The 64,286-nt window shown below is 39.5% G+C and overlaps 6 protein-coding genes across 14 annotated transcripts in view; 3 read left to right on the forward strand and 3 right to left on the reverse strand.

Annotated features, from left to right (window-relative positions):
* Positions 1-18,807: 18,807 nt before the first annotated feature.
* LOC309718209 (gamma-crystallin M2-like) lies at positions 18,808-20,910 on the reverse strand. The gene is made up of 3 exons (XM_082553228.1): positions 20,103-20,910; positions 19,199-19,441; positions 18,808-19,113 (listed from the first exon to the last, which is right to left on the reverse strand). The coding sequence occupies exons 1-3, from the start codon at positions 20,133-20,135 to the stop codon at positions 18,835-18,837; spliced, it is 555 nt and encodes a 184-aa protein (XP_082409354.1). The 5' UTR covers positions 20,136-20,910; the 3' UTR covers positions 18,808-18,834.
* Positions 20,911-21,012: 102 nt separating this feature from the next.
* Positions 21,013-28,831, forward strand: inpp5e (inositol polyphosphate-5-phosphatase E). Of its 2 annotated transcripts, none has more exons than XM_082553388.1 (11): positions 21,013-21,863; positions 22,372-23,244; positions 23,924-24,047; positions 24,136-24,233; positions 24,337-24,461; positions 25,044-25,163; positions 25,288-25,395; positions 25,856-26,017; positions 26,321-26,436; positions 26,557-26,693; positions 27,746-28,831. In XM_082553388.1, the coding sequence occupies exons 2-11, from the start codon at positions 22,442-22,444 to the stop codon at positions 27,876-27,878; spliced, it is 1,926 nt and encodes a 641-aa protein (XP_082409514.1). In that variant the 5' UTR covers positions 21,013-21,863; positions 22,372-22,441; the 3' UTR covers positions 27,879-28,831. The 2 variants fall into 2 exon arrangements, with proteins under 2 accessions (XP_082409514.1, XP_082409515.1); XM_082553389.1 differs by lacking the exon at positions 21,013-21,863 and adding an exon at positions 21,878-21,901.
* Positions 28,832-30,841: 2,010 nt separating this feature from the next.
* Positions 30,842-36,844, reverse strand: pmpca (peptidase, mitochondrial processing subunit alpha). The gene is made up of 13 exons (XM_082554544.1): positions 36,738-36,844; positions 35,022-35,224; positions 34,845-34,924; positions 34,677-34,759; positions 34,480-34,574; positions 34,296-34,396; positions 33,470-33,733; positions 33,240-33,332; positions 33,042-33,160; positions 32,870-32,960; positions 31,931-31,993; positions 31,700-31,844; positions 30,842-31,617 (listed from the first exon to the last, which is right to left on the reverse strand). Exons 1-13 carry the CDS (start codon positions 36,782-36,784, stop codon positions 31,448-31,450), a joined length of 1,554 nt encoding a protein of 517 aa, XP_082410670.1. The 5' UTR covers positions 36,785-36,844; the 3' UTR covers positions 30,842-31,447.
* Positions 36,845-39,355: 2,511 nt separating this feature from the next.
* Positions 39,356-41,362, forward strand: LOC309718906 (uncharacterized protein). The gene is made up of 3 exons (XM_082554545.1): positions 39,356-39,724; positions 39,811-39,870; positions 39,964-41,362. Exons 1-3 carry the CDS (start codon positions 39,535-39,537, stop codon positions 40,098-40,100), a joined length of 387 nt encoding a protein of 128 aa, XP_082410671.1. The 5' UTR covers positions 39,356-39,534; the 3' UTR covers positions 40,101-41,362.
* A 12-nt stretch (positions 41,363-41,374) lies between these two features.
* On the forward strand, positions 41,375-59,816 carry LOC309718903 (uncharacterized protein). Of its 8 annotated transcripts, XM_082554536.1 has the most exons (21): positions 41,375-42,993; positions 46,563-46,691; positions 46,839-46,896; positions 47,686-47,837; positions 48,560-48,713; positions 48,909-49,101; positions 49,543-49,667; positions 49,795-49,981; positions 50,227-50,324; positions 50,492-50,645; positions 50,729-50,847; positions 52,065-52,232; positions 52,640-52,753; positions 53,182-53,228; positions 53,481-53,595; positions 54,423-55,470; positions 55,572-55,726; positions 56,273-56,326; positions 56,465-56,534; positions 56,624-56,825; positions 58,096-59,816. In XM_082554536.1, the coding sequence occupies exons 3-21, from the start codon at positions 46,839-46,841 to the stop codon at positions 58,585-58,587; spliced, it is 3,705 nt and encodes a 1,234-aa protein (XP_082410662.1). In that variant the 5' UTR covers positions 41,375-42,993; positions 46,563-46,691; the 3' UTR covers positions 58,588-59,816. The 8 variants fall into 8 exon arrangements, with proteins under 8 accessions (XP_082410662.1, XP_082410659.1, XP_082410660.1 ...); XM_082554533.1 differs by lacking the exon at positions 46,563-46,691 and having other exon boundaries at positions 46,740-46,896; positions 52,643-52,753; XM_082554534.1 differs by lacking the exon at positions 46,563-46,691 and having other exon boundaries at positions 46,740-46,896; positions 49,543-49,637.
* A 4,223-nt stretch (positions 59,817-64,039) lies between these two features.
* The window catches only part of ptgs1 (prostaglandin-endoperoxide synthase 1), a 10,197-nt gene continuing 9,950 nt past the window's right edge, over positions 64,040-64,286 (reverse strand). The window contains exon 11 of the mRNA XM_082553229.1: positions 64,040-64,286. This exon is cut by the window's right edge and continues 550 nt beyond it. The gene's annotated coding sequence lies outside the window, so the exon portion shown is untranslated.

The raw sequence follows: 64,286 nt of genomic DNA on the forward strand, positions 1-64,286 counted from the left end.
GACTTCCTCCTGAAATGGAGCCCTGGGGCAGACCCAGGATCTGCTGGGGAGATATATGTCTTGGTTGGATTGATAACACCTTTGTGTGCTCCTGGAAGAGCTGGAGGGGTTGGCCTGGGAGAGGGAGGTTTGGGCGTCTCTGCTCAGTCTGGTGCCCCTGCCACCCAAACTCAGATAAGATAAAGGTTCCAAAAAGGTTCTGCACTGGGCCCACAGTTACACTGGATATAGCTATGTATATGATGTCACCCAGTGATTTCTGAAACCAAGTTTTGAAGCCTTGAGATGAGCGTTTCCAACACAACCTTGGTTGCAAAAAGTTGCACATGTCAAAAAAAGGGTTAGGTCAAACTGTAAAACTGCACATTCATTAGCTACGGTCTTGTGATCTACAAGAAATCAGCCAATTAACATGCAGTTTCACACCACAGATAATGCTCCATTTTGAAACATAAACTGGATGTCTGACATCTTGCAAGTTTGTCTTCAAAAGAAAATTTGAACTTCAACAACTTTATGTTGCCACATAATGTGCCATCTCCTCTAACTGGATGGGAAAAAAACTCTAACTGAAGCTGCACATATTTGTTTTACACTGGATCAGCTAATGGGTCACATTTAACAACCAAACAGCTGTTTTTAGCTTTGGGTGAAATTCTAATTGTCTATTTTCTGAGTAACACTTTAATTCTCCCAAACTCTTCATTTCTTATGAGCATGTGCATAAAGCTACTGTATGCCACCCATCTAAAGCAAATGGGGAATCAATATAAATGACCACAGGGTGACAATAAATAAGCATATACCTGCTCCTTGTTTGAACACATGCGTATTGAGTTTCAGATAACGCTATAGTTGTGTTTACAGCTGAACATTAAATCTAAAAGGAGGCCCTTGAACTTGATACAGTGATTTCAAATTCAGTAAAACCAGTAAGAATGAGATCATATGTAACTGTGTATTTATGGGAAGACTGCACTCAGTGTATGCTTGGATTGTGTACAACCATCCTTGATGCCATGACATCTGCAGAGGATGGTGGAGCCACATAGAGAAAGACAGAAAAAGACAACGATTAGGAAGCAGGAAGAATATAAAAAGCAAAGACTGTAGCGTGATGGAGTTAGGGAAATGAGTGGGAGAAGCAGGGGTCCCAGTCAGCCACAGAGAGTCCATGTTCAGTGGCGGGACCAGAGTTGGGGGAGGGTTGGGTGGAGATGTGTGAAGTTCCCATGCCCTGTAGTTCCCTGGGGAGTAGCGGTGGCAGATGTGACGTCTGGAGCCCGGCCTCCCTCCCTTCATCTGTGTCGCTCTTCCTCCCTAGCCTAGATGTTCTGGTTTCTCTGCTGCAAGTCTACTGAAGATAATCAAAATCTGTCACTCTGCCTTCGTTTACTATTTAATTTTTAAAAAGACTAGGCGAGAATTCTTTTTGTGCATTGTTACATGTCCAGTCAGAGATGTTGTGCCAAAGGAATGGACCACAAACTTCTTTTTAATGGTCTTACTGACTTAAATTTGTTATTTTTCAGAAGATGAAATACTTACATTATTATTTTTAAGCACTAAATTCCCAAGAAAGAGACTGGATTCCCATACAAAAGAAATGTTCCTTTTAATTTACAATTTAAGGGATTTAGGAAGTTAATATTTTCAATAAAGTTTGAATTAAGGGGACTGTTTTCATACTGGGATGTGGTACAGAGAGGACCCAAGTGCAAAGATGGAGCGAGTTGGATTGCAGACAAAATGTTTAAGCTGATATTGATCCATAGATAAGAAAAGGAAACAAAAGGATAACTATGACAAAAGCAATACTTGGAGACCACTTGGAAGGAGCTTGGGACACACAGGCTGAGTACACAGAGAAGGCAGACACACATCACAACAACGAACAGACAAAAAACGATGGTTTAAATACGCACAGATACAAAGGCAATCAGCGAGGAGTGGAAACAGAAAGGTAACACAGCTGAAACTAATCAGAGACAAGACAAATAAAACTAAATATAAAAGCACAAAAGACAAAAAGACTTAAAGGCAAATAAAACAGGAACATGAAGACATCAAACAGGAGATGGAAATAAAAAACACAGGGGAGGCAGCCATAAACGGAAACTCCAGGAATAAAATATAAATTAAACTATAACCATGAATAGAAACTATAATGCAGATAACAGCAAAGTGAAAACGTAAGAAAACTGAGAGACTAAACTGGGAATATAATCATAACCAAAATAAACAATACATGAATACAATACAAATCTCAAAAAGGTTTTAAAACATCAAAAACACAAGAATCAGAAAATGAATGCGAAAACTCAAACTTCAGCAGAAAACCCAACAACTGTCATAATGTGTGGCTGCACTGAGAGGTTTGTTGGACAAGGACTGGGGGCAAAAATAGCTCATTGCTTGCAGTTTATGCATCAGAAACTGTGAAATAAATTTAAATTGTCTGCCCTAGTTTTAAGAGATACCTGCAGACTGTGACGTTAAGATAGCAAACACTGAAAACATTGGAGAGTCCAGTTGTTCTTTCTTGTCATTTTTTGGCGGTTATTGTGTGCAACTAGCATTTTCGGTTTGTGTCTTTTTCTGGGTTTTCCCAACTTGCATCACATTTCTGTAAATGCTGACCAAATTAAATTAGAGGAGGATTTAAAAGAGAAGTGAAAGTGATTTTGTTATAAAGCCATAAAATCGCATTATAAAGAAAGTCAAGCTAGATGGATGGGTCAACAAAATTTGGCTCATTAACTCCTAAACAGACATCAGGTAAGCAACAGGCAGCAGAGTTTTAAAGCTGTGCTCTGAGTAGCTCTGAGGCATTTGGATCAAATTTGACTAACTTTGTTTGAAAGCATCATGCCTCACAGTTCAAATTGTGTAAAACATTTAAAAACGTCCGCACCAAAAGAGCAAAAGTTCCTTATCTTGTTCGTAGGTACTTGTTCAATCACTGTTGTTTTGGACATAAGCATTAAAAAAGGTTCTAATTATTGTTTTTTTGTAAAAGAGGTGATGGATGTTAAGGGTTTTTCCCAGTGAACAAAGATAGCCAGTGAAGACAAACTGAGATGTCAAAACAGGAAGTAACTAAATAGAGACTCATCACTTATCATTGTACATACAGTTTTTATAACTGTAAGTTCTGTGTCAAAGGTCTTCTAATCTTAGTAACGTAGTTCTTCTAATTCATACTACAGTACCAATACAACCTACTACCCAAAATGCAATTTATCATTAATCTAAAATGAATGTCAGCTTAAATTTTAAAGTAGAAATCCCTGCATACATGCTCCACTGAATTGTAGCACAGAGATTGTGGTTTCACTGTTTGTTAAATCATGTGTCTGAGAAAAACAGAAAAAATGTCTGAGGCTTTGCAGTGAAGTGAACAGTGTTATGAACCACAGCCACAAGGAGACCAATAAGAAGAGAGATTTATGGGTAAAAAGAAGGCCAAGCTTAAGTTTGAAAGGAATTGCAAAGGCTCCAAGGCAGAGACCTGAAGAGGAGATACAGCAGAAAAGAATGAAAAGATCAGTTTCTCCAAGAGTCTGTCAGCATGAGACAGCTGTGAGGAGAGGCCTTTATCTCACTAATGCACTGTATTACAGCAGGCCTCTTGGAAAAAGCCCTGTGCTCTGTGCGGCTTGATGAAAAAGATCCGGATTGGATGCCTCCTTTCTCTGAACAGATTAGGACCCTGTGAGTAGTCACACATCTGTAGCCACCACGTTGCTCTTTGAAGTCCCGCGAGTGGCTGTCGACGCCCATCAAACATGGCAGCAGGAGCACGACCTCTGACGCCTCACTGAGGGACCAAATCTCTGGGTTTGAATACCAGCAGGCAGCTCTCTTTGAGGCTTCTGAAAATAAACATGTTTTAAGACCCTGAGTGATAAGAGAGCGCTCGCTTTGGGCCAGTTTTGCAATGGGAATTAGAAAGAAAAGGAGCAGAGATGATGGAGGCATAACAAATTAAGCGGAGACTTCCTGGATGGTTGGAAAACAAATGCCGGGCCATTCAAGATGAGAGTTTCGGGAATAACAAACAGGATATGACCTCAGATCCTCTGTGAAAGAATGGACACGTTCATGTCCTGAGGGAAACCATCCTTCTAGGACATGAACGTGCCGAATGGTGTTTTTTATAATCAAACAGAAACATATCCAACGTTTTTCACACTAATTGATGAGATTTGCACAATAGTGTGATGAAATGTTACAACATAATACAGTTACAGATCAAGGAGCTCATAGACTTGAGCTGGTGGCTCATTGTTTACCAACCTTTGCTTCACCTCATCAGATAATCTTCATTAGGTTCAAAAGGATCAGTTAAGCTCAAGGGAAGTCCTAGAAGTGCTCACAGTGAAGTTGCCTGATATATATATATTTTTTAAATATCTTGATATCTGATTACATTTATACCTCTTACTGATTGTCAACTGATGGTTAAAATAACTGAAACAAAGCAACTAAGATGACCTTTAATGGAGATCGTTCTGCCAAAGGATTTCTGTAAATACCAAAATTACAATCACAGAAGTTTATTGAGTAATACTGCAAGAAGATGAGTTCATTTTCTTCTGGAGTCAGACCACACATAAAGACATGATAAATGCCATTGCCCCATTGACCATTGACCAATTAATGATGAACTGTGAGAATATTAATTGTAGGGGCAGAACTGAGAGGAGAAAGTGGGGCTGGACAACCTTGACATTATTTGATTCTTAACAGACTTGCGATATTAAGTGTAAGTTAGTATCATTTGGCCAAAAAGGTCAATTCATGTTACCGCCACTAATTACTGCCATTTGCCTGTCTGGCAGATAATCAGTATCACACAGCTGCACAGTCGAGCTATGAGCAGCTGTACAAGGAACTGATCTTTGTATTACTTTTGATATGAATTTACACAAACACACAAATTAAACTTTAACAGCTATGGAGGAAATAAAATGTTGCTGATTATTTTTAGATAATACACATGTTCTCTGTACTACACATTCCTCATGTATCCCCCCCCCAAATGTTCTTTATTCAACTGTGCACCACACAGGGAGAGCTCTTCCCTATTGATCCTTGGGGAAATCCCATCTGTGTGGCACCTGTTACATTTTTCAGAGAGGAGGATGTCCTCTCATCTACTAGCCCCTCACCAGCACATACAATACAGCCAACCCTATACTCCTCCGAAACACAACACATGGATATACAGTGTTAAATATAGGTCTCTCAACATTTGTCCCCGAGGAGCACCAATCTGATACCATTGTCTCTGGGTACATTACACCCCACACTCACACAAAGCTGAATCTATGAGCTCAGCTGGAGGACAAGGTAAAGAGCTAGACAAAGGGCAGTTTATACACCACAGTGCCTTCCTCTCTCCCTATCTGCCTACAGGGCAGAGCTTTCCTGGCACCTGAAGATACCAGAGGAAAGGAGAAAAATCCCGGCGGGGTCTCTGATCTGTTATCAACCAAAGGTCAGAGTTGACTCACGAGTCAGGTTTTGTTTCAGATGTTTCAAGCTTCATGAAAGAGATCTGGGCAGAGTGCTGTGCAGCATTGTGCAAAGCCAGTAATGGTGCCACTGCCCCCTCCTGGCCAAGTCAATATTGACTAAGAAGAGGCAGTTTGACTTCTTGATGCAGTGCCTGCTGTGTCTGGAGATGCAGAGGTGGTAGCTTTACGGAAGTTAAAGTTATGACACAGCAAAGATCAGGCATTTTGAGTAGAAGTACAGTATATGACAAAATGAAAGGCACTTTCTGCCATGGATGATTTTATACTAATGGATCAGTGTATAAGTAGAATTATAAATAGAATCAGTGTATAATAGAAGTAGACAACTGTCACAGCTCTCATAGCTGTCAAGCTGCACAAGCCAAAAAAGAGAAAAGCTCCTTTCTGTTGAAAACTAAGAGCTCATTTTAAGATGTTATGAAAATTGTTCCACCACTGACAAAAGAGTGACCGTAAAGTCACTGACATTTTCCTTTTCAGGTCAAAGAAAGTTACAGAGACTGTTTTCACACCCTGGGCATGTGCGAGATAATCTTTCCAGTCTCTGTTTTATTTTTTGTGTGAAGCTGTCGGGCTGTCGGGCTGGCGGGCAGCGACGAGGTGCATCCTGAACACGTTAGTTTACGCCCAGACTGCAGCTGTGTCAACAGCATTGCCCACGCAAGATAGTGATAATCTGTCAGTGTATGACTGAGGGCACAGATAAGATGCATAATAAGTTTGCAAACTCTCTTAGACTTTAAAATGTAGAGTTTGACATTTGTGACATTAAAAAAGTGTTAATCTTGATCTTGATCTTTCTCCCACACACTTATGATGACGAATTATACCATCATCATTTACAGCAAAATAAATTCCTATCACCACCAGAAGGTTTGGTATGTTCCACTTATCCAGACTTAAGTAGAGCTCTGAATACATTACTGTAAGTGGCATCTCTCTCTGAATCACCATATGGAACTGATCTGCTGGTTATATTAAAGGGCCTGGGCTCAGGTCAAAGGTTGCTGCAGGTCATTAGGGCCCCATGAGTATCTTCACACCACAACTGCCTGAAGCCAAATCAGCTGCATCTGCCATACAACATGGATGCTGATTTACTGGTTAAAGAGGAGCTTTCTGCATAGAAAACAAAAGCCTGGCCAAAGTCAAAGGTCTGCTTTGTGTTATTAGAGGTCATATGAGGTCATTGAAAGTCTTACAGGGAACACTAAAGCACACTTAACCCTTAACTGGAGTTCACTGCTGTGGAAAACTTGCAGTGAATTGGAATTTCATTTGGTTTTTTTTATTCCAATGACTGAAACATTTTCTCAACAAATGAACTTGAGTGCTGATGTAAAAAGTGTTTACCTCATCAAAGGTCGTAAAGGGCAGAGGTTAATCAGATGAGGGAGTCTCTCAGCTCATAATGAGGCCCTCATTTAAACAAAATAAACATGCAGGTTGAGGTCAAAAGTAAAACATAATGGACACATAAAGAGCTGATATGGCAAAACCTGAATTTCTATTTACACAAATGGTGTTCCTTGTAGAGACAAACCCACGAAGAATGATCACCTCACTCAGTTTGCCCAGCATTTTATAGCATCTGTTTTGTATGGGTCACAAAATAGCCACCACAGACAGTCAGAGTATATGTGGTGAATGATGTTAAGCAGAAAAAGAAACAGATAGTAGCTGATGACATGAATGAAGGTATAAATAGTGCTGAACTTGGATTCAAATTTATTTAATATTAAATAAATGTAACCATTCATAAGGTAAAAACACAGTAAATATTTGAAAACTATCTAATGGGAAGCAAGTTAATTTGCCTTTATATGGCCTTCATAAAAAATCATTTATGATGATTAAAAAATAACTCAAAAACAAAACAAACACAAACACATAAGAAACCTCAAGCTTATTAAATAACTTTCTCTTGAAGTTTTAACTAACTTGTGGCTCCATTAAAAGGTCAGAGGTCAGAGTTCAATGTTTGACCCAAATACTGCTAACCAGTGCAGCAGGGTGTGTGTGTGTGTGTGTGTGTGTGTGTGTGTGGAGGGATGTAGTATATGCATTAGAACACAATAGTGCATTAGAACACAATGGTCTCAGCTCTCTCTCCCATTACTGCCACATCCACTCTCCATTCACCACTTCCTGGGCATCTGGTTTTACAACAGACTGGAGCGCAGTGTTTGTTTCTCTCCCAAGCCTTCCAACTGCAACAAACACACAGTCAAAGCTGACCTGGACAAATACTCAGAGGGAAACACACAGCGCCAGAGCCCACATTCCTGCTGCAGATCTGGGCCGTTATCAGCGATGCCTGGAAACAGAGGAGGGGAGGCCCAGGAAGTGAGGACAGCGTTGGCACCTTATATATATCTGAGCAAAGTCAGATCCAAGAGAAAGGCAAGAAAATATTCTGTTTCTTTAAAGAGGCTTTATTGTGATTATGCAGTCACACAACAACATTCTGTGCAGTAGTTCACAGCTTAAAACAGACAGTATTTAAAACACAAACACAATGAATAAATATACACAATAGGGAAATATTTAACAGCTGATTTAGTATTTTTGGTAATACTAAAGTTTCAGTTATATTTTCCCCCTGGTGATGCATGCCCAACCCGCAGGGGCTTGTACCCAACCAATGAGCAGGTGGTGGAGGAGGTTGAGGTCAGAATTCTGTTTTTCTTCATCTTTTTTTTCCTTTTTTTTTTGTGGTCCTCGCTTTTGCACAAGTTGTAACAGGAAACATTCCTCCCCAAACACCTTTGAAATGTTTGAAAAAATCCTGCTTAGAAGGTGAAAAGCCAAATTTAACAAAAAACGAATGACAGATCCAGCTGTTGCAAGTTGCAAGGGACTATAAAAGTGTGCCGCAAGATGAATATTCTTATAATTATGATGTGATTGCAGAAGTCACTTGCAGATGTGTCTAAAATACATTTTTTACCATACTATAAGGAAACTATGTATCAAAGTCCTATGTATAAAAAGTATCTCTTTGATACATGTGGGAAATACAATGATTCTGTCCCCCAGCCTCCTCTTACAATGGCTAAACAAAGTTGTTGTTCTTTTTTGTTCAAATTGTGTTCATTTATTCCAATTTCAGAATCTTAAGCAGAGTCACAGCCAAACATAAATAACTGGTTAAATATGGCACAAAACTCCTGCCTTTCTATATGTCTCCATCTATGTTGGTGACATAAACACTCCATAGCGTGTTCATAGGGGAACTTTACAGATCACAGAAATCTTGGCCCTTTTACTGTCCATATAAACTATAGAGAAACACAGACCTCAAAGACATTCATAAGGAGTTAACAAAGAGTTCTCCCAACTCTTTTAACTGCTTCGTTGTAGAAAGTTAAACCATCCACTCAACTTTTGACTCTTTTCCAGAAGTTCCACTGTGCTGTTTTTACTTTCACTTATTCTTTTACATTAAACACATTAAAGTTTAAGTGCCGGCAAACTCTGATCCCTTCTGTATAACAGGTGGGCCCATGATCACACCTGCAGTAATATGCCTGAGGCCTGTAACCTGTGCCTGCTGTCTGTTAGCTGGAGATGCTATTATGCGTGATTAATGAACAGCATGTTTGTTGGCACATGTTCTCTCTCTCTCTCTCTCTCTCTCTGTGTGTGTGTGTGTGTGTGTGTGTGTGTGTGTGTGTGTGTGTGTGTGTGTGTGTGTGTGTGTGTGTGTTATAGCAGTTAGAGTTGTCACAGCTGTATACTGCCCTAAGGACAAAACCCCTGCACCTGCCTCTGTTTCTTATGGGCTAAACAAAAAGTGTGAGCAGGAGTAAATGGAGTTATTTGTACAGATGAGCTCAAGCTGTCAGGATGTCATGAGGCCATCATACATATGGAGGAAAAATTACACAGTACATCCTCCTCGGCCCTGCCCCCTGGCCCTTTTCTTTTTCTTGTCCTTCTCCTTCTTCACTTTATGCCATTATTCCAACTCCTCTCTTTTGCCAACCTGACCTCCACCTCCTGTCGACATTGTATAACCACACAAATAATAATGTTAATAATAAAGAAAGAAAAGAAAAAGACTAACCAGAGGAGCCTGTAGTATATAGCGCTCACCTTTGCAAAGCTAATGTACAACAGACCGTGATTCTACTTGATAAAATTGTGACACAGTACAGGTTAAACAAATACAAATAAAATAAATACAAAAACACTAAACATTGTTCTCAGAATATATCTAATGGGGTCATTTAGGAGAAGACCTGGAAGAGCTGATGGAGAAGATGTGAAGTGCACCTTGCATGTTGGGGCAAAACATCACCTCAGGAAAAGTTTCAAACTCTGACTCGCTGTTCACTTCATATTCTCAAGACAAGCTAAAGTTTTATATTAACATCAATTCAGCATGATTTTTTTTTTTTAAATATATGACTCACAAAAACAGCAAGAAAAAGTATGAAAAAAGCAGAGGGGCCTTGAGCTAAATCGTAAAATACTCACAAAATCAATGCTAACATGAACATGTAACAGTGACTGCCACTCTTTAATGTTTTAACATACTAACATTTACTAATTAATACCACTAAAACCACAAAAGTAAGAAAAATCTAGGTGTCTTCATCTATGTTATTTGGGTTTTATTCCCTCCAAATCCAGGTTGAGTTTCCAGGTGCCGGTGAGTGGAGTTTAAGATTCCTGATCTTTACCTGTCACATCTTTTACTTGTGAATCTCATCTTTTGCTTTTACTTAAGGACCAGCTCCAACGTTTGATCTCCAATAGATTCTCTGCCTCCTTATAGTGGTAATCAGGCTCCTCTATGATTCTCCTGTTGTTTTAAGTTTTTTTGTTTCAGAGAGTTCCCTGTGTGGGGAACTCTCATTCCTGTCCCTGTTGAGCTGGTCTGTACCTTCTTGAATTCTTTCTCAAAAAACTGACAGCTCACCTGCCTGTTGACTTCCCCACTGTGGCAAACAGACCAGTGGCCCACTTCAAGTATGTTTCCCAGAATGATCAAGTAAGCAATCTCATATACAGGGAGTGCAGAATTATTAGGCAAGTTGTATTTTTGAGGAATAATTTTATCATTGAACAACAACCATGTTCTCAATGAACCCAAAAAACTCATTAATATCAAAGCTGAATGTTTTTGGAAGTAGTTTTTAGTTTGTTTTTAGTTTTGGCTATTTTAGGGGGATATCTGTGTGTGCAGGTGACTATTACTGTGCATAATTATTAGGCAACTTAACAAAAAACAAATATATACCCATTTCAATTATTTATTTTTACCAGTGAAACCAATATAACATCTCCACATTCACAAATACACATTTCTGACATTCAAAAACAAAACAAAAACAAATCAGCGACCAATGTAGCCACCTTTCTTTGCAAGGACACTCAAAAGCCTGCCATCCATGGATTCTGTCAGTGTTTTGATCTGTTCACCATCAACATTGCGTGCAGCAGCAACCACAGCCTCCCAGACACTGTTCAGAGAGGTGTACTGTTTTCCCTCCTTGTAAATCTCACATTTGATGATGGACCACAGGTTCTCAATGGGGTTCAGATCAGGTGAACAAGGAGGCCATGTCATTAGTTTGGACGCATGTGATGGAGCATTGTCCTGCATGAAAATCATGTTTTTCTTGAAGGATGCAGACTTCTTCCTGTACCACTGCTTGAAGAAGGTGTCTTCCAGAAACTGGCAGTAGGACTGGGAGTTGAGCTTGACTCCATCCTCAACCCGAAAAGGCCCCACAAGCTCATCTTTGATGATACCAGCCCAAACCAGTACTCCACCTCCACCTTGCTGGCGTCTGAGTCGGACTGGAGCTCTCTGCCCTTTACCAATCCAGCCACGGGCCCATCCATCTGGCCCATCAAGACTCACTCTCATTTCATCAGTCCATAAAACCTTAGAAAAACCAGTCTTGAGATATTTCTTGGCCCAGTCTTGATGTTTCAGCTTGTGTGTCTTGTTCAGTGGTGGTCGTCTTTCAGCCTTTCTTACCTTGGCCATGTCTCTGAGTATTGCACACCTTGTGCTTTTGGGCACTCCAGTGATGTTGCAGCTCTGAAATATGGCCAAACTGGTGGCAAGTGGCATCTTGGCAGCTGCACGCTTGACTTTTCTCAGTTCATGGGCAGTTATTTTGCGCCTTGGTTTTTCCACACGCTTCTTGCGACCCTGTTGACTATTTTGAATGAAACGCTTGATTGTTCGATGATCACGCTTCAGAAGCTTTGCAATTTTGAGACTGCTGCATCCCTCTGCAAGATATCTCACTATTTTTGACTTTTTTGAGCCTGTCAAGTCCTTCTTTTGACCCATTTTGCCAAAGGAAAGGAAGTTGCCTAATAATTATGCACACCTGATATAGGGTGTTGATGTCATTAGACCACACCCCTTCTCATTACAGAGATGCACATCACCTAATATGCTTAATTGGTAGTAGGCTTTCGAGCCTATACAGCTTGGAGTAAGACAACATGCATGAAGAGGATGATGTGGACAAAATACTCATTTGCCTAATAATTCTGCACTCCCTGTAACACTATCTGGAAAAATTCTGTGGAGCTGATGTCAGTGGGCTAACCAAGGCTAGCCTATCTCTCCCCTCTTCTCATGGTCTCCAGTCCTCTGAACTGTCCCCAGGAATTCCCACGACAGAGTTCACCTTCAGTGTCACCATTACTTAAGAAACCTTTTGAACTTGTCTGCACGAGTCCTGCTTTAGAGCACATTTATCATTTTGACAAATTTAGACATAACAATAGCACCAGATGAAGAATCTTATTTTTCTTATAATAGAATCTTATAATTTTATTTGAGATAAATGCTTGTATTATCATACTCACAATGATCTTCTAACCTTTGAGTATACTCAAAGTCTATAGCTTTAAAGAGGCCCTGATTCTAGTAAAAGTCTGTGTTTTCCTATAGATTCAAACTTCAGTACAGCTTGGATGAAACAGAACTCTTCTGCACAGCCTCATTAACTTTCTATGCTGGTAAAATGCTGCCTGTCCTGCTGATCCTTCTTACTTGGGTCCGTATAACCTTTAGCAGTTTTCACGTTATGGCTGTGCTTGACCCAGGACTCATACAACTCATACAACACGTGGTCAACTTCTCACAGTACATGAAGCCATTAGGAATTGATAGATGCCTTTAAATAAATAAATAAATAAAACATATACACATCTTCCACGAGAAAATAACTAAATACATTTTGGCCGATCCTCTGAAAACATAAAAGGTTAGAACCAAATTTTGGGATAATCCAAACTGGTGAAACTTTTCTTGAAGCCATATTGCTCCACAGGTTAGAAATATGTGTAAAATCAGGCCCGTGGCTCCTTGATGCTGACGTTGTCACTGTACATGAAAACAACTTTCCTTGAGGATTTAGCTAGTTTCTTTTACACAACTACAAAGAGCCCTCATCTGTTTTGCATCATCAAAAATTAACTCCATTCTTTAAAATAACAAAATGCCATGGGTGCATTGTTGGAGAAATCATTTGGATTTTTTTTCATCTCAGGATTTGCTATGCAGAGTGATTTTCTGGGTCTCCACAGGCTTTAATCAGAGAGTAAAAAATGGAAACCTGCCAAACAAGGGGCTCTGATTTTGAGAATGCCGCCTCAGGTTAAGAGGCAACGAACTATACAAGGCTTTGATCTGAGTTCATACCTAGGCAGAATAACGATGATACCTCTGACCAGAGCTATTGACGTCTGCGGAGTGTTAGCATGCTGCAGAGGGGAATTTGTAGCCACACAGGCCCCTTTAATGAGTTTTATTTGTTTTGTTTTATCCCCCTCCACCTCCTATCACCTCAGCACACAGAGTAATGATGAGGGAGGGGTAATACTAGTTAGGAATCAGCCCTCTCCACACCTTCACGGGGCTAATTATCTGACCCTCTTGAGGATCATCTCCTAGCTAAAGGAAGTGAGATTTCTCCTTTTCTCTTGACACATAAGTCCACATTAACCCCCTTTGTTAGAGTAAATTGGAATACTGCATGTTTGTCTCCATGCATATTGTTAGTGTGGAGGGGGCAAATAGTGCCTGGCATTTTCATGATAACTATTCGCATCCACGGGAGTCATAGCATGATATTTTGCTGTACAAACAAAAAGGTAAGATCTCAACAAATGAAACTATTATGAGCAATGTTGCATTTGTTTTACTTATTATTAATTATATTTCCTAATTTTGTGGAATAGGTATAGTTTTCATAGATTATTTCGCTCTTGAAAATAACTTTTTGTAACCCTGCAATAACTTAGAGAAGTTAATTTAGATAACAGAAAGATACCCTGGGTATGTTGAACTCTATTTGTAGCTCAGGGTCTGGAGAGATTTGAATAGAAAACAGTTTGCCCATTTGGACCAGCAGGACAAACTGTAATGGTCCCTGTTTTTTGGACCCTTGGTTACAATCATATGACCCCCCTATTAGGAACTGCTATGGTGACGGAAAAACGCCTGCAGGAAGAAAAAGCAGAACCAGGCCATATTTAAAAAATGAATCCAAGGCAAAAGTATTATAATTTATTATTAATTCTAATGGCTAGCAGAGGGAAATGTCTCTTGTTGTCTCTTGTTAAAGCCTTGACTCCGCTGAACTATGATCACAGTAAAAGCTTTTCTCATGAGTTCACAGTCTCAGTTGATAGGTTTGACTTTTTATTTAATTTATATGATGTTATTTTTGTAAATTATGGTTTTCATTTGAGTCACAAAGGAGGATAAAGTGGAGCATGCTTTTAAGTCACTATCATATGAATATGCAGTGTTCTCCATTTTTCAGCCAGATCCACCCATTGTTTATCATGTTTCAAAATTTCTAACATGATGACTGTGAAAATGTCCAATTTGAGGAGTTAACAGAGGACCTCAATAAAAAGTAGAGGATGTTTTGGTGGCTATGTCTTTACACATTTACACAGCATTGCTCTCCATGCACTTTACAGAGAGGATTACTGTATTATTATTTCTGCATTGATCAGGCCATGCTAAAGGCTATCACTGATATTTAACATGGATAATATGAGTATGACTCTTTCCAGGTTTTGTGGGCAGAAGTTAGAGTATTTAGAGCTCTTTCAGGTATTCTTTTGTAAGAAACTTTATCTTTACTTAAGTTTTTTTGTCATTGCATTTAGTCATACAATCGTAATAATATTATGTTTCACATGCTTTTGTTTATTTTCGTGTTACGTACACAATACATTTGTGTATTTCTAAGGTGAAACTAGCTTTCCATAGCACGAAGTATATGTAAAACTCCTGTAACTTTTTTGTTAATGCTGCACAAAAGTAAAAACCTCGACTCCGAGTGTCTCCAGGGTTCAGCATGAAACGTTAATCCATCTGTCTCACTTCACAGTAATTTTCACATTCTCAGAAGTCATAATTACTGACACGGATGTTGCCTAGAAAGTGTGTCCTTTAACAGTATCGGTCACAGCACTTCCTCCACACAATACGCTTCCTATCTCGCTGTCAGACGGCAGGTCCCAGTCCATCCTTTCCTCATTAAGCATATGTCTCATTTTCCATTTCAGACAAGAGATAGCATAGAAGTGCTCACAAAAGCACTATTTTCAGGCCCTCGTCTGAAAGTCTAATGAGAGCAGATCAAATATAACTGACACCGAAGGGAGACAAAGGGAGACGTAGCCCTGGGTGAGAGATGAGGCGAAGCAGAACAATGGACCAGAATGTGCTGTCGCTGCGGCGGTACGGAGCAGGACGAGAGAATGCAGATGATTCTGTAATGAGGGATTAAGTGGTGGATTATGGGTCTTTATTAAGATGTTTCTGATCCTCATTAGGCTGAATCTTGTATCAGGGCATCGATTCCCTGCTTGCTCACTGGATTGGCTGTTCTCTGGAGGAAGAGTGGAAAGGAAAGAAAGAAGAGTGAGAAAGAATGATAGAAAGACATGCACTGCTAATATGCTCCTCGGAGGAATGGGAACTAAAAAAATTACGAGACAGGCAGTGAATTGTGCATATTTCTTTTGTCGTTATTGTTGAGACTTTTATATCACTAATTTAAACGAGGACCCACGCAGGACAATTAACGAAAACAAACCAAAATCTAAATTTTAGTATGTCATCCTCATACAACAGACATTACTTCTCATCACTTTCACAGGATTAAGAGTCTACAGCCATACTGACGGCTCTTTGTGGCTGTCTTTAAGCACCGTAGTAGTTTGAGTTCTGTAATGGTAGACGTACACGTTTTTTAACAGAGGCTATAATAGGGCATCATGGAGGGTGACATTTTTTCTGTAGTATGCAGGTTATGTGCACATTACATCAATATTAAAACAGTCAAAAATTGTTTTCTCTCTCGTCTAAATTAAAACAGTGTCAGAGTTAAAAGTGAAAACTGCTCCGTGAACAGAACCATGAATTAAAAAAAAGGTGACTTTAAGTCAAACAATAATTTAAGAATCACTTAAAGGGACAGGCTAACTTGTTTTCCAGCTCCATGTTATATTAGGCCTTGGTGCCCCCCTTAGTTTATTCAGTATTCGAATAAACAAGACATCCCTTCATACTGATATCACAAGAGCAGAAATAAACTGTGTTATTTAGAGCTGCCTGAAGCCTGAGCGTTTAGCTCATAAAGATTTCTTCAACATCCTGGCCTCATTATTTGAAGGTTTGACCATATTTAATAGGAGCATCCACCATTGTAACAGAATACACTCACCAGCTACTTTGATCAGCTGTTTGTTAACACAAACATCTAATTAGCTAGACACATTTAGGCATCTAGAGTTAAAATGACCAAGCAACAGATTTAAGTGACTATGAAAGTGGTGTAGCTTGGCAAAAAAGCGCTTACCAGGAGGTGGCTGGAGAAAGAGCCCCCAACAAAGAAAGATTGGATAGGAATAATGGAGGAAATATATAGAATGGAAAAATTTTCTTTTTTTTTTACCTCAAAATGGACCAATTTCATAAAAACTGGAGGAAGTGGGAGAGATTTGTTGAAGGTGGTAACATGGGATGAGATATTCACACAACTACTGGAAGAAGGAAGGTCTGCTAAGGACGTGGTCACGTTTTTTTTTTAGTTTTTTTTTTTTAAGGTAGTTTATAAAAGAGACTGGAAATACCCTTCCGAATATGATCAGGGATGGACTGTAAAGTGCTGAGTGGACAGTAGTAAAAACCTAACGACATGGGACCTGTAAAGAGGTGGAGGGGAGCTCCCCCAGACCGAGCAGATCTGCGGGTTTCACTGTGCCATTATGTCATCGTTAGTGCGTAGTATCTTTGTTTGTTTGGTTGTTTTTTTTTTTGTTGTTGTTGTTTTTTTGGGGGGGGGGGGGGGTGTTTGGGTTTTTTTTTTGTTTGTTTGTGTGTATTGCTAAATTAAAGTACCTTTTTATAAAAGAAAAAAAAAAGAAAGTGGTGTAGCTGTTGGTGCCAAATGGTCTTAATAGTTGAGAAACTCGTGATCTACTGGGACCACGAAATACAGACTAGACTGCTTTACAACCACAATATGCAGAAGAGCATCTCTGAATGTGCTACACATCAAACTTTGAAGCAGATGGGCCACAGCAAAACTTGACAACAGAAAATTGGGAAAATGTTGCATGGACCTGATGAATCTTGGTGTCTTGTAATTAATTTCTTTGTACTGAAATGATAGAATCAACTGCTGTTAGGCCATGTGAAAATTCAGAAAACATGCACGCCATCACCAAATGTCATGGTTGTTGAGATATATCAATATGTCAGAACAACAAATAGAGAATAAAAACAGACCATGTGCATATTGTTATTATGTAGCTGCTGTATATACACTGTGCTTTCAGGGTGCTTACCTGTATGCCTGCTCTATTCTTTTGCTCTAATGAGAACAGGACTGAGGGAAACAGTCTTGCAGAAACAAACCTAGGTGGTCCAACAATAACATTTGGATCTAATAACAACTCACGCTGAAACCTAACTGGTACAATGTAAATATAATCAGAGAATTTCAGCTATGCAAGTATTTACATGCCATTGTCCAAGTTTACTATAGAAGACTCTAGACACAACTGTTTTAGTTCTACTCAGAGTGAGACTAAACTTCCTTTATTTCAACAATTGCAACTATTGTTTTATAAACAACAAAGCTGCAGATCAGCATCATGTATTATGATTTCTCTGCTATTAAACAAAAGGCTTTACAGATAGTTACAGGCCCAGAAATTTACAGTGACTCTAAATGAAGGCCTCCTTCTTACAGCATGCTCAGAAACACTTACTGCTCTTTACAAGCATAAGTACTCAGTGTGTGTTTTGGTTCTGTGGAAAGATAGTCTTCACAAAGGGTGAAGTCTACAAATACTGTAAAAAACTAAAGTATCCTTCTAGAAGAAATCAAAAATGTCATACCAGTAACCTATAAGCCTGTAAGTTAAATCTGTATTCTTTCTAATGGCCAGCAGAGGGCGACTCTTCTGGTTACAAAGAAGACTGTTTACAACCAGAGAAAATGAATGTTCTTACCCTCAATAAACACTTTTCTAAAGTGCTCATGCTCTCAGTCTCTAGCTTGAAGCCTTAATGAATAGAATATGATGTTCATTTTTTTTTTTTAATTTGAGTCCCAGTTAGAGTAGAGGGGTCAAAAAAGCAAACTATGCTTTGGGTCTCTGTTGTATCAAACTGAAATGTCTCAGGGTTTCTCTTATTTAGCCCCCCTGGTGAAAAGGCTAGGCTCAACACCAGAATATAACTAAACAATAAATGTCTACTTCCATCTTTAATATACAGTCTATGTTTTGGTTTTTTGGGGGTTTGTTTTGCCTTTTAATTTTTAATTATTTTTTTTTGATAGATGCAGTGAAGAGTGACAGGAAAGCAGAGGGAGAGAGAGGGGAAGACATGTGGCAATGGTCATATTTGAACCTGGGCCTGCCGATTTCAGCCATTTGGCTCATCCCAGTGAGCTAAATTTGGGCCCCACAGTCTATGGCTTTTAATGTAAAAAGATATGAAAAGAAGGTTATAAGAGGTTCACTGTGACAGTGAAGTTGTGGTACATATAAGTGAACATTTTGTGCTAAAAGGTTGCACAAATTTCACTTGTAGTTGATTTTTGAAAGAATGTGGTTTGAAAATAAGAATAAAAAGCAAATGACTTGCTTCTTCTGAATTACTGAAACGTTAGAATTTCTGAATGAACGTAAGTACTCAAAATCTACTCAAAATAATCCATGACTTAAACACACCAGTAGTTCAGTTCATGACAGCTTTATTTAGTGCAAAGACAGCCTAGTAGCAGGAGTCATTGATGCGCCTCATGCTCATGAACCTCATGCCGCTGAATCCCATGTTCATGAAGCTCCTGTACTCTCCAGGCCTCATGTACATCATTCTGCCTCTGTAGTGGGGCTGCTCGTACATCAGCCAGTGGCCATCCATCACATTGCAGGACATGCAGTTGGACATGCGGTAACGGTCCATGATGTTATCACAGTCGTCCATCAGCTCATACATCTGACCACCAAAGTTCTCTCTCTCGTAAATCCTCATCCTGTAGGATCCCCTGTACTGTGAGGCAGAAGACAAATGGATTTAACTCAGAGTATTTTAATGATGTCATCCAGGGTAAATGACGACTGGCGTAAAATCTTACCATGGGGATCATACGGCAGGACCTGATGCAGTCGTTCATCCCCATCATGCTCATGTAGTCAGAATATTCACCCCTCCTCAGGAAGTACTGGTTGCCCATGTAGTTGGTGCGGTCGTACACCATGAAGCAGCCTCTCTCAACCCTGCAGGAGTGGCACCTGCTCAGGTAGGAGGACATGTCAGGGCAGTCGTTCATGACCTCATAGGAACGACCCAGGAAGTTCCTGTCCTCGTAGAAGATGATCTGAGGAGAGAGAGGAAACGAGCACATGTGAGGCATTTAATTTTTGAAGCTGAAAGAATTGGTGAGTTCAACAGTAGTGCTGTTAAGTAGAAAGTTCAGGTGCAGCTTTAAACTTCTAATGAGGAATAAATCAATTTAGACATTTATACCTTTCTGTTAACTCTTAATGTGTCAGCTCCATGTCTGAATGAGCGATCTATGATTTTTCTATAAAGGTAACTAATCTAGTTTTATCAGGTCAGACCCAGCAGCAGTATAAATCATTTATACAAGAAGTGCACACATTTGAATCCACAGAGTCAGATGGGCACTCAAAGCACAGCAAAGTTCTCTTACTGAGCTGTTCAGCTCATGAGAGAAGCTCTTAACAGAAGCTAATATGTACATAGTGACATTTTATCTCGCAAAGTCTGTTTCTATTTTGTTGGCTTAGAATTTTAGAGCTTTTTTACTAGAAGAAATATCTGCAAGCTGTAGTTACTGAACCAAACAAGCACAGGCTCTGGCTGGAAAGCAAAAATAGGACTCAGAGATGCTTTAAAGCGGAGGAAAATTATACGATACACCATTCGTGCCACACCTCATGATTGGTTGCTGTTACAAATATAAATATTATATTTTTATAAACACATGTTTAAGACCTTAAAGGCAATTCTCTTACCCTGCTCATCATGTTCATTCCAGTGGTAGTCATATTGCTGATTATTGGGCTGCTGGCTGAGCTGCTGGTTGAGCTGCTGGTTGCTGCTGATGTTTCTGCTCTTGCACCAAACTGTATCCTACCTGGTTTAACCCTTTCCTTTTATACTAGACCCGACCGCACCAGCCCATTGTCCAAACCTCCTGAGTCAGCAGCTGTGTCATAGACATGCACTGAATATGGAGGGTTTTGTCCACATTTCCAGGGGCCAGCGAGCTTAGAAAATCCATTCAGCTGCGGTTCTCGTACATCACAGGGTCAGGGAATGGGTGAAAGGGTTAACAATCGGAGGTCACACCTTGACATTGTTTATTCAGTGTGACTTACACTGTTTTGTCAGCAGCAGCGTTTTTCTGCCGTTTCTTTGTGCTATTTGTAAAGTGACTGACTTTAACGTGTTGTAGTGAATGGAAAAGCTTTTGTCTTTTCATGAAAACACCCAGACAAGCATTTTTTTTTTCAATCAACTGAGCTAAACTAATGACGGCAAAATAAGTTACTTAAAGAACAGAGGATCTTGGATATTAGCAATGTAGTGCACAATAATATTGAGCGATTGAGTAAATAAAAGTCAGAAGTTTAAATTCAGAGTCCATAAACGTAATTCTTTATCATCTGACTATGGCCAAATAACTAGTAAATGTATCTGACTGGATTATAATTTAAAGCATTATAATTTATAGCCCCATAGTATGTTTCTTTAAAAAAAATCTTTGTAAGCTGACTAATGCTTTTAAATACATCATTCAAAAATATACTGGATATATATATATATATATATATATATATATATATATATATATATATATATATATATATATATATATATATATATATATATATATATATATATGATCTAAGCTTTGATCTGAGCAGATCAAAGCTTAGGTCATCTTTAGGTCTACTCGCTGAGAACAAAGGCTATGCTCTTGATTGTGATGTGAGGCAAAGTGGACAAATTGTAAGAGAATTAGAAATTAAATTGTAGCTGCAAATATCTACTCAATCGTATTACACTACACTGATTAAAATAGGCATGTTTTATGACATTTTGATGAGGGGCGGGCATGTTACTTGTGCTTCCTGACCTTTGTTCTCTGTCATTTTTATAAAACACCCATGAGTCTTTTGATGTCAATTATATAACATTTTTTTCTTGGCATTTTAAATGATATATTTAGAGAGCCAAAGCAAAAAAAGTGGTGCTCAAAAGAGGAAGGGAGTAGGAGCGCAGGATGGACTTTGGATTTGAGCAGTGTTGTCAATAACTTTGGTGATGTTCTGAGAGGTGAGTTGCCTTGTCTTTTTGTTTTTTAAGTATTACTAATACTTATCTTTTGAAAATGTGCACTCACAGTGTTACAGAGTTCTTATGCCAGCACATTGAGCTACAGTGTAAATTTAGTAAAAATTAGCCTCTTAGTAGGCTAATTTAGGTCAGATGTCTGTTGCCTGGAGTCCTCTCTCCTCGTATAAGAAGAAGCTCCCTGGAAATTATTCGAAGATGTGTAAGCTGCAGAAATGAGAAAGCAGGTGGTTATCCTAGTAGTTGACGCACAGGTATGGAAGTAATACCCCTTCTTAGCACACAGGGGCGCTGTGATACATGCTGAGTTCAGACTGCGACTCTCTTGGTAACAGAAATCTGTGTTGTCAAGCGTTGCTAAGGAAGTCACGGAGCTACTTTTAGTCAGTCTCCCTGACACCAACAGTGCACAAAAGGTAGCTTTACTTTCAGCCTGATAAAAGAGACATAAATTGTTAGTGCAAACGACAGAAACTACCAAAGTTATCCGTTTGTTAATGTGGTCACAGAAACGTACGCTTTAGGCAATAGTTAGCACAGCTTTAGCATTTTAGCTTTGTTAGCTGCAGCTGCAGGTTGTTATCCAGTGAAGAGAAAAGCTTAACAGATGACATTGTTGTGTATGTAAACGTGATTTAGATGATGGCTTAAGTAGAATTGTTAAAGTAGACTTTAACGGGACTTTTCGTTCAGCATTAAAGTTGTTGAAACAAGCAGTAATTGCGTTAGCTCATGTGCTTTGTCTTTTTTAGCTACAGCTCTTGCTTTTAATTGCTTGAAATCAAAAATGTTTGTTGTTTCCACTGATTGGGTATTTGATGCAGTAACCCTCTGCCGTGGCTGATATCAGAACGTATATCAGACAGTAAAGTGATCGTTTGAAGGCCATGTCAGTAAAACAAACTCCGCCGTGTGTCTGAACAGGTCTTGTGCCACTTGAAAATGAGAGCGCTTCATCCACCTCACCACAGCTGGACTCAGACATGAGAAGAGGATGACTGAGGATGGAGAGGACGGCCCCCTCCATCACTCCTGTGAGGCTCCTGGTAAAGGAGACTCAATTGCCAATGACAGCAGCAAACTCAATACCTCCATAGTAGATGTAAAATCCACCAACGGGCACAAGGATGACCTTAGGCTTAGAAACACAGGGGAAGGGATCAGTCCGTATCAGCCCCGCCCCCCCTTGCTACCCAGACTGTCGAAGTCCAGCAAAAGCATTTCATTGGAGGAGACTGTGAGAACCAGGAGGCTGAGAAACAGCCAAGAGAGTCTGAGCGACCCAGCTGAGACCGGCTCCTCCACAGACTCGCTTAAAGAGGATGAAACTGTTGTAGCTCCGAGTGGGTTCGTTATCCAGGGTACAGCTGCAGTGAGGAATGAGCGGGATCCCAGTGCGAGACCCCATTCTGCTGTTCCAACTGGATCCCCAGCCTTCCGGGACAGAGGGAGTAGTCTTTCTGACTATGAAAGGAGACCCCGCAGCCAGCAGAGCGACCTTACAGTCCAGCAGTGGAGGGCCGCCAAGGTGCGCCTGTCTCCGGTGCAACCCACCGGACCACTGCCTGCTCTGGAGAAGAGCTTTGCGTCAGCCACTTTGAGGGCAGCTAATAGGATTGACAGGGATTGTTTGGATTATGCCATGCCGGCCAGAGAGAAGCTTGGAGAAAGGCTCCACAGGAACCTGAGCGACAGCCGGCTTTTGGAGAACATGGGGTCGGATAGTGCCTCTGTCAACTCCATGAGGTCCACCTACAGCGTACTCAGCCCCATCAGACCGCAGGATATGAGGAACAGGTAGGTTTAGCAGGTAATATAAAGATGCACCTGTAGTCATCATCCTTGTGCTGGATTTGAAGGCTCTATTGTAAGATGTCCTGTAGATTAAAGTAACTGCACTCAGCTTCCTGTTAAACTGTAGTTACTTACCAGTCTCTTTCAAGGGTATTAAGCTAGTGACACTTAAAAACAAAAGAAGTAAGATGGGGTGTGTTTTTGTTTTGTTTTTGTTTTTTTGTCTGGATGAGCCCTTTCTAAGCTCACCCACTTTATACTCATATTACCCTTCTATTTTTCCTTTATTACAGTACACTTTAGCTCCAAAAACCCCACGCTCCCCTGCAAGCTGTGTTAGATTTAATTCATCTTTCATCATTCATCTTTCATTCCTCTTTCCAAACTAAATTTGAAATGTTTACACGTTAGTCTGCGATACTTTGTGGTAAAGAAATCAACATCTGAGCTGCTTTAGCTAAAAATGCACAAATAAGAATAAACAGCCTCCATTACTGGAGCAAAGAAGAACATAGGTGTGAGGAGATTCAGCAGGGATTTTGACAGGATGAGTGGTAAAATGGTTCTTAGTCCACTGCTTTAATACTTATAAAGATAAATTATTGACCTGACCTCAGAGATAGCAGCCTTACAGCTGTGATTAAACTCGATATATGTGCTGATTTTACTTTTCGTCATCCAGGAGTTTTATGGAGGGCAGCGTGCTGGGTAGTGGTGCCTTGCTTGGGGCTGAGGAGCTGGACCGCCTCTTCCCCGACAGGAGAGTTGGCATCTACATCGCCACTTGGAACATGCAAGGAGAGAAGGTGGGAGGATGTTGTGACCTGCAGCATCTCTCACAAAGGTTTTTCTGATGGAGAAACTGAATCATAACCAAATTCCTGCCATTTTCAGGGCCTTCCAGTCAACTTAGATGATCTCCTCCTTCCAACAGACTCTGAATTTGCACAAGACTTTTATGTTATTGGGGTCCAGGAGGGCTGTCCTGACAGGTGGATCATTTAATGTTTTAAATAAAAGCCGGTTATTATGATGAATTACTCCGTAATGGCTTTCATTTTCCGCTTACTAATATGTAACTTTGTTTGTGTGCAGGAGGGAGTGGGAGACCAGACTTCAGGAGAGTCTGGGACCTTACTATGTCATGTTATATGCAGCTTCACATGGTGTTTTATATCTCACTGTATTTGTCAGAAGAGACCTCATCTGGTTCTGCTCAGGTCTGTCCTACTCTACGTATTAGTTCAGGAGGGATGGTGATTATGAAATGATATTTCTAAATTGCTCATATTTCTGTGGTGACTTGTGTATTTAATAGCATGTTGTCTTAAAGACAGGGTTTCTGGAGGTATTAAATGATTAAAATTGATTTCTTGTTCCTCAAAACAGGCTTTAAAAGGTTTAAATAGTCTTTAATTCAGATAGGTCTTTTATACTGTTGAATTAATTTTCTTAACTAATCAATTATTTGAGCTTTAAAATCTGAAAAAAATAATCAAAGCTAAGCTGTGAATGTTTAGTTTTCTAGATTAAACCTTTCTATAATATACTTAAAATGCTGTTTACAAGTCGATATGAATATCAAAACACTTGAAAAGATCCTTTAGTTTCAACTTACAACTCTCGACTGATATCCTTGTTGCTTTGGATGAAATGCTCCACCTACTATAACTGGCCAGAGGATTGTGACAAGGATTTTGTTGTAGTGACATGTTGATTTGTGTGCACAGACATGAACCACCTGAAAAGCGCTATACAAATACACGCCATTTACCTTTCTTCTTCTTTATTTTTTTGCACAGAGGCGGAGCACGCCACAGTCACAACGAGGATCATCTCGCAGATCAAGACCAAAGGCGCAGTGGGGATTGCCTTCACCTTTTTTGGCACTTCTTTCCTTTTCGTTACTTCCCATTTTACCTGTTAGTAGCAGCTTTTCCAAGTCAGAGAAGCTTTTTTTTACACTGCACATTAGTGTATTGCATTTAAACCCTACAGCCGGCCAATGTTGCACATTTCTAATATGTTTTTCTGTTTTTCTCCCAGCCGGTGATGCCAAAGTCTACGAGAGAATACTTGATTACAACAAGATTGTCGAGGCTCTAGCTCTTCCAAAAGGCCTTCCAGATACCAACCCGTACCGCTCCACACCATGTAAGACTCTCTGAAGCTACTTTGTGTGAATAATTTAAAATGTTAAAGCTATTTGGATGGTTTATGCATCAGAATACTTAATCTTTTAAAGATGTAACAGTATAAAAGTGGCATGCATTCATTCTGATAAGACAAATAATCTTAAAACATTGCATTCATTTTCTAATTGTCCTTCTTTTTCAATCAAATCACAACATGATTGATTGCAACAACTGTAATTAGATTAAACATTCCTAGACACCTAGGTTTAGGATTATTTGCAGGAGGAAGGAATAAGCGGTCTGGCTAATGTACAGGAAGGTTTTTCTCTATAAATATAACAATCTATTTTTGTATTTGTTTCCATGGCCATCTTTGTACCAGCAGTTACTGATGATCTATATGTGGTTAAAATCTTAGTGCTTATAACACTAATTGCCAGTATTCAGGGAAATTGATGGAATATAATTTTTCACTGCAGCTGACGTCACTACAAGATTCGATCAGGTCTTCTGGTTTGGAGACTTTAACTTTCGGCTGGATAAAGACCGGAGTGAGGTGGAGGCCATCATAAGCTCCACAGTAGGTGGCGATATGAGCCCTCTGCTGGAGCACGATCAGCTCTCCAAGGAAATGAAGGAAGGTATGCACATAGGAAGCCAAAGCGTCAACATTTGCAAAAACTCAGAAAGTTGATTTTGTTCATCTGGACGTCGCGCTTTCAGTGGGAGAAACATTTTGTCACTTCAGACTGAAAAAGTGGCTTGGCTGAGTGATGAAAATGATTTTCCCACAGGAAATGCAACGACTGGATGAGCAGAACCAACTTTCTTGGATTTTCTTCCCTACATGATTTTTTATGCATCTAAACAGTTGCAAAAGTTTTTATAGAAATAGGTTGTTGTTTTCCATTGATTCTTATCCTGTGAGTTGTTTGTCCCTCCAGGGTCAATCTTTAAAGGTTTCCAAGAGGCATCAATACACTTCTTACCCACGTACAAATTTGACATTGGTCGCGATGTCTATGACACCACTTCTAAACAGAGAACACCTTCATACACAGTAAGTAGAACAAAGACGTGTCGCACATGACAAAAGATAAACGCCTTAAGTTTTTTAAAAACACTTTGTTATTTCTATTAAAGTGGCTCTCAAACACATAGAACCTCTCTGTGTTCACAGGACAGGATCCTATTCAGGAGCAGGCAGGCTAATGACATAAAAACACTCATGTATACCAGCTGCTCGAACATCAAGACCTCGGACCACCGGCCTGTCATTGGTGTCTTTCAGGTCAAACTCAGGCCAGGAAGAGACAAGTGAGTCCCACTAACATTCACACATACACCTTAGTGCTGTAGTCCTTTTCAATTAAATTTAATTTCACATAAAGTTGGAATTTAATAGCCTGAAAGGAGGCATAAGTAAAAGTTGCCTTTTACTATGACCTATTTGACTGAGAGCCTTCACTCTCAGCGGTGTCACGTTTGGGCCTAGCACTTGTTTCTAGAGAGTCACTGGTGTAGGCATGTGTGGAGACTTATTGAGATTAGGCGCTGGCACAGGGTCTAGGGAAAAGAGATAAGAGCTTTTTTTTGGTTCCCACTCCTGTTATCCCATTCAAGTTTTCAACAAGTAACACAATTTATGAAGTAATATGTTAGATCAGATTCAGATGGGTTTTTTAGTGACACCAAATCACAGTAGTAGTCAGTCTCAAGCTCTTTGTATTGTAAGGTTAAGAGCTCTGCATCAGTAGAAACCCAAGAATCTCCTTTGACTAAGCATTTAGAAAATAAAGGAAGAAAAAGTCATCCCCAAGCAGAAGCAGCCTTGAGAAGACAGAACAGAGTAGAATAGAGAGAGAATGAAACACAAACAGGATGAAACTACGTGCAGCAGTGACATATAAAGGGGGAGAGTAAGAGAGTCCCCCAGAGGCTCCAGGCTTTAGTGATGTAATAAACTGTGCTGTCGTGGATTTTCGTAGGTAGTGCAAAGGTTATCATTGTGAAAGAATCCTGACAATCTTTAGCTGTGATCACAAAACAGTAGCTCTGTGTCATACAAATTTGATGGCCTACCCAGGTTTATTAAGTTCATGTTGCACTGTGTGGGTTGCAGTTAAATTAAAGTCCATCCATCCATCCATCTTCATCTGCTTTGTCCGGGGCCGGGTCGCGGGGGCAGCAGCCTAAGCAAAGGGTTAAATTAAAGTGTTGCTGAAATATTACAATGCAAAAATCCATGCCTTAAATGATGGTTCTTTTTCACTGGACTGCAATTGATCATTTGGTAAACGATCAGTTGTGCTTTATGCATTTTGACTTTCTAACACCTGTAATGTTGTATTTGCTTGTATTTTTGTTAGCATTCCTCTGTGTGCCGGACAGTTTGACCGAAGCTTGTACTTGGAAGGTATCAGGAGGAGGCGGATCACCAGAGAAATAAAGACAAAGGAGGCCATGAAGAACCAAAGCAGCACGATCTGCACCATCTCTTAAAACCCATTAAGGAACACTCTGGACCAGATCAGGCTGGATTGGATCAGACCTGTGCCAGAAACAGGAAGGCCAGAAAGGACAAAAAGGAAAAACCAAAGTTGTCTTAACTACACAAATCCCAGCTGTGGTCGAGGTAACTGAGGTGCAGCTGTGTCCCGAAGAAGCTGGCTAGACTCGAGGGCAGGGATCTCGAGGTCATGCAGATATCAGCATTCTGGCCTTTATTTATTCTGCCCCCTGTACTCAAACATAACTAGGGAAGGGGGGTCTCCCTTTGTGGCTTAAAGTTCAGTCACATGCTCCAGTGTGGACTGATAAGACCTTACAGACAGTAACAATACCTATTTTCTCTCTATTTTTTGTAGCCGTTTAAGAAGCATCATATACTATAATACTCTGTTTTTCTGAATGCTATACCAGTGTTCAAATGCCTTGTGATTTTTGTCATGAAGTAATGTACTAAACATAACTACAGCACACTTTTAGGTGTCCGTTTTGTGGGGGAGTTTTGAGGATCAGGTCAAATATAGACTCTGAAGAGCATGTTGCACCTTGTTAAGAGCTACTGTTAAATTCAGGGAAATTACAGTTATTTGATGCTTTTATTCAATATTTCTTAAAGGAACTCACTTGCTATAAAAAAAAACGTTTGAGTATTTTAATGATATTACTACTATATTACTACCATTATTGCTACCTTTTGTGTGATTAGGCCAAGTGAACCTTTGCAACACTAAACGCAATGCCTTACCTCTCATCTTATTACTGTGTAAACTGTCCATGTACTGTATGTAGCAGCACATTAATCATCTGCATTCCCAGCATGAAGAGCATTCTGTTTTTAAAAAAAAAGTGCCTGTGGGTATTGTTTTTACATCATCGGGACCTCTTATCCATAACTGTATCTTTTTATGTCACCTGATGTAACATCCCATAATAAAGGTTTGAAAACACCTTTGTTTGTTGGATACATTTTGCCCATAACAGATGTATTTAAGTGTGGGGGAGCACAATGTGTTGCAATGTTATCAACTTAATATAGTAGTTATAATACTGTGTTAAATCTAAGGTGAAGCTGAGCACCAGCTTCCAGAGCTTAAAGATGAAGCCTGTGTGGGAATCCCCAAAACTGCAGTTTCTCCAATGGCCACTTGAGGGTGCTTCTTAAACTGAGTCAAAAATAGTTGTCCCTTTGTCACTAACAAAGGTTAAAGTTAGGGGCATGATGTACAGGCTTACAGCCTCTTGTCAACAATCATGTAGTAAAAAGAAAGTGTGAAATAACTCATGTTTTATAGTCTAGATTCTTCAAAATAGCTATTCTTTTCTTTGATTACTGCTCTGCACACTCTAGGCATTCTCTCGACGAGCTTCATGTGATAGTCAGCTGAAATGGTTTTCCACTTGTTGGCCCTTTTCCCGTCACTCTGCAGTCCATCAGATCCCAACCCATCTAGACTGGGTTTAGGTCAGGTGACTGTAAAGGCCAAGCCATTTGGTGCAGCACTCCATCACTTTCCTTCTTGGTCAAATAGCCCTTACGCAGCCCATAGGTGTGTTTGGGGTGACTGTCCTGTTGAAAAATAAATGATGGTCCAACTAAACGCAAACCTGAGATGGGATGGCATGTTGCTACAAAATGCTGTGGTAGCCAATCTGGTTCAACGTACCTTCAGCTTTGAAAAAATCCCCAACAGTGTACCAGCAAAGCACCTCCAATCCATCACACCTCCTCCACGCTTCACAGTGGGAACCATGCATGTAGAGACCATCTTTTGATCTTTTCTGTGTCGCAGAAAGACAGCAGGTGTAACCAAAGATCTCAGATTTGGACTCGAGCAGTCTCCTCTGAACAGTTAATGTAGAGATGTGTCTTCCACTGACTCTGTGAGGCATTTATCTGGGCTCTAATTTGAGGTGCTGTTAACATGATTTTCTGAGGCTGGTGACGCAAATGAATTTATCCTCAGGAGCAGAGGTGACTCTTGGTCTTCCTTTCCTGGGGTGGTCCTCAAGAGTTTCATCGTAGCGCTTGATGGTTTTTGCGACTGCACTTGGGGACACATTCAAAGTTTTAGCAATTTTTCGTACTCACTGACCTTCAGTTCTTAAAGTAATGATGGACTGTTGTTTCTCTTTACTTAGCTGACTGGTTCTTGCCATATTATGAATTTTAAGTTGTCACAGCTGTTAGCTGTGTACAAACCTTACTTCTGCACAACACAACTGATGGTCCCAAACCCACTGAGAAGGCAAGAAATTACACAAATGAACCCTGACAAGGCACACCTGTGAAGTGAAAACTATTTCAGGTGACTACATCATGAAGCTTATTGAGAGAAGGCCAAGGTTTGCAGTGTTGTCAACAAAGAAAAGGGTGACTACTTTGAGGAATTAGGGTGACCAACCATCCTCCTTTTTTGCACTTGTTGACTTGTAAAAGCCTATATGATATTTTTTATTTTACCATTCATTAACGGCACAGAGAAGGCATTGTTTTCTTTAAACAAACAGTATTATTAAAGTTCTTCATGACTGGGCCAAGTGTCCACTTTTTGGGAAACCAAAATATGGTCACCCTACTAAAATATAAAACATATTTAGAGTTAATTATCTGCATTTCTTTGCTTCATAATTCCATATATTTTGTTTTATATATTTGATGTCTTCAATGTGTATCTACAATATAGAAAGTAGTAAGAACAAAAAAAAAAAACATTAAATGAGAGGTTGTGTTCAAAGTTTTGACTCTTAGATTGTGCGTTTCTGTGAGAATATCCATGAAACACAGACAAAAAAAATAATCAAGTCAACATATGTAGACAATCACTGCAGGTCAAACACTCAGACTATAACCTGCTTTTTCTATTCTTTGCCCTTATGTGGTCGTCACACAGCTGTGGCTCTTCATAACCAATGTGATTTGCAAAGCATTCAGCGTAACCGTAAAAACAAACACCACACTTGTTTAACCATCTTTTTACTGTACAATACACGAATCACAATTTCAGTCTGGAGGACAAGCAGTCAAGTCAGTGACTGATCCAAAAATCTCCATTTTGTTTTTAATCATATATTATGTAACTTTCTGCTGTCTCTGTACCTATAAAAGGACATTATGAAGTCTTGTCGTATAAATAACAGTTTAATCCACTGACTCTGGAATAAAGAATTTTTAGAGAGCTGCGATCTGCAAAGAAAGTAATGGTGGAATAAAAAAAACGAAAGAGTTTTAGGGGCATCCAGAACACAGTCTACTCTGAGTGGCTCTGTGACACTGATGGGGTTTTTAAATGGGAACCTTACATGATAATTTTGTGTTTCTTTAAAAGCAAACTCCTGCAAACCTCCCATAAAAATAATGAATTATTGACTTCCTGGCAACAAAACAAAAATACAGTTGTATACAGACTAGGATTACTGTAGAGTACAATGTGTCATTTCTTTAAAATCACCCCTTCTCTCAGAGGTATTTGTCACCCTTCACAGTAAGCTGTGGTGATTTCCGTGTTCGGAGGGAACACTAGTGTAATCTTCAAGTCCAGTTTATGTAAAGTGATGATGCGGGTCTATCTGAAGAGGCGGTATGTGCGGGGCAGACGTCCGTCCTTGCTGGACAAGGCGGCCTGGATGTGTTCGTACGAGGGCAGCTCCATGAGATCTCCAAGCGCTGCGACAGCTGGCTTACTGCGCAGCATCTTGGTGGTCACTCTTTTAATGTCACCAGGTGTCACGCTGCCTGAAAATTATTTGAATATTATCGTCACACAAATTTAGATGACTTGCAAAGAAAATAACACAAAAATCCTTCCAGTACTCACTTATTAGATGACAGAGCTCATGTGGCAGCTTTCTCTTTCCTGTGGAGAGAACCTGACGACCAACGTCTTCAAAAATAACCGGCCGTGATTCAAGGTTCATCATCAACATGGACTTAAGCTGAGTCTTTGCCCTCTCCAGCTCCATCTGGGCACATAAGGGAAATTTATTAAAAGAACTGTGTAATTTTTATTCTGCTAAATGATGATGACAAAGCTTGTGGCGATCATTACCTCTCCTGCACTGCCGCCCATCTGAATGAACTCTCTGGTGATTATTTCCACCATTTCTCTCACCTGGAAATGAATAAATGAAATAAGAAATAAGAAAAAGAACCACAAAAAACATGACAAACTATTCACTGGAGGTGAACTTTTCCCAAATATACACTCAGCTCCTTACAGGGAGAAAAAAGCAAGAGCACATTACCCATTCATCCTCTCTTTACTGGCTTCCTGCCACTTTTAGAATTTAGTTTTAGATTTTCACGGAGAAGCTGCATTCAGCTTTTATGCTCCTTATATCTGGAACAAACTCCCAGAAAGCCTCAGATCAGCTGAAACACTCAGTTTATTTAAATCCAGGTTGAAGACTCACCTGTTCTCAGCTGCATTTGAATAAAGCACCAAATCCACACTTTAAGCTTAAATTTCAAAACTTACATTTAACTACTGATTTTATCTACTGTTCTGATTTTATCTGTTTTGATTTTATATAGTTTTGTTTGTTTGTTTGTTTGTTAATTAGTTAGTTAGTTTATTTGCTTGTTTTAATCAATTTTAAATCATGCTTTTTATTTGTTCTTGTTTCTAATGTCTCTGTAAAGCACTTTGAATCACCTTGTTGTTGAATTGTGCTATACAAATAAACTTGCCTTGCCTTGCCTTTATTGCTTGTTCTTAAGTCTTTGACCTTTGCCCCCTTTTTTATCTAAGCCTTTAAGCATCCACCCTCAAGTTAGGGCACTAAGGTTTCTAATGTTCCCAGGACAAGGTCAAAAACAGAGGGGATCGGGCCTTTCCAGTTGTAGGCCGTGTCCTGTGAAACCACCTACCCCAGAGCACCAGAGCTGCCAAAGCCTCATCAGAAAAAGTTTCAAAATTTAATTGAGAAATTTGTTACAGAATCCTAACAGATACTCTGCAGCTGTCCTGTATTGAGACTGTACCAACCTGTCTGGGGTCTGCACTAGCATGGATACACAGTAGGCCGCTGTCCTCGTAGCTATGATGGTAGGAGGTGGCGTTGTACATCCAATGATGTCTACAACAGATAACAAAAATTTAACAGTCGGTGACGACTAATTGGAATAGTTTTAGTACAATTTTCTTGTGAGACGCTCACCTGTTAAGGACGTTCAGGTACAGTCGGGTAAACATGCCTTTCCCGGGTCCTCCTGCAGAGAAGGAGCCGCCTCCACCCATCATCATGTTGAGCACAGCGAATGGGATAAAGTCATCCTCCTGTAAAGGGAACATTTTTACCCTTTAACATGTCTCAGGCCCCTGATTGGAGACTTTCCAAGACACTGCAAACACCCACCAGGTAGGAGCAGCTCTCCAGGCCGATCATGATGTGGGTAAGTTCTGGGATGGGGGTGGGGCCGAGGCTCACGTCTGACATATCCTTCTCCATCTAACAGAATAAAACACAATGTCCAACTTTTAAAGATCCGTTAAAAAGATCATTTGCTTTCTCCAGCAGAACGGAGGAAAAATAACAAAAACAGGTATCTGCCAAACTGTGATTTTAAACAGAGCCTGGTTAATCACCTTGACGATGCCACCAGTGTACTGTGCTACAGAGAGGTCCACGTTGGGCGCTGAACTCGTTCCCCACACTGGTTTTACGTCCAGCAGGTATTTCCTGGCACTTTCGACCAGCTGCTCGTGCTCGATGCCCACTCCTGCCAGCACCATGCGCTCTGGACGGTAATAGTTACGCAGGTAACTGTGAAGCACATTCTTGTCAATCTTATCCACATTATCTGCAGGACAAAAACGAGGCAGTCCGACTGTGTTGCCTCGATACGCAGCCTGGAAACAAAACAACAAAGAAGGGTCACATATAGATTTAAAGATGAAAACAAACTAGGACTACTCACCATTGAGTTTGACATTAATGAGGTCAGAATATCTAAAAGTAATCCCTCTAACCCAATCAGACTTCAAATTACTCCAAACACTCATTTTCATAATTTTTGCCACTCCTGACTCTGTATGATATCAACAAGAGCGAAGCTCCTTAATGTGATTAACCCTGACATACAGAAGCCTTTTTCACTCCTTGTTCAAATCTTCTGTTTGCACGAGGCCTCCAATAAGAAGAAATTTGGCTTAAAGGAAGGGTGGACTCAAAGAGGGAAGAAGCAAAACAGCTTGGTTCAGACTGTGAGTGAATGGAGAGGCTGCACAAAAGCTCAGCTAAGGCAAATGGATCATTTTGGACTGTGAATCATGCAAAGTTACTCTATCAGAGTAGAAATGAGCATTGAAATTTTGACAGTGGATTTTGGTTTCATTAGTAATTCACTGATTAATAATAAAATGGGATGAATGGCTGGATGGACTAGCTAAGGAATAATGAGGCATAACTCACAGCATGGATCATCTCAGTGAGTAATGGCTCAGGATCTGGCCTCATGTTGAGATCTTCTAACTCAAAGCGCACCGCCATTCTGGTCATCTCGAGCTCTTCATCTGCACACAAAGAAACAGTTTGTATTACCGGTGGAGACTCTTGGACCGTTTGTGAGGACGGACCCTAAATTATATGTCCTTACCCAGCAGGCGAGGCTGCAGAACAGCATCAGACAGAAGACTGACCACTGTGTCCAGACCTTTCACTTCAGCAGACACTGCATACATTGTGGTGTCTCTGCAAAGCAAAACAACCAATCAACACACCTCAAATCAGCTGTGTGTTGTTTGCGTTTATCATTACATCATTCCACACTGAGACGGGAACTGTGTTAAATACCTGGATGTCTGGCAGTCACAGATCCCCCCGTGTTTCTCTAACGTAAGAAGGATTTCATCTTTACTCCCATACTGTGCAGTGGACTAAAGACATAAATGTTGTTGTCAGGTTTATTGCTCGCACCTCCACCTTTTTGGTCTTTTTCATTGGATTTTATTTAATACTTACAGAAAATGCAAGTTTTTCTAAGAAGTGTGCAATCCCACTTGGATACTTTGCTTCATGTCTGGATCCCGAATTAACCAAAACTAACAAAAGGAAGAAAGAGAGAGAATCTCACTTTATCCAGTTCTTGCAGGTGACAAAGAACTGTGAATATATCAGCACATCAAAGACACAACTTACCTCCAACTGTGCAGAATTCACCAAACTTGTTTTGGGAAGCAACTTTGAGGCCATTTTCTAGAGTGGTAATCTTGGTCTCATATTTTTCCTGACCATCCACTGAAGCGAACACTGGTTTGGGGATCCCAGGCAACGGTGTAGAGAGGGAGATATTTGGGTATCCGCCACCACTGCTGTATTTCCGGTAAGCTGCTATCCCATACCTTGGATGACAATAAAACAACTGCTATAAAAAAAAAAAAAAAACCTCATCGACTTTTAAAAGCTGAATTTCAAAAGCCAACTTTTGAAAAAACTGCAGCTTATACAACATGACCAATAAATATTAACATTGCTGGGTTTAATTTTTGTACAACCTTTACATTGTACATAGCCCTTCTAGCCACAGCTACTTTAAAGACCTCACCAATTGGTCTTCTGACAAACAATGTGCCAATACAAAAATAAAAACAAACAGTACAACAAACAGCAATGAAAGAAGAAGAAGAAGAAAGTGTACTTTATTGGTCCCCGTGGGGAAAAAGAATAAAAAAGGAAAAGAAAATCCAGCTTGCATGTTTTCCATACTCTTCAGAGGGAAACAGCCATTTTGCAAAGACATACTATTGTCTGCAGACTTTTTGGTCAGTAGGTGGTGATTTCATTACTGCTGATCTCTAGTCTGGACCAGGTTAGCTTTGCAGCATATTTTACCCAGTAAGAAAATGAAAATCGAATTACTTGATGAATTGTTGCAGCCCTAAATTCTAACAGCTGTAATCCTTTCAGTTTATGCATTTAACCCCCTCATATTTTTCAAATATTACAATTTACACCAATTAAATGAACACACAGGGAAAACTTTCGGTTAACTTAGCCAGCTGAAAACAAGCTTGACATGACTGCTTATCATGATTGCCAGTGTTAGGGTAAATGAATCCAGATAACATCACTTGAGTATACTGAAGTGGCTTCGTAGTACAGAGCCCTGGCCATGGTTAAGCTCCTCTAGCTGTGAGAAAACTCTGTTCTGATTGGCTGTCCATCATAAAAAGAACAGTGTGGGTTTTGTGTTTACAGCCACGCAACAGGGATCAGCATATTCACTGACATCATATAGCACCAAAAGTACGTAAAAACTCTCTGAAAATGACTATTTTCGCCTTTTGACTCAAACAGATTAGGTGCACATAGATACTATTATCGACTTCATTGTCCAAACGTGTTTGGAGCTTAAAAGTTTAACATTCCTCTTATAGCACTTCTATAATATCAGAATCTCAGCCACACAGTGATAAATTCAAAGTCAGCACGTATAATCCTCCACCATCCTCAGGCAAACGCACATTATTAAGTCCAGCAATCTATTCTCTTTTACCCAAATATGTCTCTTCGTATTCAAATTCTCAACAAAAACAGCCTAACTAGCACGTCTATTTAAAATATATTAAAACAAAGCAGAACAATTCTTTATCTCGGACATTACAGAAAGCCGCTAAAATAATACCAAAGCTTAAGCGAGAGGAGCATTTTTAGCTTCATTAACGGGTTATGATGTAACTTAGCATCATGCTAGCTGCTAATTAACGGTGACGAGGACGTAGAGAATTTCTAAACCCGCAGGGATGAGCGGAAACGTCAGGTGGGAGACAGTGGGTGTATCGGTGCTGCTGCAGTCTGTTCGCGTTAAACTCCACATTAGCGACACTGTAAGAGCGTTTATTTAAAACGTGTTACCTCTGAACCCGACTCCAGGTTCTGCACCTCGACATGTGAGTCGCCATCCTGGATCCTCTGTGACGGAGATCAACCCGGATGACGACGAAAGCTACTCGAAGCACTTCCGCTTTCAACCAGCTGACGGTTGTTGAACATGCAGCCCAGGGGCCAAAACCACACGATGTTACTGAATAATAAGAACATCACAGTGAAGTCATTAATAATTATTTAATAATCAGTTATAATTGTTAAATAAAAAACACTGCAATTTCAGCTAAGGGGGACAAACACATGTTTTAGGTTATTGTCATCCAAGTACATGACCCGTCCATTACCTCCTCAGTGTGGTGAAGTCACCCTGCAACCTTAACAGAAAAACAGCCCCGAAGCGTCATGTTTCCACCTCTGTGCTTGAGTGTGGGAATGGTGTGCTTTGGAAAATATTAAGCATTTCTCTTCCTCCAAACACGACAGGTCAAGCTGATGCCAGATAGTTTCATTTGACTACAGAACTTTCTTCCATGCTTTCTCTAAATCCTTTAGGTGTTCATTAAGTGTTTGTTGGGAAACTTAAGATTACCCTGTATATGTCCCTTCTTGGGCAGGTAGACCTTTGGTTGATATTCTGTTTTTCTCCATTAAAATGAAACAACCATAAAAATTACACTTAAAAATTCAACAAACTCAAATCAACATTGAGCAGAAATCCATTTTGAAAATTTATAGCACACCCCTGATCTAGAAGATTGACAGTACCTGTCTGGGGAGATAGTAACCCAGATTATTTTTTCTCTATGTACATTTTATAGATGTTCTGTAAATGCATCACACACAGGCAGTCATAAAGCAGAGTTTTGAAAACAGAACAGCTCCAAGTGTCGGCCGCCTCACAGGGCAGTCACAGCTGGCAGATCTGGGGTTGCAGCTTTCTCAAGAATTATCCATCCATCCATCCATCCATCCATCCATCCATCCATCCATCCATCCATCCATCCATTTTATGACAGCCTATCCATTGTCTTCCACTGGGTAGCAGCCAGAGGATGCACCACCCACCTCCTCCAGCTTGTCCAGGGGAACACCATGGTGTTCCCAGGCCAGCCAGGAGATATAGTCTGTGTGCCCTCGGCCTATCCCGATGGGACATGCTAAGAACACCTCAACTAGAGGTGTCCAAGAGGCATCCTAGTCAGAAGCCTGAAACACCTCAACTGGCTCCTATCGATGTGGAGGAATAGTGGCTCTACTCTGAGCCCCGTCTGGCTGGCCGAACTCACCTTATCTCTAAAGGAGAGAGTCCAGCCACACATCAGTGGCACGAGAAAGCTCATTTTGCTGCTCGTATCTGTGATCTCGTTCTTTCGGTCACTACACAAAGCTTGATTGACCATTTGATTTACCATCAAATGGTAAATCGAGAGCTTCACTTTTACGCTCAGCCCTCTCTTTTCCATGATGGGCTGGTACAGCGTCCGCATCATTGCAGCTGCAGCACAAGCCGTCAGTTAATTTCACACTCCACTTTCCCCTCACTTGTGAACAAAACCCCGAGATACTTAAACTCCTCCATTTGGGGCAATAACTCAAACCTTTTCCAGCTGAGGACCATGGCATCAGACTCAAAGGTTCTGATTCTCATTCCCGCAGCTTCACGCTCAGCTGTGAACCACTCCAGTGCAAGCTGGAGGCCACAACCTGATGAAGCCAACAGAACCACATCAGGTGAGAAAAGCAGAGACGAGATTCGGAGACCACCCAAGTGGAAGCCTTCCGCCACTTGGTTACGTCTAAAAATTCTGCCCATAAAAATTAGAAACACAATTGGTGACAAAGGGCAGCCCTGGCAGAGTCCAACACCCACCAGGAACACGTCCAACTTATTGCCACTGCCTGGGCAGTGTTCCGCTTGGCCTGTTGGTATATATCGGCTGCCTGCGAAGTTCTGCAGGCTAACCAAGCCCAATAGGACTCATTCTTCAGCCTGATGGTTCCCTTTACCTCTGGTGTCCACCATCTGGTTTGGGGGTTACCCCCAGGACAGGCATCAACCACCTTGTGGCCACAGCTCAGTGCAGCGTACCTAAATAGCATAAGTAAATAAAAAGTATTTTATTTATTTACAGGAAACCAAAAGCAACAAATACATAAATAAATAATCATTTGAGAACCAGTTTCGTTTTAGGCAAGCAAAGTAATGAAGAATTGTGAAAGAATTGTCTTTTTGGGGTGAAGGGACAAGTTAAAATTAAATTTATGTTAGGGTAAGATAAAGGGTTGGGCACTTAGCTGTAAAAGTTACAAATATAGCTAATGAGAATCCACAAATCTCACAAAGATAGCCAAATAAAGGAAGACACATTTAAAAGACCCCAAGAATACACTTGCCAAGTTTAAAGTGGATGGGACGAACTGTCATATAGACACAGAGATTTGTCTGACTATTAGTAGGTTTAAGGAGATAACTACTTACTGACTTAATTTCTTCAGTGCACTGCTCAAATTCACAGGTGCTTTTTGTTTTTGTTTTTTTTGTTTGTTTGGTTTTTTTGCTTTAGGATGAAGGTTTATTAACTCCAAACCAGCTCTATCCGTGTCTGTAATTTGGGCTCTAAGATCCAAAACAGAACAATTGATCCATTTGAGTGGGTAAGCGGGCCAAGAGCATTTAACTACCCATCAGTGAATCAATTCTGACACAGAAACAAGTCAGCTGCTCAATAACATTAACACTTCCACCTGACTTTAAAGCACTCTGCAGCTGAAGAGAGATTCAGCAGGACTGTGACCAGCAACAGCACATTTATTATTTGCCACAATGTTCTCCATTATGCATGTCACCGCAGTGCTTTGGATAATTTCTCTGTTTTCACACTCCGGCTCAGCTTACGAGCTCCAGGATACCATCCACACTCTGAAAGAAGAAAACCTCCACCTGCAGCACCAACTGGAGAACCTCACCAGGGCTCTCAGGGATTTGAAACATCTTCTGATTGAGCACTCCAAAGGTAAAAACAGAGCTTTCTTGTTACAAGTGGATAGAGTTTCAAAAATACAAAGTCTTAATAGATACTTTTATCAAATTTGAATATAGCTACTGGTGGGGAGCATGACCCTGAATATCTGCACGCCTGGAAGGAGTGGTCCCAACATGGTGAGCTCTCCAATTCTGGTTTTCAGAGCAGACTTTGTTGTAGCACTTAGTTGTCTCTATCCCAACAAAAAAACTCTGTACTGTGTCCTTTAGGGATAAGTGCTGAGACCCACCAAATGCTGGAGCAGGCCCTGTGTTTAAACGAGCTCCACGATGCAGCGGATCACATCTTCATCACTCCGGTTTTCCTCCTCCTCTCACCTGTTATGTTTCTGGCACTGCTGTCATGACTTTGACCAACAACCCAACAAACATATTAAACTTTCACACAGATATGACACCTTATAATAAGAAAATTTTCCTACATTAAAGTTCAGGATCAAAAATCAGATTGACTTTTAGATCTAAAATTGGACATAAATGAAATAAAGGTAGCCCTTGAGGATATATATGAATGCCTTGTACTAAGATGAATGGACAAATAACCATCTTATTCAACAACCTACACACATCTGCAGATTTACTCAGCTCAGGCTTTAACGACCAAAACAAAAGTCAAATGATGAAAAAAGGGATACCATGGTAACACAGTTAAAGCAGCATAAAAATGATAAGATAAATTTTGATAGATCTAATTTTAGATCTATCTACTGGGTCACACCCCTTTTGGCCTTAGATAAATCTAAAGATTTTAGTTTTAAGGTCATATTTCATCCTCCTGTATTTTTATATAGAAGCAGAGAAAGGGTACTGCACAGGTTGTATTTATTTATTGGTATATTTTTTGTGTTTACAAACAGAAAATTACTTAAGAATGATGTGGAAATTTGTTTGGATAACATTTTAGACTAGATACAATCCCCTGCAATGAGTGGTATTTATTTTCTTGCAAATCTAATTGTCATTTGTTTGTGCTATTGTGCCCTTTTGTGTTTTGCAAAACAGTAACTTATGCACTGAAACAATATGGTTTATTATGCAGGTAATATGTGTTGTGAAATGTAATGTGATGTTCTATAGTTGTACTAAATGTAAAAAATACATTAAAAAAATATTAGAATTAATATGTATACAATACAAATTCTATATCTTGTTTGTGCAGACATGCAGTTTGGAAAGAAGAAATCCATCATCCTTCAGTCCTAAGGAAATACAATATATACAATACTTAAGTCAATAGCTCATGTATCAATATGTCATCACTTCAACTGTTATCAACATTTTTGCTCAGTGTTGAGCAAAGTCAGAGTGTCTTTTAGAATCTACATTAAACACAGTTCTGCCACAGTGGGAAAACTGGGACTATGAGAGTCTTTGGTGGATTTATGTGTTTGATGTTGTCCTGAATCCAACAGTGTTACATTTCACCCGCTACGTCTGCTTTGTCTGCTTAATTAAAATGACCCCTCCTGCATAGATTATAAATCGGTGCATTTGTACTTTCATTTCCATTTGATTATGCTGAATGGATTGCCAATTTACATTTGCAAGGACTTCATCTGGACCCAGTATTTGGCTGTAGACATGTCCTTGTGAATAAATGAGACAGAAGCCACCATATGGACAGTTTCTGTGTTGTTCTCCTTTTTTAATATAAAATATTGGTCACTTTGTGGATTAGGCAACATTAATAGTCTAAAGCTATGTTAGCAACTCTTAAGACATAAGTATCCTTTCAGGCTACTTATTCTTTTAAGTTTGAGGTTTAGCTGTTCACCACCTTAGTTTGGCCTGTTAGCATGCTAATTAGCACCAAATTTAAAGCTAAGGGTGATGAAAATGCATTTCCTGACGTATACCACTAAAAACATCAGGCAAATTCAAGGGATTACACACATAGTTAGGACTCAATTCCTTCCAGCTCCAAAATTTGTCTTTAAATCTTGAGTCCATCAAACAATCTGAGCATGTCTCACCAAATGGCAGAACTAATCATTTTAAAGCCATTTTTTGCATATAATATATGGTTGACTAAAATCAAAGGGAATTATTTCCTAAGTACTCAGATCCTCTACATAGGTTGATTGCATTCTGTTGCAACAGTCATTATCATTCCCATTAACCTACATTTAAGAGGGAGCAGTTCAACCACCTCTTGCATGTTAAACGAGCTAAATAGTGCTCTTTATTAAGTGTTGCTGTGACGTCAGCTTAGACAACATTGTGCCAGCAATGCTCAAAACTCAGACAGCAGCAAGCTGATTTCAGCAGGTATCTGAGAAGTGATTTACACATTTACAAAACAAGTGAAAGGCCCCTAGTTAATCTAAGGAGGAGATTAGGTACTGCGGAGTCCCGCTGAAGTAGCTTTAGTGAATCATTGACCTCTTTCTGCATCCCTCCTGGTATTTGGTGTGGATGGTAGCCACATGTGAAGCAAGGTGTTCATTCATTAGAATCAGTCGCTGTATTATACAGACACTGGTATAAGAAGTCAAACCTTTATAGTTGCAACTGATGTTTTATCACTTCAATTCTCTTTGAAGTGTTTTGAAGACAAAGTTGGAGAAGTGAGGTTGAAATGGTTTAGAGGAGGAGGAATAGTAGATATATTGGACAAATGATGTGAATTATGGAGCTACCAGGCAGGAAGAAAATTTAATGGATGGAGAGAAGGAGAACATGCAGAGGGTTGGTGTGAGCAAAGACGATGCAAGTGACAGGGTGAGATGGAGGCAGATAATCCAATGTAGTGACTCTTAAAGAGAGCAGCTGAAAGAAGAAATGGAAGAACAGAGATATAGAGTATTTAAGCTTATTTGGGAATCGACAGCATATTATAGTGGAAAAACTTTTACTTGTGCTCTACTCATGCAAAGTCTTTAAATCTATCCATCTGTTTTAATACCATAGCTACTATTTTTTATAATGTGTGGATATTTTTGCTTGACATTGTTCCTTGCACTAGTGTCATTTTATGATCATACTAATAATTTAAATAACTGGGGTTTTTGTCTCATTATAGCTGATGGCGTTGAATTAGAACACAGAGTATGTGTGTGTGTGTGCCAGATTGTGTGTGTTAAGTGGGTGTGGAGGGTGTCCAGAATATGTGAGCTGTTGCTTGCTGTTCACTCCCAGCTTGAAGCTCAGCAAATGTATCAGGAGAGAAAAGAGCAGAGGCACACAGAAACTGACTGAGAGCAAATTAATGGGCACCAGCGCAGAGAAAATTGTTCTAGAGTAAGTATCAGTTCTCTATATGAGCTTTCATTAACCCTGTGGTGGATACATTTTAATAGAAATCTTGTGAAAACAGCATGTGTGGGTATCCGAGGTTTATTTTTTACAACATGTACCTTTAAACTATCAAACTAGCTTTTAATATCAAAGCACATTAAAAGCTGCAATTTTGTAGTTTCTGAAAGTGCTTGTGCTGCACAACAGGTCCTGAATTTGTATGTCTATTGTATATCTACTGAAGGCATGGTCTTAAGTGTCAATAAGCAAAGAAAAAGATGAGATGTAGGCAGCAGGTAATAAAATAAATGGAATCATAACAATAAAAAAAGTAGGAATAGTGAATTAACTCATGGTATCATATTAAATCTACTGTATTTATTACATGTAATATGTAATTGTTGCTTTTCATAAACAATGCAAAGCTGTTTGTGTATTGCTTGTATGTCTCAGAACATGTGAATTACTGTTAAAAGATGAGCAAAAGTTATCATCTTGGAAGCTGATCATGTGATTTAACTTATGTCCATTTAAAACCATACTACAGTCACAGCTCCTCATACAAACCTGAGCTATAACATCTTATTTTACCAACCGTGAACTGACTGCTACATCATCACCTGGATCATTAATGTTTCTATGTAGTGCCACACAGTGCGGGGCCAAAAATCTCACTCTGGTGTCACTCAGTGGTGGTGACAGAAATTCAGTGTTTGTGCCAAATGTTGTCTGTAGAAAGGAAGCTTACAAGTGAGTGTGTGGGCTAGAAACATCTTAATGACATGCTAAACAGTGTAAATGATCTATTGTGAGCCTTGTGAGTCAAACAAATACACACCCCCGGGCTCTTAGCATTATGTGAGTATAAGCAGCCCGTAGCCCCGCTGAACTCACCAGCAGTGATGGCTAATGTACTAATGTCTGTTTTGTCATTGCTTTAAGCACATCATCACTGGTGATTTCTTTTGTTCTTCAGAAGCAATTGAGGTGATAATTATAAAACTAAATTTACTGATAGTTTTTTTTTTCTTCTTTTTTTTGGCATGTAGTTCTGTTTGTCCATTCACACCGCTTTTGGTTTAAATTGTCCAGTATGGAGATATCAACTGTAGAGTGTAATGGAACCAGAAAGCACTCGCCTGGTTACTTACTGCTGAGCGGTTTCACTTAGTTTCAGTTTTCTTTCTAAGAAACGGGAAAGTAAGTCTGTGGCACAAAGCTGAACTGCAATTGCTAGCTTCCCGTTTTTTTTTCCCTCTTTTTTTGCAGTTGGTGGATCAGTTCGTAAAAATAAGCTCACTGACCACTTTATTAGGTACATTTTGCTTATACAGGGTCACATCCCTTTTGGCTTTAGAGCAGCCTTAACTCTTTGTTGCACAGATTCAATGAGGGGTTTGGAAACATTCCTTAAACATGCTGATGTAGATTGATTCATTCATTGATTCACCCTTGATTCATTCCAAGGGTGCTCTGTAGGTTCCAGATACAATTACTTCTTGAATCTTGAATCTACTGTGCAGGCCATTTGAGTACAGTGAGTCAATGTCATGTTCAAAGCAGTTTTTAAATGATTCGAGTTTTGTGACATGGTGTGTTAAACATGGCTGCTTTCAGACATGGTCAGTAACAATTCTCAGACAGGCTGTGGTGTTTGAACGATGCTCAGTTTGTGCGCCAGGAAATCTCCCCCACGCCATTACACCACCAGCCTGAACTGTTGATACAAGGCTTTCATATTTCTTATCCCAAATTCTGTCCCAAATGTCACAGAAGAAAATGAGATTCATCAGGTCATGATAATCTTCTATTGTCCAAATTTCGATAGCTCGAATAAATTGTACCGTCATTTTCCTGTTGTGCGTTTTCCTGTGTTGTGCGTTCAGAGATGCTCTTCTGCATCCTGTCATTTTACAGTAAGTGGTTATTTGAGTTACTATTGTCTTACTATCAGCGTCAAGCAGTCTGGCCATTCTGCTCTGACTTCTGGCATCAAAAAGGCATTTTTACCCAAGCAACTGCTGCTCATTGGATATTTTCTCTTTTTTCTCTGCAAACCCTAGAGATGGTTGTGTGGGAGTTCCACAGTTTCTGAAATACGTAGACCAATCCATCTGCTTAGAACTATTATTTTGTGCAGCTAGATCAGGAATTGTGGAAAGAAACATTGTTGCTGAGTCTTCTTTTTTGGTGATTCTAGGAAAAATCCTAGAATACGATTTTCTGTGAACTCTCTCCAATGTCTCATCTGCTACTTTTTCATTGCGTTGTGTTCTTGACAAATTTGCAAAATCGGGCACTGTCAATATTATCATAGAACTGTTTTGATTTTTATTTCAAGTTAGTTGCTTCCTGATGCTTGTTCGCCGTTTGGTTTTCTTATGGCTCACTCTTCGGCAATAATTTAATGGCAGTAGACCAGACATCAAGCTCCGCTTAATCATTTGTATTTTTTAAAATGTATTTTCTGATTTTTTTTAATATATTCATGAGCAGTCTGCTTTTTATATACAGAGGTTGTCTTAAAAAATCATCCCCAAAATACTAATAAATGTATCCATTATTAGCTTTTTGACTTTGTCACTGTCTGGCTTTAACTATATACTATAATTGTTCACTCGTGGAACTTCATCATCACATTCAAATAATAAAGGGTGAGCCCTTACATGGCCATACTGAGGATCATGAAAGCCTATACGATCAGACGGGTAGCTGTCCTCGCAGGGACCAATAACTGATCTTTACAGTACAAAGCTCCGCAGCCTCTTTTCATGTCACTTTCATTGAGTGGAGGGCCACGGTGCGAGCTCTATAAAGTGGCTGGGCCCATTCAAGGGACTAAAGAGGACAAAGCTGAGCTCACTGCGGCACCACAGACTCACAACCAAAATAGGAATGAAGCAGAGGGGGAAAGGGAGGGGAGGCTGTTAACAGAAAGAGAGGGAGAGAGGGAGGGATTTTAAATTAATCTGCTGAATATATTTACTGGAAACTGATGAGAAATGGTTCTATGCAACACCAGGTTCAGTCTCTGTGGTGTGTAGTGTATGAAAATAAAAGTCATATCACTGTGGAGAATCTCTGGAACACTATCATATATTTTTACATCAGATTGAACACTTAAAATCTGAGAATTACTGCCTTAAAATATGAATAAATATTCTGGTTATTTAAAAGTTGGAAGTATATGATGCTATGTACTACTGCCTGTTAATGGTAAGTGATGTCTTGGGTATGAGCTAACCCACTGTGTCTAACAATGGGTCATTATTTTAATACTAAATCAAAAGGACAACATTAATATAAAAGTTACACCATGTTAATATAACTGAGTAGGTTTACTCAGTTTTGTGTCAGTATATTTATCCAAACTGAACCTCATCCCTCATCCCCCCAAATTTTTTTACTGGTTGATAACTTTGTGTTATAAAAACCTATTTGATTGCTTTCTTGTGTGTCTGCATGTAGCTTAACAACAGCACTACAGAGCTGATAAAAACCCCTTCAGAACAACATAACCGTTTATAGTCACGTTTTGCTTCTGTCTCCTCCTTAAACTTAACCCTTTGCAGTTCGCGATACACAGCATGCATCGCCTCTGCTGCAGAGATGCTTTGAAGATCCTTTTTAGCGTGTCTGTTGCCAAATGAAGATCACACACCTCAGTGCTGCCAGTAAATGTGCAGTCTCCATCAGTGATAGTAAGTAAAGAGAAATAAGAGCTCCTTTATGTGTGCACACTCTTCCAGCTGACACCATGGATGAAGCTGCAGGATGGTCTCCGAGTGACTCCCATGGAGCTCGGCAATAGGATGCAAGTGTGTGTCTCCATCTGTTTGCTCCCACAGATGACTTCCCATCTTTGCTTACTCATCCTGTCTGGCTTGGCAGTCTCATCCCAGTTTGGTGAGTCCGTCTACTCTTTTGTTTTTATTGAGTTTGGCCACGAGATAAAGTCAAAAGAAGGGTTGTTGGTCAATAAAAATGCCACTAAATTAAAAAAAAACAACAATTTTTTTTTATTAAAATGTTGAAATGTGGTAGCACTGTGCTTAAGTAAAGCTTAGATGTACTTGTGCTGTAGCCTGTTATGGCACTTTAAACTTATTCTTCTTCCAGAGGATTATTTTACACTACATTTATAATGACTTTTAAACTTTTAAACAAAAAAGGAAACAATCATGCAACTGACATATTCTCTCATGAGAATATACTCTTAAATGTATATACTAATAATAAAACTACTACTACTAGTACTAATAGTTCCGGTTTTTTAAAGAAGATGCCTTTACCATCCTGTTCAAATATTGAAATTACTAATAAACTAAAGCTTTAACTTCTGGTTCAGCAACAGTGATACTATCAGCTGTGGGTAAAATTGATAAGTTGCTCACATTTTATCATCTGTATTTGCTGATTGAAGAAATATATCAGCAAATTAGCAATTTATTACTATTCAAGTAAGAAAATAACCATTAGTTGGTGTCCCCTGCAAAACAACATGGACACATCATTTATATCAAACTGATGATGCAGTGTAAGGCTTAACAGTTTTAGTTTAACATTCGCCTGACCATATCTGTGATATCAATACTTTTACTTAAGTAAATATTTTGAATACTTCCACTAGTGCTGGATAAAATATTGAGTAACATATTCAAAGCACACTGAATGGATACACTGTGTGTGTTCCAGGTTTGGAGGATGTTTTCTTCAGTCCGCAGGACCAGACAGTCAGAGAAGGAGAGGGAGTTTTCCTCCGGTGTGTATCAGGGGAGAGTTCACTTCCTGCAAGCATCACATGGCTCAAAGATGGAAAGGTGGTCACAAGAGGTAGACAGATTCAGGTAAAAAACAACTTCAGATTTTAGAAGGGCATCAAAGACTACTTTCTTGCAGAGTAGGACAAAAAGCAGTAAATATATCTGGTAGATATTAATGTAGTAACAGTCTCCATTAGACTCCAAGACAATAATCAGGCATAGAGTGGAGAACAGTTTTTACACTTTGCATTTCTTCTGCAGTTTAGAGAAATCCAGGCTAAAGAAAGGCCAATTTCATTCTCAAATTCATGTTTTTAACAGTTTTCTTGTGAATTTTAAAGCCATGGTTTGAGCCTCAACTTGATGGTTGGACATAAATTTCATGTGTAAGGCATCCACCTGCACTGCTGGAAACTACTATAATCAGATCAGGCTGTAGTTTCTCTCTTGGGCGTCTTCATTATATAAAAAAACTAATTGATTAGGAGTTTGATTACCCTGATTTTTCTTTTTCTTTTTTTTAAAACAGCATTTACTGAAACTGCTATAGCAATTTTTTTGTAGGTGCAAAATTTTCTGTCTGCAGAGCTTGTACACAGAACACAGTGCTGACTTAAATGCTGGGCAACCTTACAAATAGAAATTGATTTGAAGAACTCACAAACCTCAAGGAGACTCTGAAAGCCTCATGAGAAAAAACACTTTTTATTTCACTCAGGGCAAAAATAAAACAGAAAAATACACGTTGTTTCTTTTAACTTTGATATTGGACATATTTTCCATACTGTATGTGTCATCCTGCTCAGGGTGAATATGGAGGTGGGCACCAGAAGAAAACGTCAGGCACTCTTCATCTTTTCAACGTAACATTAGAAGATGAAGGGGTTTACGTTTGTGTCACACACAATCCTTCACTGAACATCAGCAAGAAGAGCAGACAAGCCAGACTTACTGTGCAGGGTGAGGCTTTTTCTTTAATTCACACTGACAAATTTTCAAATTGCAGCTGATCCAGGAGAGTTTATTAAATATAAATCCTGAGCTCTCTGGTTTTAACAAAAATACTGCTTTAATTAAAAAAAAACTAAACTAATTTATCATACCTGTGTGTGTTTGCAGAGGGTTAGTATCTTACTGTGACTGTCCGCCTTGCAGGGGTCCCTCGGAGGCTGCAGTTCATCCAGGGCCCTGACAACATCACTGTTGCTATAGGAACTGAAGTCTCCATGCACTGCAGTGTTCTCGGCTTCCCTGTTCCCATGGTGCACTGGTTCAAAGACGGGTGCCTCCTGATGAACTGCTCCGGCTCGTTCAGCCTCCAAAACAATGGACAGCTGCTCACATTCAGGTCCAACACTGCATGGCAGAACAGGAATATTAATTCTTTATTGTTTAACTCCAACTGTGGTTGACAGTTGATGATACAGTCAAAGATTTTGTCTTTTTTCTTCTGGTACAATTATAATAGTTTCTGGTTCTTACTGGTGCATAAAAGAAGGAAGGCTAAAGAGGAAGGATAAAGATTGGGTGTTTTAGAGAAAGAAGACATTTCTGTAAATATTCTGTATTCCCTGCAGGGTTGCCTCACAACAAGACTGTTGTGTTTGAATCTGCCACTGGGGGATTCCCTCCAGGAACTCTGGCTTCCTCCCACAGTTCAAATATTAATTAGTGTTTCTAAACTGGTTTCTAAACTGGCTAAGAAAAAAAAAAAAAGCAAACAAAATCAAAAAGAATCCCTAAATGTTAAAATTACATTTAAAATATTTTTTGTGTTTGTCTTCTCCAGAAATGTGAGCAAGGAGCATGAGGGCTCATATCACTGTGAAGCATCAAACCAGAAAGAGACAATCAGGTCGCAGCCAGCCTTCCTACTTCCAGCTGGTATTGTAAACTCTGAACTGTTTAACTCAAGCAAGTGAATTGCCTTGTTAAAACCGTTTAGGTTTCTGCTTCAGCAGATTCCATGCTGTAAAAATCAGCAAAATCCAATAAGAGCAGATGTCCAAACTTATTAGTGATTTACATTTTGTGTTTACAGAAATGGACTGGAGTTTTGTGCAGCAGCCCACAAATCTAACGGTGAAGAGCGGCAAAAATGTTACGGTAACCTGTAGGCCTCCGTACAGCAGACCAGCAGCGCAGGTGTCCTGGTTTAAAAACAACCGGCTTCTCACTCCCACTGAAAATGTAACAATGCTGCCCAGTGGAGACCTCTTCATCCACAGGTCTTTATTGTTCATGCCTCATTATATGACTAGATAAATTAAATATAACACAAAAATTGTGTATAAATTAAAACTGGTTGGGCCAAAACTTTTAAAAAAGTTTAGTTAATTTGCATTGTTTACGGTATGTTTAGCGCTTAACATGAAGTCATAGAGTTATAAAATTGTGCCTGTAAATACAGCTCCAGGCAGCTGATTTTTGTTTTTAAAAGCTCTGCTGACCCTTTTCATAATTTTCTCTGTAGTGTGCAGGAGCACGATAGTGGCAGCTACTTCTGCAGGGCCTCAAACACCCATCTTCAAAGATTTCTTACCTCGAGACGAGCAACACTCAGTGTTTTGGGTATGACATCTGGCAGCCCTCCCTACTATCTCACTGGAAATGTATATATACATATATATATATATATATATATATGTATATATATATATATATATGTATATATACATATATATATACATGTATAGGTGCATAATAATATTCCAGACAGTGCTTTCCCTTCCTGGCAGCCCCTCCATCCGTCAAGCTATGGCCCCAGGTATTGACGGTGCCTTTGGGTGCTCAGGTGGTGCTGGAATGTCAGGTGTCTGGCCACCCTTTACCGTCCATCAGCTGGATGAAAAGAGGCCACACCAAGCAGACAGGAGGCAAAATTGCATTGGGGTAAGTTACAGTGTTCTGACTTTTTGAAAATTTTGTATACAAGCAGTTCATAATATATGGCAGCTTTCATGTTTCCTATTCAGACAGAGAAATGCCACTCTCTACATCCAGTCAGTCCGGAGCTACGATGAGGGGGTGTATGTGTGCGAGGCATCCAACACACTGGGACAAAGCCATGGCACAGCACTCCTGAGAGTTGCTGGTAAATTTTAAACCTTGCTGTTTTGCAATGTATTTACTCCTCAGATCAATAGACGAGTCAAAGTCAAGTCAGGAGCATGTGCCTGATACTTACTAAGCATTTATACACTTTAGATCAGGGGTAGGCAACTCCAGGCCTCGAGTGCCGGTGTCCTGCAGGTTTTAGATCCCACCCTGGGTTAACACACATGAATCAAATGATTAGTTCATTAACAGACCTCTGGAGAACTTCAAGAAATGCTGAGGAGTCATTTAGCCCTTTAAATCAGCTGTGATGGATCATGGACAAATCTAAAACCTCCAGGATACCGGCACTCGAGGCCTGGAGTTGCCTACCCCTGCTTTAGATGTTGTGGTTGGTTCAATACTAAGTATGATGACAGATATGTTCTTGTTAATGCAAACCTTTTAGATCATAATGAAGGTGAGGATTTAGATATGAGTTTGGTCTGACCCACTGATAAGTGTACTAAATAAAGCAAACCCTAGCCTGGAAGGCAAAGGGATTGTTGTCCCTCTGCTTTATGCCCCTATTTAATATTGCTTTTAAGTTGCAGTGAATTTGTAATTCCCTATAAGGTATCTTCATATAGTGTACATAATATTATCAAAGCATGGGCGTGGTCCTCATTGGCAGATCAACAAGTGTGTGTGATCATTCATTTTAACATGTCAGCTGTACTGTGTTGTTTTGAGAGTGCAGGAAAACTAGGCTGCAAAAATGAAAAATCATGAATAATTATCTAATAGGTATTAAGCTGAAATGCATTAAAGAAAAGAAAAGAAAAAACCTGTTGCTATTATAGAAAAGTACATGCTCGCAACCAAGGTCCTTCTAAAAGAACTGAATTATACACAGGAAAGAAACTGAGAAATTCTTCTTGTGTAGTACAAACGTCTTACAAATTTGAAATTAAAGGACATGGAGATCACCTTGAAATCCAGTCTTGCAAATGTGATCAAAGTAACAGACCATTTGAATGAAATTGTCATTTTATTTGCCATCTGCACACATTGCTAGTTTCATAAACTAATTCTAAAGAGTCATAGTCCAGGTAGCAGAACATACCGTGTCCTCAAAATTTTACATAGTTACTAAAATCTTTATAGGGGAACAGTTCTTGTATGTGTTATTTCTTTAAGGCACTTCTATGATCTATGAGCTTTATGTGACTTTTTTGATATTGTCTTTTCAATTTTCCCCTCTGCTTGGGCCAGTGAGCCCTTTAATAGTGGTCTTTAAAGATCAGGTGACCTACACGATTGGGACTTTAGTGGTCCTGCCCTGCAGAGCAATGGGGATTCTCCCTATCACATACACCTGGACGAGGGGCAGAACAGAGCCACAGTCCCCTATCAGTACCACCGAAGGCAGACACATAGATGGTGAGTCTAGTTTGTCTGGAGTCATTCTGCATTACTTTTCATCATGAAAACAGAGTAACCGTTTCAGGCACAACGTCCCCTACTTCATAGGTATGTAGAAGAGAATAAAATCTGAATAAGTTAATGTAACACATAGAACAACTTTATTGTTTGATGACCCTGATTAAGGCCACAGATCCAGTCAAGCAGTAGAGTTGTTCTATATACCACAAGTGTTGCTGCAGCTTGAACTTTCTCAACATTTATTTTAATCACCAGGTCCATCATTTGGAGTTGTTTTCAGCATATAAAATAAGTAGCATTCTCGGCAGAGATGGAAGTATACAGGAATTTTTTTTCTAATTTCTAAACGGTATGTGAGATCTCAGCTCTTTGTGTTTTATAATGTTTTGTCTTCTGGCCTGCAGAAGATGGGTCCCTGCATATTTCCAGTGTGCAGTACTCTGATGCAGGAGAGTATTACTGCACTGCTGAGAACCGAGCAGGACGACATCAGAAACGGATGATCCTCATCATCACAGGTGTGTTGATTTACCACCTCGTGTTATTTCTTCTCAGTGGCAATATTACTAAAATCATACCTGCATTTGGTATGCAATGGTAAAGCTCTATGAACAAAACTGAAGATGTAAAATGTATGAACAATTTGGCAATTTAATTGAAGTGACAGACTCCAATGTGTTGAGATCAAGGCTTTGTGAGGGGTCAGACTAGTTTTTTCAGGACATTGAGATGTTTTTCATGACTATCAGTGTATGTTTGGATCAGTATAATAAATGTGGGTCACTCAGATACTTCTCTCAGGGGAATTCGCAACTGTCTTCTGGTCATTTAGAGTGGGTGAAGTTCAGTGCATACTTAAACAACAAAATACTTCTTTGACCCCATATACCCAAGTTTCTTTTGCTTGTTGATTCTCTTTCATGTCATCCTTTGTCTTATGCTGAAGATCGACCTTCTGATAAAGGGAGACGGACAAGACTGGTTTTGTCTGCTGTGAGTATTGAGGATGTGGAAGTCTTTGCTTATGTATTTTGTTCTCAAATCATTTTGCTAGACCTTGGTTTTATTTTCATAAGCAGTTCCAGTGTAGAAGCTGCAAATTCTCTAAGTGCATTTTTTTGCACAGATCATGTGATGGTCATGCATTGTTTACCCCTGTTTATTATTTGGTGTATGGACTTATTCCTTTTGACTGTGTCAAATGTGTCTCCTCTGAAAATAATCAGTGTTTTGAATATTTTTTAGAGCACCAGCGATAATGAACAACGTCCAGCTTCCAAGTGGAGCGACTCAGTAGCCGAGCAGCGCTTTAAAACAACACGTTATCCACATGTACAGGAAAAGCATAATGAGACAACATGTATGTATTTAAAAAAAAAAAAACTTAGCTCCAGTCATGTGTTGTGTAGGTCATTCAACATAACAAATATATAGTTACAAGTTAACAGGCTAAAACACGGTGCTATAAGGTTATAAGGTAAAATGAATATGGCTGAAAGCAGTGGTAAGGTCTCAGTCATACAGGCCTAGAGACCAGTCAGTGACTACCCCTGGCAACCACAGGTCACTAAGGAAAAATGTGTATTCCCAGATCAGCTGGTGAGTGGTTTTTGGAAGTTTTTAGTGGTTGCTGGCAGTTGCTAGGTAAAATTGGTCACAAAGAGGGATTCAGATCAGGCGATGGTAGAGTTAGAAGTTGGGTAACCAGAAGTTCTCACAAACTTTCCAGGATAAAGGTATCATTTCAATTTTGTGTCTGTTACCATTGCCACAAGACAAAAAAGATGTGTCAGGACATCCAAAAGCTAAAAAAAAAAGCTAAATGCCAAATAATCCTGCTATAAGAGCTGCAGGAGTTTTTTCTGCTCAGATTTCAAAATTGACATGGAAATATTTTGTTTAAAAAAGTAATAAATCATATTTTTGTGTCTGTGTTATGTTAATGCTACTTTATGATTCAGTTACAAGAAATATTAGTAAATATAAATGTAAAGCAACAATTATGAGAGGCATTATTCTGGTGCGCACGTTACTAATCGAACTGCTTACATTTTGTATGGCTGGATCCCTTCAGATGAAATCAGATTTTTTTTCCTCTGAATGACACATAATAATAACACACAACATAAAATTGTTTAGGATATATTAAAGAAAATAAAGCACAAACTCTTTTTTTAATATTTACAGGTACCAACCCAGTCAGTGCAACTACACTTCCAACATTTTTAAGAAAAGCCGGGGCTGAGCTAGATATGCCATTGAGGACCCTTGCCCATGTTTTACATCACCATTTGAAACAGCCAACAACCAATTCTACCCAGTCGTTACTCAGTCAGATCAAGCCTCCTCTTCACCTGAACCTCCAATCAGAAGCTCTACACACCCAAGTACCAATGACCATTAAACCACATTTTATTTCACACAGTGAACCAGCTGCAACACAGAGCCTGGCACCTGAAGTAACCAGTGGAGTGTTGGTCGAAACCCTTCAGCATTCATTCAGTGAAAGTCGATCCCATTTGAGACAAATGCCATCAAAATTTCAGCATTCAGCCAGTAACAAGTTGTTTATAGTGCCCAGTTCTCAGGACCATTCTGTGCCTCAAGTTAATCAAATTGCAGAGACATCAGTAACTCAGCAACCATCTCAGCTACGTGCTACTGGACCTTTTGGCTTTCTAAAATCGGACCCCTTCATGGCAACTCCAACACCAAATCCTGTTACCCACGCTAAGATGAGACACTCCGATTCAGTCACCCTGACAGTTGCCTACAAAACATCATCATTTCAGCCTTTGCAACCTTCACCAACCCTCTCACAAACAACTCAAACTGATCCTCAACACTCCTCTACCTTAAGTTTTTTACCAAAGTTTCATCTTGAGCTTTCTACAATTCAGTATAATCTGCCTTCAACAGAACTTCCATCTTCTTTAATCCCCACGCCTCCAATATCCGAAATTCATCTTTCAACAACAACACCTTCAGCCAGTTCCAAACTTTCTCAAACCCAACCTGAATCATCTCCAACACAAAATTCACAGCTTCCATTCTCCACCATCCGCCCTTCAGATCAGTCACTCCATCCTTCATTGTTAGACGCTGAGGTAGTCCAACAGGTCAACAGGTCACATTGGCTGAATACTACTCATGAAAGTCATCCAGTTCAGCCAGAGCTCACAGACTGGTTGAAAAGGAACACTTCCCAGTCACCCATGACTAGCAATGATCCCAGGTAGGCAAAATAAAAATATGATAAATATTTCACCTGAGTTTATTACATTTAGGGAACAAAAGTAATAAAACATCAATAAGTCACTATCTTCTCCATTTCAGAGTGAAGCAGCAATCACCATCATGGCTGCCTGTGCTGGAAAAACATGACATCCCCATTGTGGTGGGAGTGGGTGTATCTTTGGCTTTCATCTTTATCACTGTTACCTTCTATTCTGTGGTACAAAAGAATGAACCTGCACCAACAAGCCGAGCAGGTCAGCAATCCGCCCTGCATGAAATGCTAGTGTCTTGGTTTTCCTAAAATCATGACCATATTTTGGCAAAATCGAAATGATTGGGGTGGTGAGGCTGCGACAGTCTGGTGATCTGTCCAGGGAGTACCCCACCTCTCACCCTATGGTAGCTGGGATAGACTCCAGCCCACCCTCGACCCTGCATTGGATAAGTGAAAGAGGATGGATCTTGATGGAATTGATAGAAAGTTATTAACCAACACTGCACTGGCTAGCAAGTGAGGTGCAAGTGTAACAAGTTGTAATTAACTGTGTATTAGAGTGCTAGGTTTGGCTAGTAAAATTAAACTATAATTTAGTTTATAGTTTAAATTTACTTAGGAAGTGAACATTTGTATTTTGACTTTCAATACATTGGGCATTTTAACATTGACTTGTTTATGAATTAACTCGCTTAAAGAGCCACCCTCAAGTGGCCATTTAAAGAACTGCAGGTTTTCCATATATACTTGGCTCAAACAAAAATGATATAACATAATAATAACTGAGCTCTACATGTGCTTTCAGATGAATTTTTAACACTGAACACAGTCTGGTTACCTCTTATATCTTTTTGCCAAGGTAAGCTAAATTAGCTTTATTTTAAACAGGTAATTGATCCACTTGTGTCACTCTACCAGAAAGCACATATGTAGAGCATTTTAACCCAAATGTTACTTTTTATTATTACGTCAAAACCACATTACATGTCTTTGACAGCTCAGAGGAATTTAGGTGTTCCCATACGACATGCTGAACGTCGAGCAGCAGGACGTACGTATGAAAACAGGTACTCTACTTCTCAGAATAGAAAAATAAATTATCCTTCACAACCCATCTTTCTGCATTCTAATACCAAGTGTTGTATGTCTTATGCAGAGCGTTTGAAGATGACGACTGTGTTGCAGTGATTGAACAGAGCCCCAACACATCAGAAACCAGAGCCAGACCCCCAGGGCCCAGCTTGGTTACGGTGCAGATGGAGAGCACGTTTGATGAACTACAAGAGGATACCCAGCGCTCTCTGGACAACCACTCAGTCACTGTAGAGACGTACCCTGAGCCTATTCTTGACATCAAGGTCTGGTAACACAGAAACACTTTACCATAAAAAAATGTATCCAGACATTTTTATCCGTGTTTAAGGGGAAGTTAAGAAAGTTACAAATTTATTGAGGCAACCCAATAGTATGGTGGTCAGCACCATTGTCCCACAGCAAGAAGGTCCTGGGATTGAATCCACCGAGCCACAGCAACAGCCTTTCTGTGTGGATCTTGGAGTGTGCATGTTCTCCGGCCTTCTGATAGACTAGATAGACTAGTGACCTATCCAAGGTGTGCCCCACCTCTCACCCTGTGACAGCTGGGATAGGGTCCAGAACAACCACTGATGATTATTCTTCTTCTTTGGACTTCTTAGGCGGTCAACACAGCAGATCATCTGCCTCTATCTCAGCCCATCCCTTACATCCTCCAACCTTCTTTATGTCCTCTTTCACTACCTCCATGAATTTTCTCTAGGGTCTTCCCCTTTTCTTCCTGCCTGACAGCTCCATATTAACATAAAATACTAACATATTTTGCTTACTATATTGACTATCCCTCCTCTGCACATATCCAAACTATCTCACCCTACCCTCTCTAACTTTGTCTCCAAACTGGTCAACCTGAGCTGTCCCTCCAATATACTCATTTCAAATTTTGTCCTGGTAACTCTCAGTCAAAATTTGAGCATCTTCACGTCTACCACCTCTCGCTCTGCCTCTTGTCTTTTTGTCAGTGCTTTCCCTCTTGGCAATGATAATTTTATTTAAATAGCACATATGCTTTACATAGAAGATAAAAACCTGATTGCTGCCTCTTGCTGCGATCCTTCTGTCACAAATCACCCCTGAAACTCATCTCAACCCACTCCATCCAGCCTGGATAACTGGAAGAGGATGGTTGGATGGCTCACACTGTTAATGATAAATATTAGAAATTATTATATTTAGTTATGAAAACAGCATATCCAGCTTCGTTTATTTAACTAACAACTGTGGCATACTATATAACCTATAGGGGGAGCTAAAACCCTATATAAGTGTACAAATGGTCACAGTTTGCACAGTTTAATAAAAAGAACAAACCATTAAGATAATAAAAAAAAGTACTGCACTGAAAACAGTGCTGATGTCTCCATTTAATTTAAACTGGCACATGCAAGGACTAAACCAACAGCCTTATAGTAATAAAATGCTCAATCATCAGAGTTGTCTTTAAAGATAACAATGTGGCAACAGTGTAATGATTTCACTGCATTTTAAACATTTTTCCCTATGTTATTATTAACAAATCCTCTCTACTTTCAGATTGATCCTTCTCTGGAGGAGGAGAAAGGGTGCAGTTTGTCCCAGCCCAGCATTCAGGTGCACTGTACTGAGGATTGGACCAGTAACAGAGGAGACAACCAAAGCCCATGCCAGGACACGTTGCCTCCTCCCTCACCCTTAATCTCCCGTTCTCCTTCCCCATCACCACCATCCAGGCGGGAGGAAAGCGTGCACTCTTCTTTAACACTGCAGAGTGCTGAGCCATGCGTTGCACCTATCCACCACAGTCTCAGCATTTCACATGGCAACCCTCCACTGTTGCTGTCTCACAACGTCTCTGTGGGCCTCACCACAGTAGCTGTTGATGTCCATTTTTACCCTGCAGCTACTGCTCCAATGGCAGTAGGGACTAGTACTCACATTAATTCAGTTTCAAACTCCTCAGCAGTGACTGCACCTCTTTTTAGCCCCACGTTAGCTAACAGCCAGGAGAATGATCAGTCAGCTTCCAGGCTGCATCAGTGTAAATAGCTACATTATAGGACAAATCATCTTCAGTGCTGGCACACATTAAGTGAAATGGGAACAAAGCTTTGGCTAGCTTGATGGTGTGGAGATAGGAATGCATAGATTACTAACGGGCTGTCTAGCTGATCCAAATCACATTTAAGAGTGTTTTACACCAGTGGTGATAAGCAGAATATTATATTTCTCTTGGAGTTCATTTAGAGATTTTTTCTGTGTGAAAAAAAAAAAACAAATGTGAAAAAAAGTGATGCAGACCAGAGTCAAACACCTATAGGTGTGAAAATGCCGCAAGTGACAAAGTGAGGAAAGTTGCAGCAAAAGACAAAGTAATATGACACCTGAGTAATTTGCAAAAGAACACATTATAATAACTCAGTTCTCTTTGCCATTAAGTATGAAACTAGAACCAGCAGAAAGGCCAGCTAAACTTGCTATAGATAATGATGTGCCATCATCAGTAGTTGCTGATGAAACCCCAGTTTATCAGTTCACCTTACACATCTGTGCAGTGTCACAGGTGCTATTCATAGCAATTGTGCAAAACAGTTTTTTATGTTTGTGCAAGGATTTAACACACCTAGATTAAATCTGTTAAATATTGACGAGTAGAGGTAAGTGTTAGCAGATTTCCCAGTTTCTAGTTGTCATAACCAAACAGTGCTAATGTTTTCTTGGCTTTAGCTGCATACTTGATGCATGAGTGGAATCCTCATGCACACTTTTTGCCAAGGAATACAAATACATTTCCCAAAATGAATGTAAAACAGCTGACTAAGGAAGCAAATATTCAGTATTAGCATTCACATTGTTTTTCTTAATATATGTATTTATTAGCTTTAGGGCACAATTTATGTGTTATACTTAATTGGCTACGTTTACTGTCAGGTTGTTTTGTTTTGTTCTTTAACCCTGAAAGAGAAAATGTATATGTAGTATGAATTTATCTGTTTTACAGGCCTAAATGGATGTAGGGTAGTTTGAGTAAAAATACTGTAATTTGTGTCTTTTTCTGTTAAACAGCCAAGGATACATGCTTTGCAATTTTTTTGTGATCCAGTCCTGCAAACCTGTTTTGGTTCATGACTCATCATTATGTTGAGGTTGACTGTTACACCTTTTTGAAACCAAAGGATGGTAACTGGTATGTCAGTGAACATGTAGGCAGTACACCAAAAATAGTTACACTGGAGGAGCACCTTCATGCTGTTAAAATGTTAGTTGCATTACTTTATTAAAACGCTGTAACTGTCACCATGTGCTTCATGAGTCCATATCCTGTATGCACTGTGTGTCCACTCTGACAAGATGCTAGCAAGAAGCTTTCTGCACACCATGATATTGTTTTCATATCTTTCGGCAAGGAGACAGTAGTCATTCAAAGTTTATCTGGAACTGTTTAGGTAAAAAATTATGCTTAAAGGGCAACAGAAAAAGAAAAACATGCAAATACATTGTTAAAAAAAATATGAAAAGACACATTATAAAGAGCATGAGGGAGAAGACGAAAAATTATTTAAAAAAAAAAAAGGAAAAGGGAAGATCCACAAAGTCAATAGATTCAACACAGTTAAGAAACTTCTTGAGACAGACTGTGTGGTGCAATTTTCTGGTCTTGCTCTGCAACAATGGCCACTGAGGATCTCTGCCACCTTGTTGCAGCAACACAGTGCTAATCAAGCCTCAATTCTTCCCTCTTCGTAGTGAACAATGATTGTATATGAAAAACCATACAAAAAAGTGACTTTAGATATATGCTGCAATTTTTATAGAATCAATAACTTTCAACAGTGATCAAAGGAGCTGCCAAACCAAGATGATTAAAAACAAGCCTCGATCCTTATAGCTTAACCTGTAAAATATTCATGATTTTTATATGTGAAATTTGATTTTTAAACTGGTTACCAAAATATTTTCTGATCTTGTTATAATAAATAAAATCTGTGTGTCTTTGATAGCTAACTCATCCCACAGGGTCAGGACTGGAGTAACCAAAAGTACATCCAAAAAGACCCCTGAAGGTTCTTATCTATTGCAGGCAGTATGACATCAAAATGTTGCCTCGCAGCCAATCAACAATGAGGAAAAATGATCAGTATTAAGCATTTATGCTTTATACTATTATTATTTCGTGACAGTAACATTTAATTTGTATTCACAGAAGTTGAATTATGCATGCTGTATTATGATGTCATCTCATTGCCCTGCAGCCACCTAACAACAGATGAAAACGACTTGTTTTTAGCCTTTATGCACCTTTAACACCTTATTGTACGTATTGTACTATTTTCATTTTACGACAAAAACATCTCCTTTATATCCACATCTAATTTATGTCATCAATGGGCAAATTTTTAAAAGCATATTATTAAAATCTACCGCTCCTATTCATCAGTGCAAAAAGGCCCAACACTAATGTAGTATGGGCATGTGCTAGCAATAATAATATACAGAAAATATCCATCCATCCAGCCTCTTCTGCTTATCCTTTTCAGGGTCACAGGGTGGGGCTGGAGCCTGTCCCAGCTACCAGAAAGCGAGAGGCAGGGTACACCCTGGACAGGTCGCCAGCCTGTCGCAAGGCTAACACATAGAGAGATGTACATCCACACCTATTGCTGCTTTAGAATTACCAATTAACCTAACCTCACTAACTGCAGGTCTTTGGACTGTGGGAGGAAGCAGGCGAGAACCCACGCAAACACGTGGAGAACCTGCAAACTCCCCACAGAAAGGCCCCGGCCAGGTGGTGGAATCGAGCTTACAGAAGATATATATACAGAAATATCCTATCTAATATAAATAAATCGTTAATTGTTAAGCAGCTGTTCACTCTAGAGAAATCTAACCATATGACATGTTAAAAGTACCATCAAAGTAATACTCTGTGTGGAAAAATACAGCATGTCTGAAAGGTTACATAAGCCAGTATGGAGCTTTTCATTCAGTAAGTTCAGGTTGATACACAGAAGTAGCAGCGTCCTATTACTATAAATAACTTTGAATTCAGTGTTAGTTATAGTAATATAAATAACTATTTATAATTATTTATCATATTGTTTGAACCTCAGTTATTGCTCAGTTATTCAGCTTGGGTACTGTTATGATACAGCAGTTCTTTTCTCAAAGCAAAGAACTTTTAAATCTAACCACTAAATTCACACATGAAACAGAAGTAACTCTGGCCACCTTTTATGGGGTAAAACTTCCACAGCAGAGTGGAAGTACGTTTCTCACAAGACGAGACGCTACCCTCTGCATCCTGTCAGCCATCGTGTGCAAACAGAACACCTTAGACCTGTGGCGATAGCATGCAAGACTGCAACTTAAAAGCTCATTTAGACAGTAGCAACTTGTAATGTGTTACTGCAATGTCATGAGGGGTTTTGTGGTATGTTCATCGAAGCTTTAGATGTGTTTATTATCGTTATGTTTTGACTTCTGTTTGATTTTACTGCTGTTGGAATCATTTTAATTTTAAATTATTGCTAGGATTGAGATTTTTGGTTGATTCTAGTTTTTTGAAGGATTACATATTTGAGTCATGATTTCGTTTCTGTGGAATATGCAGCCCCTTCTTCCTTCTGTCTTTCTGTATCAGTTTTACTGTCCTCCTGTTCTATCTCAGTGAGTCTGTGTTAAGCTTCATGTTTTAATACTTCACTTTGATGCTCTGTGTTAGTTTTACTTCCTCCTTTGTGATTGTCCCAATTGTCTTCATCTGTGTTTAACTTCTTTCCCTTGTTTCTCATTCTCCAAGTTATCTATCCACCTGGGTTTCGCTGAGAAATCAGCCACACAGGGAACAAGACTGTTGATCATCTGTTAATCTGTTTCTCTCTGGTTAAAGTGGCAAAGTGAATGTCTTTGCCTCTTTTCATGACACGTTGGCTGCTGCTGTGACCCTTAATGACTCACGTGATTGCAGTTGACCTACTGTTGGTGATTTTCAGTCTGATGGATAGACTGCAGGGCCAGGTGCATCTCTCGGGTGTCAGGTCTTTGCTAGATTTAGTTTTTTTTATTTTTAAAGACTATTTTAAACTGTTAATCTGCTATATATGTTTTTAGGCCTGCTGTTTTTTTCCTTTGTCCTTCATTTGGGAGACTTCGCAAGTTTTCAGGCAATAGTCCTTTGGGAAAAATCCAAAGATTTTATGCAATGAAATGGTATTGGGCTGCTAATAATGAAGTGCCTGAAGATACCATTTAAAATTGTTTCTTTGCTGAGTTGTCTGCTATGTATAAGTATGTATATGACACAAAACTGTTTCATCGTTTGGGTTCGGTTCCTTTTTTATGCTTGAATGGTTCATAGGTCAGTGTTAAGCTTTCAGCAAAAAAACAAAAAAAACCCACCTAACCTCAAGGTTTTCTGTTTCAAAATGATACAAGAAAGTCTGGCTTCTTGGAGGCATAATATAAACAACTGAGAGGTGGCCTGTGACCTTTGCACAGTACTGTATGATTCATTTACAGGCTTTCATTTTTACTGCCAGAAATGCAGTTTGATTCGGTAAAACTACTTTTGTTTGTGAGCGCCTGCAAAATCACGTGTTTATCTGAACAAACTGGAACTTGAAACAATCTATGTGTTCATTTAAAAAAAACAAAACATCTAAGGACTTGCACAGAGAACCACAGAATGAAGTTACACCCCAAGTATCAATATGCACAAACTGCTTCAGAGCAGATTTTATGTGCCTAAATGTACTGAGGATGTCTTTAAATCTTGAGAAAGAGGAATAAAATGTCATGGTGATAAAACTTATATTATGGTTGATGCTGTCTGTCAGTCTATACTATTTATTGCCACAGAGAATCGAAAACAGAAGTAATAGAAATTACTTTGCATTATCAGGAAATACATTTATAAAATGTAACCCATTAATCTTGGCCTTTGAAAAGATTTAAATCAACTTTTACTCAGGGTTTAATTAAGTCAAGCTTTCTTACTTCATAGAGGTGAATCCTACAATAGGTATAGTAGCACCAGACCCCGTAGGTAATGACAGACAGGTCAGTGTTAGTCAGTGTTGCCAGGATTAAAAAGAAAGCAACCCTCCACCTGTGGCACACACTTCCTGAAAACCAGAGGCTGGGTGATCTTGGCTCGTTTTAATAGGAGTTTAAATTTTGCTTGCTGTGACTTTTTTCTTGTCATACTGACCACTCAAAGAAATTTTGACTATAAATCACATTCTAACCGTATCTTCATACAGCACTTCATAAACTATCCATAGCTAATTTAGACTCAATGGTTAACCTAACATCCATGACTTTGGACTCTGCAAAGAGGATAAAGTACCCGAAGAAAGCAGGCAAACAGGAACATGCAAACTCCCCACAGAACGTCCACATTGCGATTTTATCCAAAAGCTTCCTTCACTCACCACTCCACTAACACGCAGCCTGTGATTTTTAATCTACTCAAGAAAGAAACACACATAGTTTGCCAAAACACTTTGATTTATTCGTAAAATCTCCTGTTATTATTGAATGACAGTGTTTCTCAGAGATTAAAAGCTCATTTTGATCAAAAATAACACATCAATCTTTGGTGTCTCTCACATTTATTTTTTGCACTTTAAAAATACACAAGTTTTCCTTCTTTTTAAAATGTAAAAAATATAATCTTATTCAAAAGCCTGCAAATTAAAGCATGTTAAAAAAAAAAAAAGAAATCAAGGTTTAGAGGAACTGTG

Source organism: Aulonocara stuartgranti (assembly GCF_965226115.1).
Source record: "Aulonocara stuartgranti genome assembly, chromosome: 12".
Taxonomy (NCBI): domain Eukaryota; kingdom Metazoa; phylum Chordata; class Actinopteri; order Cichliformes; family Cichlidae; genus Aulonocara; species Aulonocara stuartgranti.

Excerpts from the sequence above, each read along its gene's own strand:
- LOC309718209 (XM_082553228.1), bottom strand. The coding sequence starts at position 20,135 with ATGACTACCACTGGAATGAACATGATGAGCAGG. Across the intron at positions 19,442-20,102 it reads GAATGAACATGATGAGCAGG|ATCATCTTCTACGAGGACAG; the intron begins GTAAGAGAATTG and ends CTCTCTCCTCAG. Across the intron at positions 19,114-19,198 it reads CCTGCCGTATGATCCCCATG|TACAGGGGATCCTACAGGAT; the intron begins GTAAGATTTTAC and ends TCTGCCTCACAG.
- inpp5e (XM_082553388.1), top strand. The coding sequence starts at position 22,442 with ATGACTGAGGATGGAGAGGACGGCCCCCTCCATCACTCCTGTGAGGCT. Across the intron at positions 24,234-24,336 it reads CAGGAGGGCTGTCCTGACAG|GAGGGAGTGGGAGACCAGAC; the intron begins GTGGATCATTTA and ends GTTTGTGTGCAG. Across the intron at positions 26,694-27,745 it reads CTCAGGCCAGGAAGAGACAA|CATTCCTCTGTGTGCCGGAC; the intron begins GTGAGTCCCACT and ends TATTTTTGTTAG.
- pmpca (XM_082554544.1), bottom strand. The coding sequence starts at position 36,784 with ATGGCGACTCACATGTCGAGGTGCAGAACCTGGAGTCGGGTTCAGAG. Across the intron at positions 35,225-36,737 it reads ACCTGGAGTCGGGTTCAGAG|GTATGGGATAGCAGCTTACC; the intron begins GTAACACGTTTT and ends TTGTCATCCAAG. Across the intron at positions 31,845-31,930 it reads TGGGCGGCAGTGCAGGAGAG|ATGGAGCTGGAGAGGGCAAA; the intron begins GTAATGATCGCC and ends TTATGTGCCCAG.
- LOC309718906 (XM_082554545.1), top strand. The coding sequence starts at position 39,535 with ATGTTCTCCATTATGCATGTCACCGCAGTGCTTTGGATAATTTCTCTG. Across the intron at positions 39,725-39,810 it reads TCTGATTGAGCACTCCAAAG|CTACTGGTGGGGAGCATGAC; the intron begins GTAAAAACAGAG and ends ATTTGAATATAG. Across the intron at positions 39,871-39,963 it reads GAAGGAGTGGTCCCAACATG|GGATAAGTGCTGAGACCCAC; the intron begins GTGAGCTCTCCA and ends TGTGTCCTTTAG.
- LOC309718903 (XM_082554532.1), top strand. The coding sequence starts at position 46,752 with ATGAAGCTGCAGGATGGTCTCCGAGTGACTCCCATGGAGCTCGGCAAT. Across the intron at positions 50,646-50,728 it reads GGAGGCAAAATTGCATTGGG|ACAGAGAAATGCCACTCTCT; the intron begins GTAAGTTACAGT and ends TTTCCTATTCAG. Across the intron at positions 56,826-58,095 it reads AGCCTATTCTTGACATCAAG|ATTGATCCTTCTCTGGAGGA; the intron begins GTCTGGTAACAC and ends CTCTACTTTCAG.